The sequence below is a fragment of the Rhinolophus sinicus genome, chromosome 14 (assembly GCF_057876585.1).
Source record: "Rhinolophus sinicus isolate RSI-liver-muscle chromosome 14, RSI-T2T, whole genome shotgun sequence".
NCBI lineage: Eukaryota > Metazoa > Chordata > Mammalia > Chiroptera > Rhinolophidae > Rhinolophus > Rhinolophus sinicus.
In genome coordinates this window covers 62,526,871-62,598,959 of record NC_142514.1, presented here as the reverse complement: position 1 = coordinate 62,598,959, position 72,089 = coordinate 62,526,871, and positions in this window count along the sequence as shown.

Sequence of the window (72,089 nt, the reverse complement as noted above, 5' to 3'; positions counted from 1 at the left end):
TCTGGTATAGTGGAGCTCAGAGGCAATATCATCTCTTGCTCTGAATCTCTTTGGAAGTGTTAATGTAATATTGGATTTCCCTTGCTACATAATGCATTTATTCACATCTTTACCCATAGCTACTATTTTTCCTTCTCTCTGTTTATACTGAAACTTTTCCATCATCGAAAGTGACGTTAGTTTTAGATACTGTGCTGGTCTAGATTCCTGGCAGAAATACTAGTTTAGCAGGTGCCTGCCTCCCCCTCAGTCCACTTCTATTCAGACAAGGTAAAGTTACACAGGTGCCCGACTAATGCGCGATCTTTACCTCCAGGCAATAAGCCGCTTTCACTGTTAATTCCAATTTTGAGTGATGGGGTGAGGGCACGTCTTGTCCCTCCATGCCCTTAGGAATGCTAACATAAGGGTTAAAAAGACCGCTACAGTTTCTTGCTTAGGAACCATCCTTGTTTCCAGCCCATATACCATGTTTCCCTGAAAATAAGACCTGGTCTTATATTACTTTTTGCTCCAAAAGACGCATTAGAGCTTATGTTCAGGGGATGTCATCCTGAAAAATTATGCTGGGGCTTATTTTTCAGTTATATTTTATTTTCAGGGAAACACAGTAGTTATAGCCCTGGTCCTGTGACTACTGCATCAGGTAGGGGGAAAAAAAGTTGAGGTGATCTGGGTAAAAAAGACAGGTGGCATCTTCCCCTTCCAGATACACCAGAAAAATACAGAAATTATCCAGTGGGGAACATACCTTTAGCCCCACTCATGTTCATGTTGAGTGTGAGCACACTCATGAAGGTATGTAAGCCAGCACTTCATGCTTTTATCTCCCCTGTTTTAGACAACAAATGATTTAATTGCCTGTTCCAATTCTCTATTAGAACCATTACTCCGAGGAGGATTTCTTTCTGCCCCTTGTTGGACATTATAGGCTGTTTCTTGGTTTTGCCCTTCCTCCATGTTGAACGCCTTCTTGGTGACTAGAGGTCTTAAATGTACTTTATGTTATCTCTGCACATTTCCCCCCCTCTTTCTAGGTGGCATTGAGGCTAGTGGCTGAAACTCAAGACTGACCTAAATCTGATATTGGTTTAGCATCAAAGCCCAACACAGCACTGTCTTTTACTTTCACTTTAGCCATTACAGATAACAATAACCAAAGGATTGAATAGTTTGCCTTTTTCTCATTAGTCTGCATTTCCTTATGTATCAGGTGAACCAACTCCCCAGGAGTTGTATCCATCTCTAAATTCCATTGGTAACTTTCACTTTTAGTAATTGACTTGGGCAAAGCTTCTGCTTCATACCATGGGCGACCATGTGGCCACGCAGAAATCAAAGGGTCCTTATTCTCCACCCTTTCATTCCTTCTCTTCCCAAACCACATGTTTTTGTGAGCCAGGACCAGTCTCGCAAATCTCACTCCACTGAAACTAACTCTTTTAAGTTTGGGGAGCTATGAGTCAGGAACCATGGGCAAAGACCAAATATGTGAGACATATGTAAATCACAATATCACAACTTTGGGAAGCGCGTGCTAATTGGATTAGGCCATGGTCTTTAGGATAGAAAACTTGCTGGGAGCAATCAGTGACAATTATAAAGCCAGCCACTTTATGACTAGTAGAGCTCACAGCACATCCTAGCCGAAGGGTTTTTGTGTAATCAGCTTACCTGATCCTCCTGTTGACCTTTTATATGCTTCTGATATTTTCTACCTGCTTAAATGCATTGAATTTTTCATTTTAAGGAAACTAATGTTTTTTTGGCAAGGGTTTACGTTTATCCTATAGGAAGAACCCTAGCTGTTGTTATGATCTTCTGAGTTTTAAGAATCAAAATATTCCCTGATTGTGCATTTGTTGTGAATGTACAGGTTTGTTAAAACTTCTGTAACAGCAGTGCTGGCAGAAATAGGACCTGGCTAAGGGTGGGTATGTCTCTACCCACCTCTCAATTTCAAAACTGAGGCATTCTCACACTATAGCATGGTACTTTCTAAATCGTAGATTTTTCAATATATGCTTGTTGAGTTGTAATTGAAAAATTTTAATTGACATAGTTAAAATCAATCACACACCGTAGTGATTCATTTGATGAGTTTTGACAATTCTTTCTAAAGAAATAGGACAGTTTCACCACCCTGAAAGTTTGAACATGACTCTTAGTCAATCCCCATCCCCATGTCTGAATTCAACCACTTCCTACATCTATCTCCATAGATTGGTTTTGTGAAAATATGCAATATATTTTTGCATTAGGATTCTTTTTCTCATCTTAATGTTTCTGAAATTCATTTATGTTCTTGCTTAATTTTGTACTTCATTACTTTACTACTGAGTAGTATTTTATTTTATCAATGTAATACAATTTATTCATTGTTTTGTTGATGGACATTTAAGTTGTTTCCTGGTTTTGGCCTATTGACAGTCTAGTATAAATGTTTTATGGATAATTTTCATTTCCTCTTTGTGAATATCTAGGATGGAATTCCAGGTTTGTAGATGAAAATATATTAAATGTTAGAAGAAACTGCCACACAGTGGTTTAAAATGATTGTGTCATTTTATATTCCCCCCAGTATGAGAGTTCTAGTTGCTCCACATCCTTACCAACATTTGCTGTTTTTAATCTTGTAAATTTTTTCTACAAGTGGGTGTGAAGTAGTATCATATTGTGGATTTAATTTGCATTTTCCTGATATTGAGCACGGACAGGGGTCTTACTAGTCATTTGTTTATCTTCTTTAGTAAAGTCTTTTGGCCTTTTTGTTTTTTTATTTATTACCTTTTTAAAGATTTTTATTAACACTTATATACCTAAAACTACTTATTTAACACTTATATACCTAAAAAGTGATCACCATGATAAGTCCAGCTACCATCTGACACTGTATCATGCTATCATAACATTATTGACTATATTTCCTATGCTGTGCATTATATACCCATGACTTATTTGTTTTATACTTGGAGATTTGAATCTCTTATTCCCCTTCACCTTCACCCCCTTTTTAAATTTTTCAATTACAGTTGGCATTCAATATTATTTTATATTAATTTCATGTGTAAGCATAGTGGTTAGACATTTGTATAATTTAAAAAAATGATCCTCCTGACCAGTCTAGTACTCAACTGGCACTATACATAGTTATTACCGTATTATTGACTATATTGCCTGTGCTTTACTTTACCCCTTGACTATTTTGTAACTATCAGTTGGTACTTCTTACTCCCTTCACCTTTTACACTCTGCTTCCCAAGCACCTCCCTCTATCACCGCAACAAATCTAGTACCCATCTGAAACCATACATAATTAATACAATATTATTGACTATATTCCTATGAAATGCCCTACATTCCCATGATTACTATGTAACAACCAGTTTGTACTTCTTAATCCCTTCACCTTTTTCATTTACCCCCAAACCTCCTCTCATCTGGAAACCATCAATTATGTTCTCTGTATCTATGAGTTTATTTCTGTTTTGTTTGTTTATTTTGTTCTTTAGATTCCTCATGTAAGTGAAATCTCATTGCATCTGTCTTTCTCTGTCTGACACTCCACTCAGCACAATTGCCTCCATCCATGCCGCTGCAGATGGCAAGAACCTATTCCCTTCCCTGACGGAGCAATACTTCATTGTATATACCACCTCCTCTTTATCCATTCTTCCATCGACAGATACCAAGATTGCCTCCATACCTTGCCTATTGTAAACAATGCTGCAATGAACATATGGATCACACATCCCCTCAAAGTAGTGTTTGGGTTTCTTCAGATAAATACCCTGAAGTGAGATTACTGGCTCCTTCTTCATCTCTTGTCATACCCTTTGTTTCAAAGTCTATACGGTCTGGTATGAGTATTGCTACCCCAGATTTTTTATTTGTTTGTTTTTCTTTCTTTATTTATAAAATATCTTTTTCCATTCCTTTACTTTCAGTCTGTGTGTGTCTTTCAATCTGAAGGGAGTCTCTTGTTGGCAGCCTATATAAGGGTCTTGTTTTCTTATCCATTCAGCCCTCCTATGTCTTTAAGTGGAGCATTTACTCTATTTACATTGAAAGTAATTGTTGATAGATACGTAGCTATAGCCATTTCATTCATATTTTTTATTTTTTCATTTTTATTTATTTATTTTTTTTGTCTTAAAGAAGTTCATTCCCTCCATTTCGTTTAGTTCTTTTTCTGGAGTTTTCTCCTGTTCTTTCATTTGGGATGTATTTCTTTGTTTCCTCATTTTGGCTGCCTCTCTGTGTTTGTTTCTATGTATTCGGTTCATCTGCTATGTCTCCCAATCTTGGCTGGGTGGTCTTATGTAGTAGGTGCCCTGTGGGGCCCTAGCACAGTCTCCCTGGTCACCTGCTCTGGATACTCTAGGAGTATATCTTGTATGGGTTGTGTGTACCCTCCTGTTTTATTAAGTCTTGATTGCTATTAGAATGTCAGTAGGTGGGATTGACCCCCACGCTGATTGGCTGTGGGGTTTGGCCACATGCACAGGCTGCAGGCTGCTGTGTAGGCGTCTTACTCCACTGAGTGGGAGTTGCCCCATTGCCTGTTGAGACTGCTCTTTGTGTGTGTGCTACTTGTGGGGCTAATTGGGCGGTGCTCTGCTGTGGTTTGAAGCCAACCTCCAAGTATATTGCTTCTGGGCCTCTTATGAGGGACTCTGGTGCAGGCCCAGGTCACTCACTGCCTATGACCGGTTGGGAACTACCTGGTAAGAGCTACAAAGTGATCCACAGTTGTTCGCTGCCTGTGTTAACCCTGGAGGCAGGTGGGAGAGGCCACCCTCTCCATGAACTGAGGACATCTGCCACCAGTACTAGGCCTGGGGTAGCTCTGCAGTATGCCAGGACACCCCGGGGCCTGCTGCCACCTGCCAGCTTCTTTAAGGTTCAGCTATTGATAAAGCCTCCTTCAGTATGCAAGTTAGGTGAGGAGGCAAGGTCTCAGGGAGTCACTAGTATGGGAAGAGTTGTGGTAACCAGGTTAATGTAAATTCTGGTTTTGTGCCAGTGCTGAGACTAAAGCTACTCAGCAAATAAAACACTGAGGCCAGTTGACACCTGCTTGGGGTCTTGTGGGACTCTGATAGTTTTCTAAGCAATGCAGGCTGGGCTGATGGCTTTTGGAGAAAGTGCCTCTGGCATTGGAGAGTTGAGTAGCGTGGGGTTTCAGTGAGTCAGCAGGATAGAGTAGTGGAACTGTGGAGCCCACCAGGCCAGTCAGATTCAGATTTGGCTGTAAGCGTAGGTGGAGAGTTCAACACAATAAAGATGGTGCCAGCTTGCCAGCTGCATGGGAGGAGGAGCCCTTACAGGGAAAATGCTGACTTACCTTCAGCACTTGACTAAAAACCACAAAACCAGCCTGCCCCCTGTATGTCAATGACACGTCCTGAGTTGAGACTGGAGCCCAAGGTGAGTGCCTGGGAGTGAGAGTCTGTGAGCCGGCCCTTTTAGAGGCCGCCTGGGTTTTCCCACCACCTTCCATCCGACCTGGATAGTGAGAATCCCCATTGTTTTTCACAGCCAGATGTTGTGGGGGGTCCTCTTCCTGGCACCAGTGCTCTGGGTTGGGGAGGCCGGTGTGTGGCTGGGACCCTCACTCCTCTCAGGACAACCTCATGACCAAGATATCCCTCCCGGTTCTCGCCTGCCACACAGAGGTTTGGGGTTAGCCATTTCTGCGTCTCCACCCTTCTTATCAGTCTCAACTTCTTTATATCCTTAGTTACAAAACTTCTATTCAGCCAGACATCAGATGGTTTTCCAGGTTGATTGTTCTATAATTTAGTTGTAATTTTAATGTGTTCACAGAAAGAGGCAGACACAGTGTTTATCTACTTTACCTTTTGGATCTCACTCTTTTGGCCTATTTAAATTTAGTTGTTTATCTTTTTATCCTCGATTTGTAGAAGATCTTCATATGTTCTTTATGTATTTATTATACATGACTTTTCCAAATATATGTATTCCAAATATCTTTTCCCAATTTTTGGTTTGCATACTCATTTTATTAATGGTGTCTTCTGAAGCAGAAAAAAATCATTTTAATAAAGTTAAATTTATCAATTTTTTCTTTTATGGTTATTGCTTTTTGTGCCCTGTCCAAGAAATCTTTGCCTAGCTCAAGGTTGCAAAACATTCTCTTGTGTCTGTTTTCTTTTAGAAGCTTCATGGTTCTGGTTTTTTTGTTCTGTTTGTTTGTTTGTTTGTTTAGGTCTATGATCCATTTAGAATTAATTTTTTATTATGGAGTGAAATTATGATTCAGGTTTATTATTAATTTTTCATACAGCTATATAGTTGTTTTAGAACCATTTGTTTTTTTAAAAATGTCTTTTTCCTCTCAATTTGGTGCTGTGGTAAAAAAAAAAATCAATTCACCTTATATGTGGGCTCTTTTTCTTGACTCACTTTTCCATTGATTTGATATCCTATGTTGGTACCATACTGTCTTGATTATTGTGGTTTATAATAAGTTTTGGAACCGGGAATATAAGTCCTTCAACTTATTTTTCTTTTCATGATTATTTATACTATTCTAGATCTGTTGCATTCCATATAAGATTTAGAATTAACTTGTCAATTGCTTCAAATAGAGAGTGCACTGAAGATGTAAATAAATTTGGGAAGAATTGGCGTTGTAACACTATGAGTCTTTTAATCCATGACTATAATATGTCTCTCCATCTATTTATATCTTTTTAAACTTTCTTCAGCTCTGTTTTTTAGTATTTGGTATAGCACTCTTGCACGTTTTCATTAAATTTTTCCTAGGTATTTGATATTTTTTGGTACTATTGTATATTGTATTTTTAAATTTCATGCTCCAATTGTTCATTGTTAGTATCTTGCAATAAAATTTATTTTAAAGTATTGACCCTGTATTCTGTAACCTTACTAAATTCACTTAATAGTTGTTGTCATTTTTTTTTTTTACATTTCATAGGGTTTTCTATGAACACAGTTCTGAGAATAATTCCAGTTTTACTATTTTTAAATATTTATGAGTTTTATGTATTTATCTTTCTTTATTGTATTAGTTAGAACTCCCAATATAATGTTGAAAAGAAATAGTGAGGTAATATTTGTCTTGCCTCCACTTTTAACATTTAATCATTAAATATAATGTTAGCTATAGGTTTTTCTTAGATGTCTATCAGGGTAAAGAAATTCCATTTTAGTCCTAGTTTGCTGAGAGTTTTATCATAGGTAAGTATTCTCAATTTTTTTTCTGCTTCAATTGAGACCATTTCTTTTCCGTTTATTCTGTTAATGTGGTGAATTACATTGATTGTTTTTTTAAATGTTGACCCGACCTTCCATTTCTGGGGTAAACCCATTTGATCATGATGTATTTTCTTTTATATATATATATATATATATATATATATCTGGATTCAAGTTGCTAATATTTTGCTAAGGATTTTTATATCTATCTTCAGGAAAGATATTGATTTGTAATTTTCTTCTTTTGTGATCTCTTTGTCAGATCTTGATTTCAAGGTTATGCTGGCTTCATAAAATCAGTTGGCAAGTATTTTTCCCTCCTCTGTATTCTAAAATGAGTTTTGTAGGATTAGTATTATGTCCTCCTTGGTTGTTTGATAGAGTTCACCATCGATGTCTTCTGGCCTGACATTTTGTTGGGGAAAACATTATTTATTGCATATTCAATAAAAACAGGTTGTATTTATCTTTTGCTGTGTGACTAATTACCACAAACTTAGCAGCTTAAAGCATCACATATTTATTATCTCATACTCTCTGTGAGTCAAGCATCCAGGCAAATCTTAGGTTAGTTCTCTGCTTCGGAGTGTCCCACAAGGGTGCAGTTGAGGTGTTGGTCAGGACTGGGATCTCATCTATGGCTTAACTTGGGAAAGATTTACTTCCAAGCTTATTTCATTATTGACGGAATTTAGTTCCTTTCAGGGAAAATGGACCTCATTTCCTTGTGCCTGTTGGCTGGAAGCTCTGCTCCGTTCCTTGTCATGTGAAGCTTTCCACATGCAACTTCATCAAAACCAGCAAGAAACTGTGTCTATAGCAAGATGCGAGTTACAATGTTATGTAACATAACCAAGGAAGTGATGTCCCATCAACAATGCCTTAAGGATATTATTATTAGAAACAAGTCTCAGTTCCCACCCATCTCAAAAGGAGGGAATTGCATAATAGCATGACTACCAGAAGGTAGAGATAATTGCTAGATAATTGTTATAGTCTGTCCACTTCATGTAAGGCTTTTTTAGATGTTCTAGTTATTCCTATGTTAATTTTGATAAATAGAATTTTTCAAAGAATTTTTCAATTTTATCTATGTTGTCCAGTTTATTGGCATAGAGTAATTCATAGTATCCTCTTATTATCTTTTAAAATATTTTTCCACTGGTGTACATTATTTCATTCTTGATATTAATGATTTGCATTTTATTTCTTTTTTTTTTTTCTGTATCATCCTTACTAAGGGGATATCAATTTCATAAATATTTTAAGAAACCAACTTTGGAGTTTATTAATTTTTCTCTGTGGTTTCTCCATTTTCTAGTTCACTGATTTCCTCTCTTATTTATTGTACAGTTTCTTCTATTTACTTTCAGTTTAATTTGCTCTTTTTCTAGCTTCTTTAAGGAGAAGCTTCAATCATTAATTTTAAACTCTTATTCTTTTTTAATATAAGCAATTTTCAAAACCATGTGACTATGTGAATACATTACTAGTGTCCCTTATAAGGCGTATGAAATTGAGAGGCTCTGAAGTTTAGCTTCATTAGGTTCACCAAAATCTACCTCTTCTATTATTATGTTGCATTTATTTCAAGATGCACACTTTCCTTTCATATTTTAACATCTCTGAAAATGAGATACATCATATAAGCGATGGCATCTTATAATTGCTATCAGCTAGGCAGAAGTCATGGCATAGTCATCATTGCCTGTGTATGCACAGACGTGGTTATGGCTGTTCATATTGTCATTTCAGTTGAGTCATATGCATTTTTGCTACCCATGTTGAGTTTCAGTGTTAAAATATTGTAGAAATGATTACATTATGATTCAGCACTGAAACCAAAAGATAGCGTGAGTTCAGAAAAGCAAGAAAAGACAGTCAAATGGAATATTAGTGAAGCAAGTCTTATAGAAGAAATGCTCATAATTTAATGTCTTCTTGCGAAACAACAACCAATGTATTTCATGGATATTTTTCTCTTTATGTAATAAATGGAGACTAGCGATGTCTAAATCATAGTTACAATAAACATTTGAAGTGATGAAAAAGGACTGCATTATAGTTTAGTTGGCAGTATTTTCTTGTTTTCTCATTAACAACACCTTTAATTTGATGAAATACTGGTAGATCATTTAATTCTCACATAAAAGCTCATGAAATTGCTATCATTATCCATTTTTAGAGATGAGAAAAGTGAGACTTATCCAAGGTCATACAGCTAGTAGCTGGCTAATTCTGAATTAGAATGAGGAGTCTAGGGTTTAAGTTTATGCTCTTCACCACACATTGTGTTGCCTCAGTACATGAGGGAAAGGGAAGAGCAGGTTCTCTTTTGAGATCTTCATCAACCAAACATTAGATTTTTCCAATGACTATCGATTTTATCACTCTCCTACTTAAAACTCTGATGAGTTCATCACCGCCTGTGGATAAAGCCTAAACGTCTTAAAATTCAAAGACTTCCATGTTCTACCCTTAGCCAACTTTTGCCTGACTCAAGTTCTCCAGCACCACCACACTATTGTCTCATATGTCCCTACCCAGGACACTTCTTGTGTTAGCCTAATATTTAATTGGTACTCCTTCCACTTTGGCTGTTTATTGCTTATCTGAAGTTAGTCATGTTAATCCCCTGGGCAAAGAAGAAGAGTTGACACAGCAGGATTGACTGCTGTGGTTTGAAAGCCCTTCTTACAAAGTTGTCCCTTGGTTGGTACCTGGAAACTTGGATTTCAGGAGGGTTCCGATCATTTCTAGAACTGATAAGAGGGACTGAACTGTATATGCAAATAATACGGTTTATGCTGAACACCTGTTTTTCTTCTGAGAATCTAGAATTTGTGTACATTCTAGGTAAAGGATCCCTACATGACTATCCCTCAGTAAAAACCCTGGGTTTGAGTCTAACAAACTTCCGTTGCGGGCAACAGTTCACACATGTCATCATAATTTGTTGCTGGGAGAATTAAGCACATTCTGTGTGACTCACTTGGGAGAAGAATGTTGAAGTCTTATCTGTGTTTACCCTTGCACCCCCATGCATATTTTCCTTTTGCCAATTTCACTTTCTATCCTTTTCCTGTGATAAATCATAATTGTGGGTATATACTTAGTCTTTGGGACTCCTGACACACACACCCTGTCTGGAATCCCTTCCTCTTCCCTCTTTACCCAGATAACCTATTCCAGGAAGCTGCCTCTGAATCTCTCCCAAATCATCCTGCTGTATTTGGTACTCTTCCTTGGAACTACTACAATATCCTGAAGCTGTCTTTATTATTACACTTATCATTTTATAATTATAGGGACACTGTCTTACAGTCCACTAGATTGTGAATTTTTGAGGACAGAAACTCTGTTATATTCATTTTTATATATGCACACCTGCCACACAGTGGTAGTTGGTTAATATCTGTTGAATAAATGAACACCATGGCCAACCTGGGGTAGGTTTCTGTAGCCTCCATAATTGCTTGTAGCCTCCATAATTAAAATAACTAAGACAGACATTTAGAATGGGCTTTGAGAACTCATTTTTTAAAACATATCCTTGCCTATAGTTATTAAATTATTTCCTCATTCAATGGACACTTAGAAAACACCTACTGTGTATAATATATTAGGTAGGCATTTCAGGTATTCAGAAAAGAAAAAAAGATAAGGGAGCCGACTTGATGTTTGGAAAATCAGGAGAATTAAATATAGGTCTCAGCTTTGTCATTCTGCAAAATGGCGCTAAGAATCCTGTTCTTCTAAATCCATAGTCATGATAAGAAATAAAGTAGCCTAGAGTGATGCTTTGAGAGAAGGTGGTAGGCAATTCCACATATTTATCAGTAACTTGTGCTTAATTAATTCCAAAGAAAACGCATGTTGCTTCTTTTGTGGATTACTCATGAGCTGAAAACTTATACTCTAGTTCTGGTACAATTCATTTCTTTATACATTTATAAAGATGGTATTTAGATTTATTTTTTCCCCTTCATTCATTGTTCTCCCTCCCACAGTTATATAATCAGCTTGCTATTTTAAATACTACTTTTCTGACAAAACCAAGTCTAAGCTTTAACAGATACATTTTCATATCTTGGAAGTTGCCTCAATGATTCACTCTGCTATGAACTGAATATATTATACAGCTTTTTGATTGTTCTTACTCTTGAAAAGAATATTGGGTTTCCCGAGATGTGATTTTTCAAGTTAAAATTAGAACCAGGGAAAGATACCCTCCTTTTGGGTGATAGGGGGTTGTACAGCAAAGAGTGGAAATTGTTAGTAACTGAGGATAGAAAAAGTTTTAGCTAAGTTCAGCCAACATCGTAATTATATCTTATATTTTTTAATTCACAATGTGGATGAATATGCAGAGATGGCTGGTGTGGGATTGATCAATGTCTGCATCAGTTTATGAGGGCACAGGCTGATCTCAGTCTGCTCGTATAAGCCTCTTGTGTAATCTCCCTGAGTCATTGGCAAGGAAAAAATCGTGCATGGGATCCTGCTTTTGTCCACCTAAGGCTCATGGAATGAAAGCCATCTAGATAATTGCTTAGCTTTTCTTTTCATTTTTGGCTTCTATGCCAATGTTTCCTAAAGAATATGCAATTAAAAACTTATATGAGATACATGGGAATATTTTATGTTATCGTTTTAATAATAACAAAATATATATTTCATAATAGAAAGTCCAGATTGAGGCTCAGTAATTCAGACGTAAACCTGTAAAGAAACTCCTAAGAAAACCTTTTTTCAAAAAATATTATTTGAATTTATGCATTGCTCATCTTATTTAATTTTTACCAAGAAAAAAAAAACTTACATCTATATGAAGTCTATTACCTATATGATTCGGGAAAAAATATACAGAGGCTCAGTAATAAAATCGTGGGTGGAAAGAATCGGCAGCCTTATTCCCAAATATTCTTGCTTTCGTGCACTCTCCTTTTCCCTCTCTCACTGAATCATACTATGGAATCCCTAAATTATCTCATAGGCTTTTTATCTCTTTAAAAATACAAAGTCAGCATACTTTTGGTAATGCTTTGATTTCAAATTTTGAGATAGTTTAGGGTTTTTGTTCTTTTGTTAGATCTCTGCACTGACCCACATTTTAGTTTTATGATACTATCTAAAGCTATTGAAAGATACCTACGTATTATAGATCAGTATAATCCTTTTCAGATATATTTATTCTGATACAGTTTTTGTTGCTTAGTGTTGTACTCTTTTGTAAGTCCTACCTTAGAGATGTTTCCTTTATAAAAGACATTAAGTTCCTGAAATTCTGCTATTGCAACATAAAATTACAGTTTTACATCAGAACAAGAGCTAAAACAGACTTTCAAATATTGTGGTGAGAATACAGTATAATAGCTGAATGATGCCAAAGAAACTTCCTGTTTCTTTTCACCGTTGCTATTATTCCACTAAAGGGGCAGGAACAAAGACCTTTCTATCAGCATAGTTTCTCTTCTACAGGAAAACAGCTAAACGTTCAACATCTTAGTGTGAAAATAACTATTGGAAGAACAAAAGAATCAAAATGAGAATCTCTGACTCACATTTGAAGAAATATTTTAGAAGTTCAAGCTGCATTGTTAATAAGAAACTGATACATATATATTTTTTTCTGGTTTTAAACACTGATCTGTGAACTAATAAAGGCTATTCTAATTATTATTGTCTTTACCCCAAGATTTCTCATTCCAGTCTTTACATTTCTGATTTTTTATCAGAATTCCAACCCTCTGAGGCAGATTGCGGGCACTGGCAGCTCTGGGAAACTGAGCAGGGTCTGAATATTCAATGACTGATTTTTGTTCTAATTGAAATAGCTTTGAATGATGTGACCGTATGAGAAAGATTACCTATTTTAAAACAACAACCTAGATAGTCATATTTTCAAGAACACTCTGGCTTGATACTCATTGTTTTTCTATGATTGCAATGTATTTGTAAGTGTTGACAAAAAAGACAGCATCGAACAAAGACTAATTGAAATGTAAAGATATGCATCTATTATTAGGGTAGTCAATTTATTCTTTTTCACCACTTGTTTTATTAACATACGTCTTCTGTTACACGTTGCTTTAATCTCCTTTATTAGGACTAGCTGAGAGGTCCTGTCATTATTTAGTGTTTCACTGCCTTAAGTTCCACGTTTTGTTCTGAATTTTTCTATGCCAACTTCTTTTGACATCAAAGTGAAACATTGTTGTTTGGGTAGATGTGCAAATGGGTCTAAGGTGGGTGTTTTATATAAAAACAATCACAGAAAATCAGTTGTGTGAGCACATTCTATCTTCAGGCAAAGTAACACTTTTGCTGCAAATGATCCCCCACTGCAAATGTCCTCTGAGCATGCTTCCTTCGGGTTAATGCGGTCCTTTCTCATTTATCCCCTCCCTCTCATGCCCTCCAACTCCAATGAAACTAGAAATACTACTGTGCAAATGGAGAAATGCACATACTTCTCCTTTCCAGAGGCACTTTTATCGAAAAGAGAGTACAGCACAAACTGTTTCACCACTTTGACGCAGCTTCTGTCAAGAAGAAAGAGTTAACATCTCGGTGTGCAGAGGATCCGTGCGTAAGCAGTTCACTGGGGCATCATGTTTATGAATGTGCTCGAGTATCCCAGGAGTCTTGCATGATTTTATACTATTTTTCATAAATAAGTAAAAATGCATCAGAAGGCATTCCCACTTCCCAAGGAATGCACAATTAAAGAAAGCGGAGAAAAACAAGATAGGATATGGGACTCCGGCTTCAGCTATGTGGAGGAAAATGCACTTACTTTTTTTTTTTTTTTGGCTTTTGCTTTTGCTTTCCTCAGTCCTCTGATTGAGTAATGACAATAGTTCAGCAGGAAAGCATACAGAAAGAAAATAATGCCCCAGAGCACACGAGTAGTAAAAGTAATTAGTTCATTGTTAACGTCAGGGTGCTGTTAACAAGCGCATGGGCCCTGCTCTCTGGCTAAGCTGCCACATATGACAGTCAACTCCAAAATAAAAATTATTTTGTACAGAAAGGAGGAAGGAGAGTGGGGATTATAGGCTTGGAAAAGACTGAATTTGGGGATTGAGGATATTTTTCAGAAGCATAATCAGAATCCACAAATACAGCCTCGCCTCCCAGATCCGGTCATTATGCACCATATGTGTATTCAAAGCATGCAGGCTTATGAGAAACACAGAGACACGGAGAGAAAGAGAGAGAGCTAGCGAGGGCGGGAGACTGAGCAAAACCATTATTATACACAGCACCTAGGGAACACAAGATCTAATTGGAGAATCAATAACTGAAACCCCATTTTAAATATTCTGCTCTATTAATTCTTCAGGTTAATAAAAACTGCCCGCGTGATGATATTTTGGGATATAGATATTCAGAGTTGGATTACTTTTGACAAGAGCGTAAGGAATCTATTCAAAGCTGATTTTCCCCCCTTTTGTTCACTGAGGACCTGCAGAATCTAAGATAAAAATGGCAGTTGTCCTGAGGGCACCCTGAGGCATGTCATTAAAATCGGAATTTGATCCTCTTTCATGGTTACTTGGGACAATCAAGCACAGGAAACCTGAAAACTCATCAGTTTTCCAAAATATGACATGCCCTTGACTTTGTCAGTTTGGCTGCCATATAGCAGCCCTGGCTATTTCAAAATCCCTTTAGATGTCACTCTGTCTTCAAGAATGCATGCTGCCGGATCTCGTGTGAGAGATGAGAGACTCCGAGCTTCCTCTTGGCGCCTTTGCCCCGTCAAAGCACTTGCTTCTCTGTTTCCCATCAAAGCAACATTCCATCACAGTCTTCCAGTAAAAGACCAGTAAAAAGCCTGTGTTTTAAAAGAAATGAAGCAATTTACTAATTGTAATTAATGTCAATCGGAGAAGTGTTTTCAATCTGCTTGTTCAAGCATTCCAGGTAATGGGTTACTTTAGCTTTTTAAATCTGCAATGTGTGGTAGATTATGGGGCCATAGAGAATCTTGGAGATAATTCGTTGCCATATAAAATTATATGGCTTGCTATTGTCCATTTGTTTTGGTTTCTTCGCTCCCTTTTTTTCATTTTAATTTCCACTGATAAAGGCTTTCTTCACTTTATTGTTTGAGTTATGCAGTCAGAGACTCCACAAAACTAGAAATCTGGCCAACTTGGGTTGCTAGGAAAATAAAATGTGTATTTCACAAGGCAATTTCCAGGAACCAAAGTTTTCTTTTAACTAATAAATTCTTACATGATTCTGTGAAGCAAGGCCTCTTCCCACCTCTACCCTAACACTTGTTTTTCCAGGATGATTGGCAAAGAGAGTCTCCATCTCCAAGCCATATGCATTGCCTTGACCTGAGAGACATTTGAGTATTACCAGGCATGAGGATAGCTTTTTGTAAGGAAAGGCCAAAACTCTAACCCTGGGGCAAACAGGAGACTTTTCCAAGTAGAGAGTATGTGAGTTAGCTATTTTCCCACATACTTTAAAACTAACTTTTCTTTCTGTAAAAGCGAAAATAGGAAAAGAGATTTGGCTCCTGAACTTGACCTGCCCACTAAAGCCAGATGCATTTTGATAGATGATGCCTGTTGCAAGTAATGTCAGTTCAAGAACATACAAGGGCAGTCACATGGCTAGCCAGTGTGTATTACAGAATAAAAGTCATTCAGCATTGCTGGCGGGTCTAGGAAATGCTTGGCGTGCTCGAGATATTCCTCTGCTTAAATAGAATTTTACCTAACAGAATTTTGGTTGGTTAAAGTTATTGTAACAATATGAAATTTCTTTAAGAGTTTAATTCCTCTGTTGCTATTAATCTACTACCTTTCACATAATAAAATTTGCCTTTGGCAGATGTGCTTAGTATGACTCATTTCCAGAAATCATCTCATTCCAGAGGGTTAGCTTTTTAGAACTTTTGTCATACATGGTTCCAGTTCTCAAGTCAAATAATGTGTACAAAAAAAGGAGTAACTTCGAGTGAGAAAGGTCTTGTGCAAATATTTGGTAGTGTTTCTTGTTACTCACCGATCATTTCATGTAAGCTAATCAACTTGTGTTTTACTTTGCTTTATTCTGTGGCTTTGTATATGTTTTCCCTCCCACTGGGATGCCTTTTCTTTTCTCTCAGACTCTACTTACCTTGCTCTCAAAAACCAGCTCTAAAATTGGCTCCTGCTAAAAGCTTCTCTTTGTATGTTCAACTTGACAAGGATCACTCAAGTGTGCTTCTTCTCATTTTGTCATCGGTGTGATATTATAGCTCAAACTTCATTATTGCAGAAACTTGAATATGTTATAGATTAACAAATGTGCCCCCAAACCTAAAAGGAATATTTTGTTATAACATCTTCCATTGCCAAGTATTAGTGCTATCAAGGGACTGCAGTGGAACAATTAGCCCTTCTAGGTGTGTTTCTTGATAAACTCCCTTTCTCATGTGGGTGTGCTATTGAACATAAACAATCAAGACCACCATCTTCTTTACCTTTATGTTCTGTATGAGCATAATATAGTGTCTAGTGCAAATCGAAAAGTTACCTTATTTCAGCAAAGTAGTACTGAGCATTAACTACATGCAAAGCACTTGGTGCAACATGATGATAAAGACATGTCACTCTCTGGTGGTCATTTAGGTACCACATCAGGGGTTGGCAAACTATATAGCCATGGGCCAAATCTGGCCTGTCATCTATTTGTTTCAATAAAGTTTTATTAGTACTCACTTATATATTTACTCATTCACTTATATATTGGATGGCCTGTTTTCGTTACAATGGCTGAGTTGAGTACTTTTGACAGAGACCATATGGCCCACAAGACTAAAATATTTATTATCTGGCCCTTTACAGAAGAAGTTTGCTGACCCTTGACCTAAATCTTTGCATAGACCATAGTACGAAGACAATTATTGGTTTGAAGTATGATAAAGACTGGTGCAAATATCAACCCAAATGAACTACTAAGAGATAATTTGTATAAATGTACAGTGTTGAAAATTAAAAAGGCAGCTTTGTTTTACAAATAAATATTTAGGAACTTATCTTTTCAGTGGGGAAACACACACACACACACACACACACACACACACACACACACACCAAAGCCTAGAGAATTGGATTATTAGTCCTCCTATCTACTTAGAACTTCACACTTGCCAAGCACTGTTTATATCACTGCCTGTGAAGTACTCACTTCATTTATTTGTTTAACAAATATTACTGAGGATTTGCTTTGCTCCAGGTACTGATGCTGGGGATTCAATGGTAAGCCAAAATGGACTTCCCATTTCTTATATGAGAAAACTGAGTCATTGCAAACAGTGGTATAGCTAAGACTGGAACCAAATCTCCTTACCTTACATTCAGTATGCTCAAGTCAATTACCATGAGGAGCACAGATTGGAAAAACATTATATGGGTTGATTACAAGCATCATTTTTCTCGCCAATGGTAAATGCATTGATTGTCGGTGCCATGTCTAGTCTTCCCCCATAAGGTTTCAAATGTGTGATAAACTAAGAGGCGATTTAGTTTGACTCTGGTACTGACATTTACGTATGAGATAGTTTTTCTGAATTAGTCATAGTTTCTCTGAACCTCAGTTTTCTCATCTGTACAATGGGGGTAAATAATATCAAACTTTTAGTTTATGAAAGGTAATTTGGTAGGACACTTACATGCTGAAACCAAACACACAGTCCTGAGCAGTTTAGAGTTAAAAATCCTAATTTTTAATCCCTCCACTTAGAGAATCTCTGCCTGGCATTAGGTGGAGCACATTTAGATATGGATTTGTACTTTTACTAACAAATATTTACTGAGCGCCTACCAACGTAATCCAGCCCGGCACTCCCATTTTGTAGCTTGTCACCCAGCTTGCTTAACTGTGAATCACACTTTCTTTACCGTCAAAATGGGGAAAAACAATATAGCCTAACAGAATTATCGTGAGATTAACATAAAATATATGAAGGCAGCACAGTGTCTACTTTGTACTAGGGACTCAAGATATGTTAGTTTCCTTTCTTCTAGCTGTACCCTCTTGAATATTAAGGTCCCATCAGGGTAATATTACTACAAATATTAGAAAGTAAATGAAGTTGTGAAAGTATGAGAGGGAAGAGAATGGTGGTATTTTTTACTCATCCCAGGTGCACAGTGAGAATGTCATACTTTCCAAGGTGATGACATTGAAGAAAATGGCAGGAAACTATCTCTGATGAAAATCCGTAAGCACATCCCATCAAAAAGTCTTGTTTCTTTGCCTTGGTGTCAAATTTGAAGACAGAAGAGAACTCCTTTTATCACTTTAGTCGCCAGGAGCAATTGGACAAATTATATATAAAAATAATATTTAAGGGTCAGGTAATTATTCTAGTAACTGGGGGAGAATGATCTTGGTCATACACGAAACACTCTCTTATCTCTTCTTAATTCTGAAGTCTAAACCTCTCTAGTGCCAGTGTGTTTTAAAATCAGATGACACTGCTGCTGGCTGTCGTTCCATGATGTGAGAGAAAGTGTTGAACACTTAATGAATTCAGGGGTGTGTTTCTAGTGATGAGAAGTGCTGTCTTGTGTTAACAGTGTCAGTATGAGCGAGACATGAAGGCGAAAAAGACTATGTTTATGTAGGTGCTCTTTCATGTCGGGTGCTACACTTATTGCTTTTGATTAAGATGTATGATTGAGTTACTGGATATGACATTTGTTGAGAGAAGGAAGATTACCATGGGTGAAGTGCAAGAGAGTAAAGAATGAAGTGGTAGATGAAGTGTGAATGAAAGGTTATAGGCATTGATGTCTTGTTTATTTGATTTAGGAGTTTGAAATAAAATTAATCTATTTCATTTTTTAGCGTGTTAGGAGAAATATCTTAACAATGTACCTTCCAATACATAATCAAAATATATCAAAATAGACTTTGGAAGGTAGCTTTAAGTCAGTTTTAGCTGCATAAAAGCGTGTGTTGTGGGGGGTGGTGAGAGGCGGGGATACTCTCCTTAGGAAAGCTTAAACTGCTTTCACATGTATTATTCTATTTATATTCACAATACTCCAGTGCAATAGATAAAGGCAGATTTTTTTTTTCATGAAGTTTAAATGTTTCAAATGAAAACCCATTTTATCTGTTATTTTTCTGGAACACTGTGAATGCAAACCAAAACTCATCATCTCTGAACACAGAAATTAAAGAATGAAATGGAGTATAAACTGAAGCTGAACAATCTAATTTCACTGTTGCATTTAATATTGTGAGAAAAATCTCAAAACCATGGACATTTAAAGGGCAGAAAATATATGCAATGTTGGAGTTTGGATTCTCTAAATAGCACCTGGATTTCGGTAGCTGAAAATGATGCTTGAGTTCACAGAAGAACTGAAATTCTCCCAGAACTAATCGTGCTCTGAATGTACACACTGTCTTTCTCCATTGGCTAATTCTGCTTTGCTAAGGGTGAAGGTAGCCTTACTGTTGCCTCCATTGTACAGATGGAGAAAAGGAAAGAGTGAAGCTCTAAACTGTCCCTATTCACAAAGTGACTGAGTGGTAGGGTCAAAAATAGAAACCTAGATCTTCTGCTTCCCAGACCAGAGCTCTATTTACTAAACCAAATTAGCACTCTCTGCTCCATTCTAAATCCATTTGTTTATTTACATCTACAGAATGAAACCCGCTTGACCAAGTAAGCCCCCGCATTGGGCTCTTAGTGTTCCTCACCTGGCGGGGGCTGGCTCCCCTCTCTGGAACTGCCGACTACTGAGACCTTATATCTCCTCTTTTCTAATCAGAACCATGCACTGCAAAATAGTCTCACCCTGTAGCATAGAGTCTTCATTTTGTTTCAGACTGTATTATAAAGTGACGAAATATCGTTTACTAAATTAAAAATAAAAGTGGAATCTATTTTTCCCGACTCCATATATATTTTCATCATAGAAAAAATTTGAAAGTAGATGCAAAGAATGAAGAAAACAAAATTTCATAGTTGACTAGGAAATGTTAACTCCTGTTAAGAACCAACTAAAATAAAAATCTTAATTTTCATTTTTAACTGATTAAAATGGTTTTCCTTCTTGGTTTAAAATGGAAAACTTTTACTGTATATTTGTGTGTGTGTGTGTGTGTGTGTGTGTGTGTGTGTGTGTATGTCTATACATGTAGGTATATATACAGAATCAAAGGAATTATTTACTCTTTACTACTTTCCATTATTATTACTTTCCCCCTATTTCTCTATCCATTTATAGTTAAGAGAATGCTGTTTGCTAGAAATGTGAGAGGGAGGGCAATAAGTCAGGTAGTGAACTTCCCTGTTGAATACCAGGGCACAGAAACAAGTCATAATAAAAACTCAATTTTTCCTTCTCTCCCACACAAGGCAATTTAAAATTGCATTCATTTTAGGATTTCTATTGAAACACACAGAACCAAAGGCCTGAAACTGTCTGTCAGAACTGCTTGGAATTTAGCAATGCCAGCCAGCCTTGCTCAAATGACTCCCCAGCTCACTAGGACCCCTGATCAAGTGACCCGCCAGAAGGCTTGGAGGGAATCTGGTATTAAGGCAGCCTATTGATTCAGTAGATTACCTCCTTGGGAAAATAATTATCTTTTAATCTGTAGAGGGGTGGATTTTTGTATTTTAAAATTTATTGTGGTTTTTTTTTTTTGTCAATAAAAGAAATATTAGTTTTGATTCTCAAAGTCTTATCTCTGATTTTAATGGGACATTGCTTTAGTTCTCCATCCTTTATGTGGTATCAGTAGCGAGTGGAAATAGTGATGGATAAATCCATAGAAAGTACATAGTTAAAGAAGATCAAACATAACCTTCACTGACATAGTGGTGCTTATTCTTCTTTACACAAAAAAAGATACTGACTTGGAGATGGCCTCTTCTTTCAGAGTCAACACATGTTTTTCTTCTTTCACTAATATTTATACGAAAATAAACTATCTTTTATTGTCCACTATAATTGAATATGAACTTTGATAAATAGGGACCAGATTTAAATCATAGACCAAAATGCTTCATTAGTATATTCTCAACCAGCTATCATCATAAAAGCATAGATGATACCATATATTTAGTCACTGGAGAAGGGATATTAATAAATTATTAACTTTTCATAAATGGGGTTGCTAAGAATTTTAAAATAATTTAATTTTGCTGTGGTGCATTCAGTTGAATTATGTTAATAAATTACTATCCAACTTTGATATTTTTTTGGGGGGGCGGTCATTTCATTTTTCAATGCCAAGAGCAGATATTTAAAGATATGTAAGAGAGACTATTCTTTGATGTGTATGTCATTTACCTTTCTTTTAAACATAAAAAATGAATTTTTCACTTGTTTGTGCCTTTAAAACTTCTGGATGATTACATTTTATCTGCAGTATTATATTATTATTCCAGTTAGAGTTTTCATGACAGAAATAACTTAGTACCTTCCCTGGAAATGTTATCATGAGGAACTTTATGCTAACGTGGCAATTGGGTAATGAGGGGTTTGTAAACCGAGTCAGAGCATGTAATTCTCCTCATCGGTTGCTCTCTATCTAGATTTGATGACTTTAAGTACTTCATGATCAGTAAATAATAAATTCAATTTACCGGATAGAAGTTTTGTCACTTAGAAATACTCACTTGGAATATATATTTCTTAATTGGCATCAATGGCACATTTCCCAGGAAGCATAACAAAATGGATCATTTAATAGATGCCCAATCTCTCCATCCATCTATCTATCAGTGCGGCACATGATGTTTTGACTTTAATATGGTAATTATCTCAGGCTGACTTCAGAGCAGGAAGCTGCCTCCCACACAGCAGTGCTTAATTACTTTAGACTTCAGCTTGCCAAGTGAAAAATTGACTGTTTTTTTGCACATTACATGGAATTGAAATGATTTCATTGTCATTTCAGTTGAGATATAGCCTGACATCAGCATAGAATCATGGGAAAGATAATGCAAAATTTCTCTGAAATTCTAAAATGGTCTGAAAGCTGCCTTATTTTTTTATGAAGCTGCATTCCATTTTCAGAATGTTAATGAAGATCCACTTCATCTTGAGAGAAGCAAACTTTTAGGAATTCACTTCTGTGAATACATTTCAGGGGCAATCCAATAAAGGGCAACGTTATTAGGTAACTACAATTAAATGTGAACTTTGACAATTAGGGGGCAGAGGAGTGATTGGAATTGGCGTTGACATAATTAGTAGTAAAAATTGTTAGCTTGGGCACGCAACTAATAAAATAAAAGTGCTAATACCTGCCATGTTCAGAAAACTTAAGAAAGTGTATCTGTATGCAGATTCTGCATAATGATACCCTTAATGCGCTATTGCGTGACGTAAACTAAACATTTGTACAGTAAAGTGGTAAAATAAATCTAGGTTATCTTTGTGTTGAAATTTATCAAAATTTCTTTTTTCTTTAGATTTCAGCTGTCAATCACATGCTACTAATTGAATAGTTTTTAAGATACCAAAGGCAGAATTTGGGAATAAAATGTCCACAAAAATGTGCTATTGGATAAAGGGAGACAATCAAATTTTGAGGGAAGACATTGGTATGATGGAGCAAATCATGCCCAGTGCCAGAAGCACTGGATAAGTAGCAACGACACCTTTGCTATGTAAACCTCAGGGGGAAGTAATTAAATTTAACAGAAGCTGCCCTTGATTTAAAGCCACAGGGGAAGTAATTAAATTTAATAGAAGTCACTACTTCTAAACAAAGATATAAGGTATTTCTATCACCAAATTTTACCTTATTTTTTAAAATGTGCCTATAGCTTCTAGTAGCCTGCTTGTAGAAACCAGTTCCAGGACACCTAAAGGCCAATAAATGATTGAATATTGTAAGCCATAATGGACATTCATTTAACGTGAGCACATTTGAGTTATAATTCAAGAAATGGCGTAGTGTTGCCCTTTATGGTAGCCTACTCAAAATCAATGTCTGGCCTTAAGATGGAGACAAAAAACTTTAGGGAAAAAGTAGACGTTATTTTTTGGATCAACTTTGATACATTTTGCACATCTGCTTAAACTGTACCCTAACCTTAGCCCCTGGGGCTGCCATTGCCTTGCTGAGCTGATTTAATATCCTGGCTTTGGAAGAAACAAAGTTCTCTTTTTTTTAAATGTGTGCTCCTGTCATCAGGGTTCTCCAAGCCAGGCCAGAGGGACCCACATATTTTCTCCACATTGGGCCAGCCCAGTTGAAGCTGGTCTCAGGATCACCATGGTTGCTATGACATAAGATGTAGGATGCTCACTGCAAATGGCAGTCTTTTCACCAAGCCTTTAATGTTGGCTCTGACAACCTGAAAGAAAGGGTGCCTTTTAAAGTTTTGTGCAAGGATCTCCTACTTGTCAAGACATGCATCTTCTGGGCTTTGTTCTAAACCTCACAAAGGCCCATTGAGGCCAGCACAACCTGGGTTGCTCCTGTCTCCCTTTCAACTTTGTCTTAAGAACACCAACAATGAATGTTTCTTGACTATTTTTACCTAATCAAAAAGGAAGGGGCAGTACTGATTGAGAGTTGGAGGATTCATTTTCCCTCCTGAATTTAAGATTAAGGAAATCAGAGATACCCTACTTACTTAGAGCATAAGAGACAAAGAAGCAATGGAAGGGCTGCCATCCAGAGGAGCCACCCTAATTAAAACCAATCGTTAAGACAGTTTCAGTCTTACTACAAAAGAATTTACAGAGGCAGAGTGATGAATAGCCAGACTCTGTGCCCAGACAACCGAGTTTGATTCAATGAAGTCATTCTACTTGAATGACATTGACAAGTTACTTTCCTACATCTTAGTTTTATTATCTATAACATGGGAACAATAACAGTATCTGCCACACAGAGCTGTGGAAGGATCCAATAGATTCATATAAATAAATATAAAGTGCCTAGAACAGCGCCTGGCACATAGTACACTCTGTCTAAATGTTGACTCTTATCATATACAATGTATGTTGAATTCATTGCCTATTGACAGTAACAATTCCACATTATGCCTAGTGTCATAAAAGAATATCCCCCATGGTTTTATTTGAATTCCACACTCCAAACTACATTGTAAACACAGGTCCTTATATATTATGTTTTAAGTGGGAGCTATGCAGCCACAGTCCCTATTGCTCAGATACATAGCTGGGTAGTGGTCTAGTTAGGAAGTAGGGGTGGGGATCTGGGGGATGGAGGTATTGAGGGGATGGCATAAAAGAAAGAGTTAGCACAGAGAAATGGTGTGAGAGATGTAGGTCAGTATACTTTGTTAAATCACAAACAAAAGCCAAAGTAATGCTTCTCTTGCAGTTGTGGATTATGCCAGTTTTTCTGGTTAGCCCAGAACTGGCACCACAGGAAGTGAAATCATTTACTTTTCCTTCCAGGACTGAACAGAGAGTCACAACGCATTTGTCAACTATATATTTTCCTGTCAAGTAGTTAGTTGTTGATGGAAAACCACCGAAAAAGATGTTTTCTTTGTCAGATAAACTTTTCACAATATAAGAATGTAGTGAAGGCTTCTGAAATAAATCTAGTGGCACTGGGGAGTTTACAAATACTAGCATATTAATATACAGCTAAAATAATAATAAAAAACACCATGCTGCTAAAGATGTTTAGTATTATCAGCTCACTGCAGGAGTTTATTAGAAACTCCTGCTTTCTTTTATTAAAATTTCAATTGGCTTGTGAATGAGATCCTATGTTAGTGTCATAAAGTGAGAAGCCAGAAGGAGAGGATATTGGCGTTTAAGTGCGGATTTCATTTTAAAAACACTTTACATTATAAAAGAAGATTGCATATTGTAAATATTACATATAATGCTAGTGGTGTTAAAAGTAGTGTTAGTAATTTTTAAAAATTCATCAAATTGTCTTTGTTTATGATGATATCTGGCAGATTTTATATTTCTGTAGTGAAGCAAAGTTTTAAATTTATCCCAAGATGTTTTTAGTTATAAGCAGCAAACATGGTTTTTAAAAAGTTTATACAAAATGATGCATAAGTGTAATTTAATGGGAATCCTCTTTGGCAGTAGCACATGACAATTGATTAATTTTATAATTAGCTGATTATTTTCCCTCTGCATTTTGGAAGCTGTTGTTAAACTAACTTGGTTTAGCTGGGCAGCTGGCTAGATTGCAAACCTTAATCTATGGTTAAATGTTTGGGTTGGCAATCTTGCAGTAAATTGTACAGAGTACCTTCCGAAGCAAGCCCGTGATTTTGCTTCCCAGTATTAAATGGCCACTGCTTCTTTACCTGGTAAAAAAACGATGTAAAAAGATGGCGGCAGGCAAGGTTCTAAGGTGCAACAGCTGGGGAGCCAAGATGAAAACTTCGCTTCCTCGTCTCAGCATCTGGAGTCTTCATGGAAGTGAGAAGTTTGCAGGTTTGCAGCTGCAGTCCTTTCATGACAAGTTCGGTAAATTTAACACATGGTTGCTTGCTTAGAAAATATTTTCCAGATTTAACATGTTTACAGCATTGACATTTGAAGCTGAAGCCCCTTCCTTCTTGATTAGAGCAGAGAGTACTCACAGACTGCATTCTAACTTTATGGGGTTGGAAATCTGGGAATGGGTCATTTACAACTTTCAAACAAATCAAAATGCACTTTGATCTCTAGTCCAAATTTCTTTAAATGCAATGAGTAATAATAATAAATTAGCCCAAGTTAGCTATTTTCCCCTTAAATATGGTCATTTTTAATGTAATCATTTTATTGCATTCCAAATCCAACCAACATATTTAATCCATCTTAAAGTATATATTTTCTGAGAAGGAACATTAACTCAGCAAATTAGATACAGGACAGACTGTGTAGTGCGTGTGTGTTTATGTGTGTATATTTTTACATTTTAAGCTACAACACTTTTGTGAGAATATATGTTAATATCAAAAGCAGCATTTTTCTTTACACATATTTTCTAATGGGAATCTGTTGTTTTATTTACAAACCTTTAGGTGTGCTGAATGTTGTCAAAGCAATATATGGATAATTTCAGCAATGCGATACATTCAAAACAGAGAATGTGATTTTGAATTTTCCAGTGTTTAACTAAGATCCCTAATTTAAAATTTGTTTTAGTAGATTAATTTACGTTAATAAAATCAGTTCTATTTAACATTGATTTGGATCATATCTTTAAAATAAGATGAGAAACAATTTATATTGATACAATATTTTCTTTTTTAGCATAAGCATTCAGTTGAATGTCACAAGGCTCTTAGGTTGCTAACAGGCATGCAAAAGGCCTTCATATAATGGGATACATTTCACTAGCCTCATCTCCACAAATATAAACCCCATTGCTTTTAACTGGATTTACTGGAGTCCAGATGCATAATCCCAAGAATTTTCTTTAACGTTAGTCACAATGTTGAATGCAATAGTTCTCCATCATGATCTAAGATAAATGATGGCACATACCACATGAAAAAGACTCACAGAACAGAACAAATCAAAACAAAATGCCTTAAAAATGCATTAGATATGTATCAATATTGTTCTTATAATTTGGAAGGGGGTAAGGACAGTTTGTACTTTTTGGGTACTAATTTTTCTTTACCTCCCCACTCTACCCCCCGACCCACCCCAATAAGTAAAAGCTAGATGTTTGCTTTGAGTAGCATTTAACTCAGCCTGGGGATGACTTATATGAGCAGCCAAACATTTGTATTGATTTTGATTTTGACTTTTGTAGAACGATATTTTAGCAAGTCTTTTGAAGGAGTAAAATACTTCAAAATCTCATCCATTTGGGATTAATTGCAGAGTCAAACATTTTAATTTTAACTAGGAGAAAGACAAGAACAAATGAAAAAAAATATGAAGATCCATAATGAAAAGCAGTAAAATAATCTAAGTGAATCGTTTTATTAAAATGGCTGTTTCACTATAAATAAGGAACCATAAAGAATACAATTTGTATATTCTTTACAAAAAGCCTCACTCTAGGCAGCCAACTACTAAAATTTTATATGAAAAAAAGAAAGCTCCCCTAAGGAAGATGTGCATTATCTGCTGTTTCTTTTTAACAAAGATTGAGACGCTTATAAAGAATTTAGCAGACTTCTAAAAATAAAACCTCTTTCGCCGTCTCTCACCCACTCCACTGCATACACTGTTTATGTGAGGGTTTGTTTTTTTCAAATTCACGCTGAATTGTCTCATTCCAATTTAAATTGCTAGTCAGTGTTTCACAGCTTTCCACAGCACTTTCTAACCTTTTCCTCTTGGGCTTCTCTATTTGAAATGAAGCTTTACTGTCTCTCATATATCCGAAATAAACAAGTGTACCTACTTGATAGTTTAATTGTAACTGGCTAGTCTCAAAAAATGAGCAGCAGTTTCAGGAAAAATGCATGGGACACAACCAGCCGACAAAACGCTCAGCAGAGATGCAAATGATATTTTCTTATTTGAAACAGCTGCGGTGTAGCCTCAGACACTTTTTCTTTACAAATTTTTCCTGAATAACTTCATGCTGGTGTGGTATATCCTTTCATGCTTTCCCTGGTGACCAAAGCGCTCATGCCATTTACCTTGCTCCAGGTGATATGGGGAAATACCACAGACATGTATTATTACAGAGTCTGTATAGTTGTTTAGCTGCTAATTGATTCTCAAAGGAAGCAGACTGATGCTGTCACTCGAATGCGATGTTAAAAATTCTTCAGTTTAAAACATGCTTATTTTAGTGAAATTAAAACAGCTAGCTATTCTGGATACTTGACTGCAAAAAGCCTTTACTAGTCCCCCAAAAGAAATCAGTGCAAGTTTTCAGGATTGAGATGATTTTTAATTTTTTAAAATTTTACTGTAGTTATAACTGTTCAAGTAACTGATGCATATTATGATAAAAATTAAATCTGGATGCTTTTAACCCATGGTTCAAGAGGATTCATGCCCTATAATCAGAAACTCAGAGGACAGTGCAATAAATAATTGTTTTAAAATGGTTTCATCTCTCTTAAGTCCTTACCCCGTAACCCTGTTGCTAACGTCTGTGTTGTGATAAATGTGGTTATGTAATAGAAACAAACTTTCACAACTAAAGTGTCCTTTCTTTAAAATCATAGTGTAGTGTTGATTTTTTAAAGGTACATTATTTCTGTGCATGGGTTTATCAGCAGTACAAGATTACAAGACCAGCTACGCTATAGAAAGGATTAAATGACGCTGCATAATACTAAGTAACAGAGAGATGCATGTGACTTGGGAGAGTAACTGGTGCTGCCAAGTCTTCTGAAACAAAACAGCAATAAAAGTTTACTTTCCTTGCAGACCCAACTCTTTCCTCTGGGGTCTTCTCACAATACTCAAACATCAGCTCTTCTACTGTCACTAAATTCTGCCTACATTAAAAACAGTCATCAACAACAAAAACTTTTCTATGTCTTCCTGTTTTAATAATGCTTCTGTGATACGCAGTTCGACCTGCGTTCAATTATGACTCTTAAGAATCATGCCACTTACACTTGAGCATGATTCTTAAGCTCTTCAGTTTTCTTTACCTGTAAGATGAGGGTAATAAGACTACTTGAAAAGCTGTTGTGAAGGGCAAACAGATAATGCATATAAAGTGCTTCATATAGTACTCAGCACATTTTAAGCACTAAAAATATTAAGGGAAATAATTGTAAGTCCTGTCCAGCAATGATAAATATGTTTTGAACAAGAGACCTGCTTTTGTTTTTTAAATCTACAAAAACATCCTGATTATTTTATTCCCATTGTAGCACTAAATGGTGGCAGAGACCCTAAGAATACTTTATACAGGTAAAGTTGTGCCATGAAATTTAAGATAGTTACAAAAGGAGATTTCAGATATGTATACCTTTACAATGTTTTCTACAAATGACTTTAATAATTATTTGCCCAAATAATATATTTAGAGTAATACATATAAAATACATACAAAACTGAAGTTTACTCACTGAAAATTCTTTACCTGTCAGCTGCTTATGAGAAGGTTTTACCCAGTTCAATTTTTATGTGAGAAATTAGTTTCAGGAGATAATTTCATCTATATCACTTGAAATGCTTTTCATGTGGGCTGTGGAGTGTTATACATTCTAACTTAATATTAGGGGGGAAAAAGAAGTCTGCTGATTTCACACACGGTATCCATTCCACATTGTTTTCACTAGTTTTTCCAAGACCCCAAGGGAATCCAACAACAATAGGTTATGTCAAGTGCAATTAGAATCATAATGCAGAAGCAAGTAAATCAGGCAGATGTTGATATTTCAAAACTAGCCTGTGTTCCTTGTATTTGGACACAATTCATGAGATGCATTAGGAATAACAATGTCTTCTATCAAAACATCAAGATTATTTTGGAAATAACCCATTAGAGCAACTCCAAAATCTCACCCCAATGTTACTCTAAAATATAGTAAATGATGATAATATCATTGCATACACAACTTGGAATCCTAGATTTTAAATGTGTAAACTTAATTCTCTCTGCCGCCTTCCTGGGTTGTGTGGCAAACAGGTGTGAGCTACAGTGGGGAGCAGTGGGGCTGGGCCGGGACCAGCGTGGGTAATAGGATGCGGAGCACAGAGCAAGGAACACTTTGCTGTCCGACATCAGTGTGCTTGCTGTTAATGGCTTAGTGAAGCTGCTTTTGCTCCGGGGAGGGCTTCTCTGCCTGAGCTGAAGAGAACCATAGAAGAAGGAGTCACAGTGGACTTAAATGTGGATGGGGAGGAGGCCAGGGTGTGAGTGATGGTCGGTAGAGAAAGACAATTCCTGTTCGGAGCAAGCAGCTGGTGGCATGCAAGGAGGACCAGGGAGGAATCTAGAGCAGCTTCCTGGAAAACTATTCTCCAGTTTTCTGTCAACACAGAGAATAGCAGCAGGGGGAGCCAACCTCAGAGGACCTCTTCAGCCAAAGAAACTCTGAGTTTGGGAGGTATATTTTATTTTTATTTATTATCACAACACAGGCTATAAATTTTAAAACCTATTTGAGTAATTTCCCTGAGGAAGAAAGCTGACCCCATTCCCACAGCCTCCCTACGCTTAGAGAGCGAAGTGTGCCACAAAGCATTTGGAATGCTTTCTTAAAAGTTGCAGATCCGTGGGCCACTCCCGCTGCAATAAGTCTCTCTCTCGCTTGGTCTGCTAATACCGGGGCTTTTTTCCTGAGAGCTGGCAAGCGGTGGGCAGGCCTGACAGAAGCTGCAGGACCTGCCCTGCACCCTGATTCCTGGAGATGTGTGGCAGGTGGAGGTGGAAGGGGAAGTAATGATCATTTGGAGACAGTCTATTTAAGCAACTGTTTGTTCTATAATAAAAATTACTTGGTGGCTCCGAGCATGAACTCTCAAAGGGAGGGTGCTGCAGGAGGCAGTTGGAGACTTTGTTTGAAGCAAATGAGCTAGAGGAGCTTGGGGCTTTGTTGAGAGGAGGGCCGGCTTTGTGGCCAGTCACCCTCACTTTCTTGGGCTTCATTTGCTTGTGAGGCCACAGCGCTGCCCCTGAGGGACTCCGTGAAGGAGGCAGCTGCAAAAGAGAATACAGGCTCAAGAATTGGGAAGGTAAAGCATAACTCAGAAACCACAGAGAGGGACAACAGAATGCGGTTTTGTGAGCCACCTTCCAAGGCACAGGTACATAGCACTCCTTTTTTATCTCCTTTACATTAGGCACATTTTCACAAAAACAGGCGCAAATAAGATTCACCCCATACCCTAAAGGACAGTCTGAACTCATGTGACAACTGACAGAAGCAGCGATTTCCAGAACGCAGGGCCGCAGACCGCGAAATCTCCCGGGCCTCTAGAGAGGAGAAGCGGGGCAAATAGAAGCAGGGCGGCCCTGTGAACTCACCCCCCAGGAGCCTCCCAATGGCTGCACGGGAGACGCCCACCTTCCCCGAGATTCCACGGCCATCCCAGGCGTCTGGAGGCTGCAGAGGAATGTTGGCATCACAAACCCTGATCCTCGCCTCACATTGCCCCTGAAACCTAGTGTGATTTTGACACATGCTATGCTTATTGCGGGTGGGGGTGGGAGTGGGGGTGGGGGCTGGGAAGGTCAGCTGAGGAGCCAGAAGAGGGCAGAGTCTGGAGCATTCCAGCAATGAAAGTGAGGTCAGGCAAAAACGAAGCGTGGAAAGCTTTTCTACAGGCAGGGTTACCGTATGGGTTTTTATACAGAACGAAAAACAAAACGGCCAGTTAACCCATTGGCCATGGGAATTGCAGAGGGGACAGCTCTGGCGGCCGAGCTGGGCTGCGGGGGGGCAGCAATGTTCTCCATCCTGTCTAGGGCTGTGGCTCCAGACTGCCCATCAGTTTGTCAATCTCAGTGCGCGGAAGGCTGGTGATTAAAGGATTGTGGCTCCGTAGTTGAGCTCTTTGAAGCCTATTCCTGGCTCAGAGAATATTCCTGCTGCAGAGACCGGAGTCTTCTGCAGGTCTCTTCCTGCAAGCTGCTTGCCCCGCTTTATGTTATCTCCTGGTGTGTGTATATGCCCGGCTTGCGTCTAATGTATATTTATTCTCAAGGCCAGGGAGCCTCAGCGGGCAACTGAAGTTTAAGTGAGTGAATAGCACAGCGGTACTGGGGAAGATTCATTATCGGTTCATTTCTAGGTTATTTGATGTGGGAGATTTTAAGCAGTTTATGTGGTGAGGAGGAGGCAAAGTGACAATTGGGAACCTCTTAAGACATGCAGAAGCGTGCAGCAGACGTAGGATTGCCATTTATTAGGTAACAAGTATGATGCCAGATTTTTCTAAAGAGCAGTCGGGAAAAGAAATACTGAAGACATGAGCCAGAGTCCCAGGGCTAGCTTTGGGTCCAGTTCATGGCTCTAGTCACCTCCTAGGGGCTCTATTTCTTTAGATGTTGCTTTCTTAGCTGCAACACTCTGAGGCAGGGATACTAATGCAACTCCTTTGAATATGAAAAATAGAAAGAAACCCCTTTTTAATCTTTGTTTTTATGGCTGCAAACATGATTACATAGAGGAAAATCAATCCCAATGGAACACAATGGATAATACAAAGTAATTGATTGGCCTTTATCATTTTCCGTTACGATATTAAAATTACACCATAATATCAAGCGGCAGCCACTGATACATAAAAGAAACAGGAGTTGATTATGTCTAAGGGTAATCAGGTCAGGGAAGTGTGAAAGTAAGATAAATATGGTAAATACAAAAATGGGAAAAGGCTTAAAAGAAGCAAAAGGGAGTTGGTGGCAAAGAGTTTGCATAATAGAATGGAGATCTGATGTTTGGAATATCATTAAGCAGTAAGCCATGAGAGACAGTCTATTGCAGCTCTGTGATTGTGCTATGTCTCGGTTGGTGTCCCAAGCAATGGGGGCAAAAGCTGAGTGACTTTAACTTCTCAGGAAGTGCAATAATCCTTTCAGAATATGATGCCTGCAGCCCAACTGCTATCGGGCTATGGAATTTAGAAAATGAAGTAGGGAAGCATTTAGTTATTGGTATTTCCCAGGCACTAATACCATCAGCATGGTATCACTAGCAGCCACTTAGAGAACCTCCATTTGCAGCCAACTTTGCACACTGCCAGAGAGACCAATTCGGCTTTGTCAGACACCCAACGTCAGGGTGTGTGTCCTCATGGCAAGCAGCTAAAGCGAAACCATTGAGAAAAATCGCATTAATACAATGCCTAGTTTCATTATTCTATGTTCTTGCCTATTTTATTTTTCCATATACATTTATTCTTTCTCAAAATATATTCATGCTAGCAGATGCCTAAATGTTACTAATTACACACTTTAAATAAAAAATGTGAGCAAATTTTAATTCCTACCAACATTTTTCTTCTTTGAAAATACTTCTTATAAAAAAATACATATATGTACTTTGTGTTTGATGACTAAACAAATACATTTAGGAACCTGTTCATTAAAAATATACAAGATATTTGTTTTGTCCTCTATGTCACCATATAACATGCTTCTAATTTAGATTTCTTAACATAATGCCATACGTGTGTTAAGCTACCATCACAAATAACCCTGCTATGGTTAGAAGTCAGTTTTCACATTCACACTTAAAACATTGTATAAAAATGTCATGCCCACCAGATTGATCCATCTCTTTGGATAAGCAATAATCAGGAATGTAATTTACGGTGGTGGAATAAATCACCTTATGGATTGGAAGCATTAGAGAACTGGTTAGCTGTGATACCCTCAAGATGTGTGGGAAGTATTTGTTTACAGAAGAACTCTAGATATAGAATTTGTTTCTAACTTTTCTAAATCTTGGAATGTTGGACTCATTTGTTTATTCATTCACTTATTTGTTCTAGTAATTAAATGCTTGTTATGGGTCTAGAACTGAACTTGGTGCTGAGGTTCCAGAGGTGGTCTCAAGGGGCATACAGGTTATTAGGGAACGTTGACATATACTAGGGCTCTCCATGTTGTCTGTCAGGGTTCCAGGTCCACTTGTGAACCATTCTCTCATCTGTCAACACATTCTCTTCCATGTGTCGGTTTTGTCTTTGGGCTGGTAGCAACAAGGCTGCAGCAGTTCTAGCAGTCTCCTCTAGATATATAAGGTCCATAGGAAATAGGACCATCTCCTTTTCTGTTTCTTTCTTAGGAATCAGCAATCCTTTCCCAGAAATTCCCAGTAGGATCCCCCTCATGTTTTATTGACCATATTAGATCAAATGCCCATTCCTAAACCAATTACTGATGAGGTTGTACAATGGACTTTGAAGAGTCAACTACTGTGCATGTCCTACTTTCCTTTAAATATCTTCCATTTTGATCTTGCGTTTTCCCACTGAAATGATAGCTTCTAGGTAGTTCTACAGTAGGCATTGGATTATTCCATCCCCTCTTGTGCACAAGTGCACTTCATTTCTTTATCAGAATCAAATTAAATCTGGCTTATCCCCATTCATGAGATTGGCAGAGGTCTCTTTTATCAGTCACTGTTCATGGCTTCATTTCCCTCTCTCATGCTAATGGATGGGGATCATAGTATTTCACAGATTCAGAAGACACAGGGAGGGCCTGGTCTTCCATCCAGGATGCTTCACTATTGTGCTCCTTGCCTAAGCCTCTGAAATCACCTCAAATGTGGTTTAAGGTCCCCACACCCTCCCAGAACCTGTAAATCTCATCCTATTGTCAGTCCCTTGGGAACCAAGCTCTCTCTGGTATGGGGTGCAGGGGACCTTTTTCAGAAAAATTCAGATTAATTGTCTCAGTGGTTGTACCTAGGCCTTTTAGTGTCTGTCAGGGTCCATTTCCACTTGACAATGTCCCCCCAGACCTTGAGGACCCAAATACCTGGTGACCCTGGCTCGGGATACAAGAGGTGTACGGGGTTGTCATTTCAGCTCTTCCTGGTGAGCCTAGAGCATGCCAGCTAAGACATATTCAATTACTCAATTGTCCATCCTACAGCAGTAAGTGTTCTTAAATGTCCAGATATAGTACATCAGTGCATTGGAGTAAACTCAGCTAGCCTGTGTCAGCCTGGGTTTTAATTGATCTCAGAGGAAATCTGACTTTGGGGGTTCTCTAATCCCACATATCCAATATTCCCTACTGCTATTACCTTTGTTCACCAAGTCCCCCCACAAAAACCCATTTCCTGAGTTTACTGATTTAAGGTGAGATTTAATGGCAGGTGATCTGATGGATTAATTCACATTAGACATAAACAACTGACAATCCTAATTAAGGTGATATTCTTACCAGGGCTATTTAAAAATTAAAAGTGCTATCTTCTAACCCAGATATATCAACCTCTAATGGTAGAATTTCAGACAATATAGAGGAACATAATTTTTGGCAGTGTTGTAGGTGTGATCTCAAATTCACACTATGTGTTTGAATAGCACCTTTTACAAACCTCTGTTGTAGAATACTATACTTTAATAGTCTGCTGAGGGGCTTTCTTCTCTCCAAAACAGTGACTTCCTTCAAGGGACGACCATGCCTCATTTATCGTTTTGTCCTCAGCCCCTAGCATACTTCTTATCACAGAGCAGCTTAATGTTTTTTGATGGTTGCTCAAAGCATCTTTTTACAATTAAACTGTTACATGGGCTCTGGGAGAATTGAAAAGAAAATGAAGAGATTGCTTTTTTCTTTTTCACCCATAAATAATCCATATTTTCTTAATCTTTCACTGCATTTCTATTCTGTACATTTCTATTGTACAGTTTGGAAGTGTCTTAATTTCCCCACAATTCCCCTAAAATGCAGAATTCCCATCAGAATTCCTATTTGGATGTTTAAGTGACAAGTTAAGAAATACCCATAGTTACAGCATTCATGCTTTGGATTTGTGTGTCAGAGGCTATAACTTGCCTCCTAGCTCCTTTGGATGCCCAAATGTGTTTCATATATATAGATTTCTTCCCAGGTGCAATTTCTCTGAATGTCTTATGTCATTTTCCTAGCGAATTAAAATCCTCTGTTTCAGCCCAAGCCTGTGGTTCAGGATTAACTGTTCAGAAGTGGAATAAGGGTGTAAGTACATGCAGATTCTAGGGATAATTCTCACTCATTCTTTAGCAGAAGTGACACTTTTGCAAGGTGAACCAGTAATAAGACTTCAAACACTCACTCTCCTGGCCTCGCTCAAAAATGCCGCATGCTTGAAAGTTTCATGTTATAATGAATCATTGTTATGTTGCCTGCACAACGTCTTTTTTATTACAGCAGTTGTCCCTTCCAGCCTGAGGAAGATGTTGATCACAAACAGTTGTCTCCCCTGCCATGATGGCGGGCATGTGACTTCACCTGGACCAATCAGTTTACTCCTGTCTGCCCTAGTAATTGCTCCAAAGATGGGCTTATGACCCAGATTTAGCTAATCAGTCATCCTCAAGAATTTTGCCAAATTTGTTAGGAAAGGAGCCCTGCCTTTGCTTTGTAATTAGCTGTAAGGATGACAGAAGCTTTGAATTGATTTACTGGGGACTATTTTTGTCACTAGGTATGAAGAAACTACCATGTACAAAGAGAAAGCAGAACCAAGAGATGGATGGATCAGGGAGGGAAGGAGGAGGGAGAAAGAGAGAAGCACTGATGAGAATGTTTAAGGACCTGGATCCAGCAATATTTGAAAATTTGAAAGAGTCTTTTATTTTGCTTAAGCAAATTTGGATTAAGTGTCTATAAATTATATAAAAAAGACTCCAGATAAACAAACAAACATGTTCCCGGTTTATTTATACAAGTACAAATGATAGAAGCTTTACAAGATAAAGGTGTATGCGTTTTCAGCCATTCTAAAATGTATTTTGAAACCTGCCATCTGAATCCATTGAACTGGTCATTATCGCATATTAACTTTGAACACATTTTTTAAAAGTAGTGTGTGCTTTGTACTATAAGATGTCATGCCATTACTTCATCATAAGAGCAATCTTTATAGCCTACATTTAGATGAATGTTCAACTAATTCAGGATCCAGTGACTTCTAGGGAATTCAACTAAAAAACTTCATAAGCAACTGACAAGAATTGAGAAAATAAACAAACTGGTTCAGGACTAAAAGTAAGAGTATACTTCGTACAAAATTATCAAAGGGAAAGAGAACATGACAAGAGCAGACATTTTGATTCAAATTATACAGAAAGCAAACTAGGTGATTTCCTCATGTGTGAACAGGCATTGGTAGCTGTAGAAATATCCCTGTTCTTCAGAATGCAGCTTGGATACCACTTCCTCTGAGAAACCCTCCTTCATGGCACCCGGTACTTACACCTTGGCCAGCAGTTACTACACCAAACTGGAATTACAGGATTACTTCTTGATTCTTCTACTAGACAATAGCATTTTGAATTCAAAGACAGTCTTGTTCATCACTATATCCATCTTATCTAGCTCAATACTCAACATCTGCTCTATTCACAAAGCATTTTGAGCGAAAGAACATGTCTGTTGATAATGTCATATGCTTGTCTGTATGTAGGACCTATGTTCTGGAAGCTGTGTCCTTTGTGGCCAGCTACTATTCTTTCTTGATCATCAAGCATCACCTTTATGTTGATTATTGTGCTATGTCACTTATGTTTATTACTCAGCCAGAGTCCAAGGCTCAGAAGAAACATACTCATTTGAGGAATCTGTAGGAAGCTCTATTTATATGACCATGCTTCTCTCCTCGCTGCATACATACATGTTGAACTTTTGTTATTAGACTTGGTTTCCAGGGTTAAAGAAAACGAGTATTCTAAGTGTGCCAAAAGTGGTACTAGTCAGTTACAGGCTTAATTTCATATAGTTCTCCTAATTACCCTGTGAGTGTTATTATTCCCATTATATAGATGACCAAATAAGACTGAAAACAACTTCCCCTAAAATAGAAAGCTCGTAGTGAGCCAGGATTTGAGCCTAGTTCTAACTTCCCATATTATGATTTTTGTACAACACTACTTATAAGAGTAACTTGAATTCTAGAATTTTTCAAGCAAAATGTATATATATATGTATACATATTTGAAATTATATATTCCTTAATTTAAAAAAGCAGTGCATTATAAAGTGGATTCAGTTGTACTCATCTCTCAATTATCAGCAATAGCAAGGTTATGGGGAAAGCAGATAACCTGCAAATTTTATGTGGATAAAATTCATAAATAATATGGGAATAATTGAAATCTGCCATCACACTGCACTCTCAGCTATAAAAAGAGACTGGTTGTAAGTGATGTGTGATGATGACCATGTTAGGTCAACTTACTCTTCCAGAGTTTATGGCAAATCATTATTTACCAGATGGAATTTTCTCTAAGAAATTCCATTTACTTGATTTCCTCTTTACTTACTCTGTTTCTTCATAAGGTTGCATCTACTTTAAAAAATAACTTCTGGGATACTGTTTGGGAGAGAAACACAGACTTACTCTATTCCAGAGGGAATGCAAAAGTTTGTCTAAACACCAGCTTAATCCATAGAATGGAGTAGCAGCACTATATCTATTCGTCATGAGGAAGCCTGGGAGAGGAGAATAAATATCGTGTGGAAAATCCAGAAGGGACCTCTGTCATAGAGTCTAAATTATGAGGTGTTTCCAGGAAACATATATTTTATCCCAGGTCAAGTCCAGCTGGGGTTGAAAAGGCAGTCTCCAATGATTTGACATTTCCCTGATACCTCCTGGAGGAAATATTCAGGTTCCTAGAGGGGAGTATGTTTTGGGCTGACAGCTCATGTCTATTTTCAAGGCACCATTACCTATGGCAGGTGATGAAATACTCTGTAAGTTTTGATATAGTGAAGGTTGGAATAATTCAAAAGGGTCTTGCTCTCAAAGGCTGTGATTATTGCATTCTCTATGAGACTTTACAGAACCCCACCTCACGTGTACACACACTCACATGAACATAGAGAACCAGTCACATCCACACCCATGTGTGTACATACTCACACATGCACATATGCTCTCATATATACATGTAGAGACTGCTGGTTTCTTAACACCTTTAAAATGTGTTTCAATTTTGGTGCTTCGTAATAGGAATAATATTGTGAAAATATTAAACTATATATTTTACTGTCCCTTAAATCTTCTTCCCTTGAAGCGTTCCACCTCCAAGGCTGCACATGAATCATGTGACCACCGGGAAGGTGTATGGGGGCTAGGGGATGTACTGTCCAGAACAAATAAATCAAAACTATGATTGCTAAGGATTGAATGTTTGTGTCCCCCTAAAATTGATACGTTGAAACTATTGTCCCCGATGTTGTGGTATTTGGAGATGTGGCCTTTGGGGGGAAATTAGGTCACAAGGGTTGGGCCTTAATAGGTTTAGTGTCCTTATAAAAAGAAACATAAGATCTCTCTCTCTCTCTCTCTCTCTCTCTCTCTCTCTCTCTCTCTCTCTCTTTCTCTCACGGATATGAGGGTACAAGGAGAAGACAGCAGGAAGACAGCTCTTACCAGGATCCAAATTAACCAGCCCCTTGATCCCTTGATCTTGGACTTTCCACCTTCTACAACTGTGCAAAACAAATGTTTGTTGCCTTGCTATCTAGTCTACAGTCATTTGTTACAGCAGCCTGAGCTAAGACAATGATAAAAAAGATGTCTTTGTTACGGAGGAAGAGAAAATAGAAAGATTATTTTGTCTTATATCCTGTGGGATGATAGAAAGAGAAAAGACGGAAGAAGAGAAATAAATGCGAAACCCTGTTCTGAACCCTGATCTAGAGCTAGGAGGTCACCAGATGTAGGTCACAGACCTCAAAGTAGCTTCAGGTTTGGCTGGTGAGACCCGATTTGGGAGTCAGTCATCAAGGGAGATGGCCTAGTTCTCCAAGAAGTTCGCCTATTACACTGTTCATTTCAAAGGTGAAACAGTAGGATGTCCAGCCAGGGTACCATCGAAACTAGATCAGTCAGCTTATCATGAACCCCTGCCTCGGGACCTGCATGAAAGCAAGCGCCCCCCCATCCCCAAGTCATGGGGACTGTAACTTACCTCCTATATCCAATCATCCTCTGATGAAAGAAGAGGGGAAAGGGAGGACCAGTTCCAATAGGGAGTACACTTAACTTGACGAAAACATTACCCCAGACTACGTAACCCAGAGGAACTGAAATGTCATTAATAGGCAAACTAAAATTAAAGCCTGTAGCTCCTCACCCTTCAGCTCCATCTGCTACCCATCAGGGTGGGAGCTTGTGAGAAAGATTCTAGCACTTGTAGAAAATAAAGCAGTTTCTTTTTCTTTGCATATCTGGAATGTTCATTTTGACCCCAGCAGCATAAATAATACCTGTAGCATAGTTTTGGAATCCCTGATAGAACACATGTCACATTCTGAGTCTGTCATGCTCTGGGCCAAGGAAAAGCATTGTTAGGTAAAACTTATCAATGCACAAATGTTTTACTTCTTTAACTTCAACTGCCTCCCAAGTTTGGTTGGTGCTTGTTCAGAAAATGAAAAATGCTTTTTGGCTTACATTTCCCCTGCACAGATAAAGATCCTAATTGTGCCATTACAAGCTGGTACATAAATCTGTGTCAGGTTTCTCATAATATTATATCTGCAAATGAGATCTTGACGGTATTGTTCTCCCTTACACCTAATGATAGAACAGAATGCTTCATTGAAAAATGGTAAAGGATGATTGAATTCAATTCAGCCTGGGCATTTGAGTTTGTGTATTTTAGAGGAAGTGGACTCAGAAAACAGAGCAGAGTTTTCAAACATACCGGGAAGACTGGCTGAAACATCTGGAAAAATCCCCTTGAGACTGAAAGCATGTGACACACAACAAAGGCAACAACAAAGTGTCAATCTTCATGTTTTTATAGTTTCTTGACAGCAGTGGAGAAGCCAAGTTGCCAGCCATCTAATGGATCTTAAATTGGTCCTTGTTAATACCTGGTATTATTTGTCAAAATATTGAAAATCCTTAAAACAGTGAGAAAATGAAATGTTAAATACCTAATACTCTCCTTATAAAATTAATGGGATTCAGAGAAAACACACACACACACACACACACAAAGTATCTAGAATAATTGAAATAGGAGTTAGTAGATTTCACCCAAACCTCGCTTTTATTGTGGCTTGTTGTTTTTCCTGGCAGGATATTTACTAGAGTTAATAAGAAGCCTTTGTATTTATTAACATATTTATTCCGAATAGCTCAGAGCCTCCACAGACATTCTTCTATTATTTCGCATGTCTCTGTAAGGTTTTTGACAAGAGAATAGGTATTATCTCTGTTAAACCTGGTGTGGGAAAAACAACTGTTTTCAAATGTAATTTACAAAAAGCACCTCTTAGGCTGAAATCTAAATTGTTGTAAGGAATTCTCTCTTGGGGATGTTTTCCTCCCTTTTCCCTTTAATTTAAAGTATGAGACTGTCATTGCTGTCATTAGTTATTGCAGTAACTTTTTCCTCTTCAGACCAAGGTCAAAAGTTTCCCGCTGTTAAGTCTATCCATGAAAGTGCTCGAGCATACACAGCACTTATCATGCATATTTATGCTGCACAAGTATTAGAGTAAACATAAGAGGGATGAATTATTAAGGGCACAGTAAGACTGATGAAATGCTGTTAGTTTGGATATTTGAATGATTTGTACATTTATGAGCTTACATGAAGCAATTGAAGGCAAAGGAAACAACTCGGTCTTTCTGCTTAGCTAACTCTTTAAGAATGATTAAGTCTGAGGGATTGAGAGTGGAAAGAATATACATATATACAAATCTGCATATGGATATAGATATAAATGTGTTAATGAACTATTTCAAGAAAATCACAAGGGCTTCTACTCCATATTTATCAGGTTGCCTAGGCACCCTGGACTATGCCAAGTGGGGCTCCCATTGGCTCTTGGTTCTCCCGTAGATCTTTAGTTGCATTGGACTTTTTAAATTGAAGAGTTTATATTTATTTCAAAGGCCATTTATACTCAACAGAACACTGTCTGGAATGAAGGCCCGTTTCTAGATCTTTGGATCCAATGTGGATGGTAAACTGTCATTGCAATCCCCAAGTGGCTTCTTAGAGGTAGGTCTTCTTCCATGTTAAATAGCTGCAACTGTTTGGTGCTGCTTTATGAAGCCTGAAGTCAACTCTGTTGCAGGCTAAGATTCTGGTAAACAAGCCCCAGTAGATTTAAATGGGAAAATAGTCTAGTCCTCCTGTTATCTGCTAAACTTCTGCTTTCTTTTGTTGAGACTCCTCTCTGATTGCTTCAGGCTGGCTGGACAGAGACTGCTGAATGCTCTGGTCTGTGGTAGCAGTTTGTTAAGTGTGGTTCAAAGGGCTCGCAATGCTGGAAAGACCCACAGAGGGATGATTTTTCCTCATCCTCTTTGTAAGAATTCTGTGAACTAGGTGCTAAAATAAAATTGTGGGCTGCGGGAGCTTTGGGAGTGAGAATGGGTAGATGAGAATGAATCAGTTAAAAGGCAGGATCTGGAATTTATCTAGCGATCTGAATTTTATGCTCAGGAAGAGAAGGTCCCAGTCTAATTTCCCGGGCTGCTGGAGCTCTGTTTGTGATGCTATCTCTTGGTTATTTTTCTTTCTGTGATGAAGAGGTTGTAAATTGTCAAAAAGATGAACAATCACAAACTAAAATATACCACCAAAAGTCATAATGTGAAAAGGCTTTCTTCTTCAGTTTTTCATAAAGGGAATCAGATTCTGGTTTTTTTTTTCATTTTTTCATTTTTATTGTTAATGTTATTGTCATCTGAAGAGAGCAAATAAGTCATTCGATTATGCTCTTTAGGAAAATGACAACAGCAACCAATTTATTGTTTGATGTGATTTGACTCCTAAAATAATTTTTCATACTTACAGATTCAAGGCATCCAGAGTGGGAGAACCATATACACACTGGAGAACTAAAATGGAGTCGTTTATGTTTGGTTTTGTCATTCATTTGGTCAGGCACAAAATGGAAAGGGGCGGAGGGTGGGGGGCTTCCTTGTTCCCCTCACTCATGATGGGGCTCAGGGCAGGCTACCTCAAAATATGCTTCTTTGTCATATTGGTCAGTTTGAATTAAAGTTACTTAAGAAACAGCTGGTGCAAGAAGGGCACTCTGATTCCCCTTTGTCCCTCTGAAAGCTGGAAATAAATTCCCCATGTGAAGGGTACCCTCCTTGTACCTGCAGGGTAGAAGCCATTCTTATCTCCAGAGGTAGGAGATTCAGGGCTGAAAAGGCTGCATAAACAGTGTTACTTCTTCATTAATTTGTTACCCAAAGCACCAAACTCTTGATCAATTTTTCAAAAATAATCATTTCTTTGTTTAAAAATATAAACGCTGCCTGCGTTGGTCACTTCTTTGAATCTCCTATTTCTATGAGTTCCTGTATGTATGAAACAAGAATTTTTTTCTTATTAATGTGTCATATGTCAATTTAATATTAGGCCAGCTAAAGAACCTAGAAGGGAAACTTTTTCTTGCCCTACACTCAGCTGCCATGATCCTAATAAGAAGACATTAGGCAACAAATCTGCTGAAAATGCCAAATAATTTAATGCATTTTGCTTAAAAAATCCCTTAGTCTATGAGCAACTTGGGATGCATTGCTTCCCCACTACCCACCTCCCACCATGCACCACGCATCCCCACCCCCTACCCATAGCCTTGAGTTTACTGGCTTGCAGATCAAAAGCCTTTCAATAACCTTATCTTTCTGTGTTTTTGTTTTATTCAGTATGCAGAGTTTGGTTTTTGACACCACCAAACAGCCACATTTCACAAAGTTACATTTAAATAGAAGATTATCACATTGTCCAGGTAGCGCTTGTCATTAAAAAAAATAATTATTATTTCTTCCCTATTGCTTATAATGACTACTTGAAAGCTCAAAAGTGAAATCTATTTCCTCACCTCAATTTTCTTTCTTTCATCAGGTTTGCACACACTGTGGGGCTTCTGACAACTGCCGGGCTGCCGGCATGGATCTTGTCTCTCAGTGAGGTGGGGAAAAAGTAGCCTTGAAATTTTTTCTTTGGGGGGAATATCACACCTTTTAGAAAATAACCAGATTTGCTTTCTTCTGATATGGATTATTTGTGTTATTAAACAGATTTGTACTGGTTTAACAGTCATTTATATATCCATTTATGCATTTCTACACTAAAATATTTATCTCTTCATTCATGGAGTAATTTGATGCTTCTCATGTGCCAGGCGTTGTGCGACATGTGTGAGATTATGCAATGACCGCAGCAGATGCTGCACTTGTCTTACTGGACTTTGGGTCTGTCAGATTCCATTAAACTGGGGAGAAAATTGTATTTACTATTTATTGTGTAGTTGGTTGTTCTCATATCCATATAAAACCATAAGAATATTTTCCCCAAAGGAGATAGCTGTGATAAGGAGCTTACCGTTGGATGCACTAATCTTGGCAATAATCTACTAATTACTTCATTCTGTTCTCGCACTAAGTCATGGGCTTAAGAGATATTTGAGCAATTCTGAAAGCTGAACTAAAAAGAAGTCATGGCATACTCAGGTTTTCAAGTTATGTGGAAGTCGAGGAGTTAATATCGTATATTGATTTCTCAGTCCATTCATCTGACTCATGAAGAGAACTTCAATCATTTTGTTAGGCATGTTCTCTTAGACTTGGATGGGAGCTTGATGATTTTTAAGCATTGGGACAAAGTTAAGTTTTGTTAGCTTAAACGCACAATTATGCATCCGAGTGTCTGAAACACTTTGGAATTTTGTGCTCCCAGCCAGAGCCAAGTGGGGTGCTCTGGCCTTGGTGGCAGCCTCACTTGCTACGTGTGAGATGTGGTGAGCAGAGGGTGACTTAGCGCTGTGGTTTCACTGAATGCAGATTTCCTCTGGGACTCTGAACTGTGGACCAGAGGAAGGTTCTGCTGCCAAGAGAGTGAAGGGCAAAAGGAGACCAATACTTTTTTGACCTCTCATGTTAAAGCTGCTCACCCCTGTGTTATTGCTTTTTCAACACTCCATCAGAGCAGGAAACTTAAAGTCTCAGTGAAGCAGGGAGATTCTGCTTTTTCAGGGACCAGGGTAGTTTTAATTAAAATTGGGTTTTATTTTGGAATGTTTTCTTTGCATGTGAACTAAAAAGAAGTGAAGGAGACAGAGAGAAAAGTAGAGCAGTTGGTCATCTCCTTAATGGCAAAAAGATCAATTAATTTACAACGAGGAAAAAAACAACTGCACTACAGATTTACAAAATGTTCATTATCTATGGACTTTGGATATGAACCATCATCAGCCTGATATCCAAAGGAGAGATCTGACAGTTCCAACCCTGAATTCAAGGACCAGTTGATAAATTAAAAATCATTTTAAATTTTAATATTAAAATTGATAATTGCTCTGTGGGAAATAGATTTTTCTGAACTTACACCCTTTTCCTGCAGTGCTGAGCAAATGCAAAGCGATAAACTGTCCATTTGTCACAATGATAGATAGACAAATCCTACTTTTACTCTATTCCACAGCACTCATACATTTCAATTAAGGAGAATAAGTGCTACCATTCGTAACATGTATTCATATTATCTTATATAGTTCTTTAGGGCTTAAATAATTCTCTTTAGGAATGGAAAAAAGGTCCCCTAATATACCACATGCAACTGTTGGGGTATATTACCCATCTCTTCAAGGAACATGGCAGGCAGCTAGAGAAGAAGGTTGGCTATCATTAGTTTCTTAAGAGATATGGCATGAAGAGTAGTGTCTGGGAATAACTGCTAATCTTCTAAATTGAGGAAACAGCAAACTCAGGTAGTCCTAGTGAATTCTTCTCTGCTTGGCTGATGCTGGTTTCTACTTCACATTTTAGCATGATTATCACTTGAGTTATTAGATGGCCCTGTTTTCCATTTATTCTTTTTGTCATGTGACTTTGCAGAATGTTAAAGGAAATTTATTTATGACAATTGTTAAGGAATGGTAAGACAGACTTTATGCAGGGGAGCTATTGTGATACAGAGTGGTACAGAGACCACTACAATGAGGTATTGTAGTAAGGGAGAGAGATTGGGCTTGACTCTTAATACAACATGGAAAAGAGGGAATTTATAGCCAAGGAGTAGAGTAGGGGTGAGTGCATAGAAAATTACTAGGAGGAAATATCATGGATAAGGAAGGAGACTAGCTAAATCAACCTTCAGAATTCTTGCTGAAGGCAGGCTGGGGTGATCAAACATCACTGCGGGATAGTGGAGGATGAGGGGCTCAATTAATTATCAAAGTGAGCAGATATCGAGGATGGGGGTTTCTGGCTAAGCTGCTTTCGTAGGATTTACTAAAGTTGGACAATGCAGAGATGAATACAGAAGCCTCCAAAACAAGGCCTAGTTGAAAAGAGAATTTAGAGGAGCCGGACTAAAGTTTGGTCAAGGAGAGACTCTTTGTCAAGAGAAATAGAGTCGGTGGGGTATATTTCCCATCCAATTGATGTTAGGTTTGGTCATGATTTGCTTTAAGCCATTGGAATATTAGGAAACATGACACTAGCAAATGCATGTGAGGTTGAGTTTGAGTACTTGGTCTCCTCTGCTCATCATGATGAGAGCAAGTCCTAAGTAGTTGTCACACCTTCATCCTGGGTCTTAGAATGAGACACACAGAACAGAGATGCACCTGACCAGAAACTTGTAGTCAACCCTAGCAACCCAGAATCTGAAGTAGAACTGCCCTAGACACTTGCAGACCTGTGAGTGAGAATAAGAAGTTTGTTGTTGAAAGACACTAGGTTTGGGGGGTAATTTATTATTCAGCATTAATTGCAGTCATAGTTGCCTAATACATCATTCCCTAAGGAAAACCTCCCATGACCTCAAGACTATGACTCACTACTAGCATTTATCACAACTGTAATGAATCTATATCTTGTTCGCCATTCTATTTTAGTGCACAGCATATAGTATGTTCTCAATAAGTGTGTGCTGAAGAATCAATGAAAGACTCCCCAGGTCAAATTTCTCTCTATTTCATATCATGCCCAACTGACTTGCCTCATAGATAGCATTCTTAATAAGCCATCTTAAAAATATGTGACTTTATTTGCAGCTGTGTCTGTCCTCAAGTATTTACAATCCTGAACAGGAGGGAGATAACACAGATTAATAGTACTGTGAGAAAGAAGTGTTTGGAGAGCACAGAATTTGGGAACTGACCTCAGATTTATTTGCAAGGTCATTTGAATATGGAGAGTATAGAATGCCTTAGTGTACTTCCTGGGGAAAAAAAGCTTGAGCCCTTTTAGAGATGTTAATGCTAAATTTTGAAGCTAATAGTAATAGTTACACATTTGCATTACGTGCTTTACCTGTATTATCTCACTTGAGACAGGTAGTCTGATTATCCTTATTTTACAAATGAAGAAAGTAAAGCTCAGAGACCTCAAGTAACTTGCCTGAGTTCATAGAGTTGGTTAAGTGGTGGATATGGGACATATCCAGGGCTGCTTGACTCCAGTGTCAACTTGTAAGATCAACCCAAAATGCCATCAATATAGCCACCGAGTTTTGGGCTCCTGGGCTTAAGTTGCCATCCACCTAGAGCCTTGATTTTTATTTTCCTTATTTAATTCATTATCTCTATCCTCTTTCTTCCCTTTTCCTGAAACAAATCCATTCATAACATTAGTGCTCTTGTTCTGAGCTGGAGAGAGAAGAAAATATGCAAGAAGGGGGCCACTAATTAGCTAGTTTCAGCCCTTCACTAGGCGAGGACGGTTTCTCTATTTTTAAGGCTTCAAGGCAGGGGCAAGGCTGGGCAAAGAACAATGAGTAAGTCATGGAGGTGATCCTTTTAATGATACATTCCCTAATGAAATGGCACTCCATGGGTTCACTTATTAGTAACTTAGCTCAAACAGCCATGTCCTACTGTCAGCTTGGCACTGATGACCCACTGTGACCTCAGAATTGTCAGCTCCACCTGAAAAAGAGCAAATGTAGCAGAAAATACAGAAGCAGCAGCATAATTTGGAGTGGAAAGATTAGAAACAACAGGGAAAGCTCTTGAATCTCTCACTGCAGTTCTACTTTGCTGTGAAATTATGCCAGAAGTGTAACTATTTGCAGAACAGGCTCACCTTGCAGTATTTGGGTTTGCATCTGATTTGTAAACAATAGGGTGACTTGATTGAATGTTTTCAGAGGCTAGATGACAGTGTTGGCACTGGAGGAGTGACTAGCGCAACTCCATTCTCAACTAATTATATAGTGTGGCTCTTCCTTCTGTTTTCCAGGGCATTGGGGTTTTTAACTTTATGTTCAGAAAATGATTTATGGAGAAAATACTTCTGTACAGATCTTGCTTGACAATTGGGGAATTATGAATGATATATGGATGTGAGCGTTTATGATACCTCCCATTTATATAACCTCATTTATTCAAATGACTCGATGCTCTTTGTGTCAATTATTGAATTAAACCTTTTAATATTCCTCTGCAAACAGGAAGTGTGTATTTACTCTTCATTTTATAGTTAGGCAGACAGGACCATGATGATTTCAACTGTCTTTCTTGGGGGACGAGCCAAATCTTACCTTCATGCTTTGCATCCCTGGTGAAAGATCACTCCCTAAATGAGACATTCAAATGAAATGCCCCTTTTTTATGCCTCTATATATTCTCATTGACAATTATTGACTCCTATGCATTTGGTCCTTTCTTTGTGCAAAGCTGAACAAACACATACATTTTTATTGTTGTTTGTTTGTTTCTGAGCTCTGATTGTAAAACTAGAGATTTTCCAAAGTGAGATAAATTCCTAGGAATCGTGTAGCATGAAATCTGATGGTTTTCCTTCTCACTGGTGAAGAAGTTATATTTGTTAGTGAGAAAATTATGGAAAGGGCAATGTATCTGAATCTTAACCAGCAGCTTGAGTCAGAAAAGCATTCCAGATGTCAGACGTATGGTTGACACATGTTGGAGTTGATCTGCTTTTCATGTTGATCTCAGAGTTCCTCTTCACAACTTTCCAAGTCCCTGTGTCTTTTCACATCACGCCACCAGTTTCTCACTTTGTCTCCTGTGACTTCAGAGTAATCAGCTCATTTCTGTCAGACTCTAAAACAGCTCCATTCACCACCAGCTTCTGTACCCTTCCCACCATTGGCTATCTAGTCACGAAGCCAAGCAGTAATGAAAATGGGTTTCATTAAACAGGAATCCTACTTATTTTCTCAAACCACTATGCTAATAATCTCCCTTCTCAATATAAAGGCTTAACCACATACCAATACAACTAGTTTTTTTCAGCTATTTTTTCTGAAGAAGATTATTTCCTGGGGATAAAAATATCCCTCTTCAAAATCTAGGACTTTGTTGTTAGAAATGAAGATGGAAAGTATATAGAACTGCTTTTTGCTCCAGAAGCGAACGGGGCTTGAAACTTCCACCTTTTAATCATTTAGTTTTAAAAATGACCACAAAAGAGATATGAAGAGCTAAAACATTTCCTCACTGAAGAATGAATTTTGCAGGCCCTTATGAATAAATCAAGATGAGTATCAGAATACGGATGTAGTTTATGGGCCTATGAATATGGATAATAGAAATATGTTTGGGGTTTTTTTTTCCCATGGAACAACTGAAACATGTACCAGGACATACACAGTATAATAGTGAAGAAATAGCAGGTCCAGAAATTCTGGTTGGCATTGTGGCTTTAAGACAGCCAACCACACAGTAGGGTGACACCGTTCTCTCTTGGCAGGCTGCTGTTGCAGACCCCATCTGGATTGCGACTGAAGTTCTTCCACCTCTGCACCTTCTATCAAATGTCTGTAGTTTCTAGTTGCATATCTAACACCCTATTCATCTGGAGGCCTGTTTTGAAATCGTCCTTGGTAGTTATCCTGACATCCTGCATCACAGCCTCCATCTCCCTTTTTTTTTCCCTTTCCCCTGTCATGAAGTTTGTGATCATCAGCAAGAAGTCAATTTTGACTCTTTTCACTCTCTGGAGCTTTTAGAGCTCTTTGCAAGTACAAGGAGCACGACCCTGGAAATTTCTTTTCCCCCAGAAAAGGAAAAAGCTCCACTTGTCAATCAATCATCCTGAGCATAAGTTCTCACAAAGGAACTCAGAGCAGCCCCTGTCTAAATCTATCAAGGTGGAGGGTGGGGGTGGGGGAAGGGGGGTCACGTTACTAAATAACTGTGATCAGCTTTAAAGTCTAGCTTCAGGGTTATTACTTGCATTGCCTTTCATACTCCTCAAACACAGCACAGATGCACAAAAAAATGAAAGAACACCAAAGCCTTTGTTCCTGGACAAGTTTGAGGAGCAAAGCATTCTGAGTAATGGAATCTCTGGTTAATTGAATGTTAACCTATTTATGGACAGAGCTTTACCTAGGGCAGGAGTTTGGCTGAAGAGCTCAGGAAGATGAATGCCTCTTTTCAGATGTGTACAATTTAATGATTCACCCCATACTACTTTGTATCCTTCTGGTTCTTCTATTTATTCTAAGTTTTATAGTGGATTGTCCATATGTTTCTCTTACTCAGGAGGTTATAAGCAATTTTAGAGCAGAAGTGTTCTTTTCTTTCCATCTTGTAACCTGGAAAATATTTCACGTTGTAGAAGTTCATTAATTATTTGCTGAGTTGAATTGATTTTGCCTCTCTGGTATGTTTTTAGATATATCACTTTACCCATGATAAATGCCCACTCTATATGTCAATGTCTTAACTACAAAAAAAGAGGCCTGAAAAACATGAAGCTATAGGATACTTTGATGACTTTTATAAAACTTGAAAGTAAAATTTTTCATTAAACTTAAGGTATTCATAAAATTATATCTAATATATATAGGTATATACGTATACAAGTACAAACAATATTTATTTGAAATATATTCTAGAAATGTGAAAAGATAGAAGTGGATCATAGAACAATGAAGCACCTTGAAAATACCAGATATGTGGCTTAAAGAGAACTGAAAGTGGTTTAATAATGAGCTTTTATTCATCACCTCCCAGCTATACAATGCTGTGTTAGGTTCTCTGAGGGTACAAAATTAGGAAACCAAATATTGAGCCCCTACTTTATTTTACACACTGCTCTAGGTTCATATGGTACATTAGGGGACAACAAAATATGTCCCTGCTCCTTGCCCACACAGAGCTAGAAGGGAGAGCCCAATAAAGAGCAATTAACATAATCAGTGAATTATACAGTGGCCAGAAGGGGATAGACACAATAGACAAAGGAAAAAACAGCTCAGGGTCAGTAGAGTGGCTGCGGAGCATGTTATATACGAGTAGTGCAATCACAGTAGGCTTTATTGAGAAGGCAATATTTGAGCTAAGACATAAAAGAGGTGAGGGAGTTAGCCAAGCAGATATGTGGGGAAGAACATTCCAGGCTAAGGGAATGGTTGGTGCAAAGGGTGAGAGCAACCCTGTGTGTCGAGGGACAGGAGGCAGCCCCGCGGCTGGAACAGAACAACCTAGGAACAGAATAGTAGGAGGTGAAGTCACGAGAGCTTTGCAGGCCCCGGTGGCATAGGGTCTTCTAGGCCACTGCAAAGCAATCCTCTGAGTAAAATGGAGATCCGTGATACAGTTTGCAGCTGAGAAGTGATATGATCTGATGTGTATTTTGAAAGGCTTACCTTGCTGCTGTGCTGAGGGAAGACTGTAGATGTACTCGAAATGGAGAGACCAGTTCAGAGACTTCTGTATAATGTAGGTGAGACCTGATGATGCCTGATTAGTTGTCTGACTCCCCCATTGGACTGCAGACTCCCTGAGAAAGGCCCCTCTTGTCCAAGGTATCCTTTCTAACACAAGTTTTGCCACCAAGTGAGTGCTTACATATATTTTGAATGCATAAATGTATAACTTCAGTGTGTCACAGAAAATCCCTAATGTCTCCACAGAAGGTTCAGATATAGTGCTATAGACATGTAGCAGAGGATGAAATCATCTGTACCTTGTAAGGTTCGTAGTGGAGGAAATATTTCAATAAGATTATAAGGACTGGTGGTGATGATAGGAGTAGTACTCAAAATAGTAGCAGCTACCATTTCTTGAGGATCTATTACATTCCAGACTGTGTGTTAAATGCTTTCCATGTCTCATCAAGTGCAAAGCCCAGAGAAGGAAATCCTCAGCATAGGACATAAAGAAGCAAAGTTCGGGGTTTGAATAAGAGGCAGCTAGTTCTTTTGCTTCGTGGAAAACTTGATGCAGAATATGTAATAGGAAATAAAGTTGAAAAGATAGTGTGAAGCTAGATTGTAGAAGACCTTGAACTCATACATCATATAAGTGTTTTGGATTATTCAGGTTTTTGAAGTTTATTTGTTTATTCAGCAAAGGAGTGATAAGTTTATAGCTGAGTTTGGGGAAGATGAATATAACTCTTAGATTACCTTTGGGTCATTTAGCTGGAGAATAAAACTAGATGAGCAGTTGTTTCTAAGGTCAAAATTACAGTTTTATCGTTTGGAAGCATCGATGTGGGAAAACAGAAGAATGACGCACCCTAACATTTGTATGAGTCTGTGTAGTTTATAAAACCCTCGCAGGGTATTATCCCACATGATCATCACAGCAACCCTGCTATGTGGCACTGTGATCACATTTTACAAATGAGATGATTTATGCAAAAGCACAATTTGGCCTGTAGTAGATACTCAAGAAACATTAGCTGAAGTGGAAAAATAAGAAGGCTTAAGCAAATAGAAAGCCTAAGCATATTGGCCAAAGTCATATAGTTGAAAATACATGACAGAGCCAAAACTTAAAACCAGTTTGTCTGAGTATGAGTCTAATTCTCTTTGCTCACACCCTAACTACTTCCTTGTCAGCCACCAGAAAGCCTCAAAGTTTTTGGAAAATGACAGGTGAAGAAATCAAGCATAATACTTAGTTAGCTAACTTAAGGCAAACTTCCAATGTGGAAGCTATTATTTAGTATTTAATATAAACTTTTATTCTATTTTAAGTGTTTCTGACATATGCATATGCATATATTTATATTATATATATGCTTTTATATGTTACTGTATATTCGTATGTGATATACTGGGAGTGCCAAAAAATTATACACATTTTAAGAAAGGAAAACTGTATTAAAATTGTAATACTCAATATATACTGATAACAAAAGATGAATACAAGTCACATTTGACTTCTGCAATTATAAGAGGTGCTCAAAGTGGTTACCATCAGCATCCAGACACTTCTGATTACAGCAAACTACTGCCTGAGCAACGTTGATCAAAATGTCCTCTTGTATACATTTTTTTTGGCACCCTTGACATTTATTTATTTATTTATTTATTTATTTATTTACTCACTCACCACAGGCCTTTGAGAAATAAGTGGTACATCCAATCCCCTCCTTCAAATTTCCGAAATGTGGTATTATCCGTTGAACATTTCCTGGGAAGAAAACTAAGTTCCTGGCACAATGACATATGGCATGGGTGCAGTGTGGTGTATCAGTAGACATGGCATGGGCTTTGGATCCCTATAACCTTGGTTTTAATCCAGATTCCATTGCCATTTTTTACCTGTGTGGCCGTGGGCTGGTCACTTACCTTCAGTTTCTTCATCTGTAAACTGTAGATGAGAGAGCCTTGTTGGCATGTTTGGGTGAAGATGAAAATAATAATAATCCATGTAAGTAGCACAGGGGCTGCCCCTTTGTAGGAGCTTCCTGCTGTGACAGAGCTCCTGGGGCTGTGCTCCCTCAGACAGAGGCAGACAGGCATGCAGATAATTCCACTAGAACTTGCTATTTGCTACGAGGGTTATATATAACAAAATACTCTGATTGCTTGAGTGTTTTTGGTATTAACTTTACCAGGATATTTCTGTAATAAATACAGTAGGCACCTAGTTCACAATTCTATAGAAAGATCATTAGCTAAGCTAAAGTGAAAGTTAAAATAAAAAAATGGTACGTTATGTCCAAACTATCAGGGTAAAGAAAAATTGAGTACTGTGTTTTGTCAGGTATAATGCGCTCCTGTGTATAAGGCATGCATGTTTTTGGCTCAAACTTTCAGGAAAAAAAATCTTTCATTTTAATTTTTTTAATTCAAATTTTTATTTGTTTACATTTAGGTACTAGTTTTTTTGTATTATAAAGGAATTTTGGAATTTATTTTTTAACATATTATGGTACAAAACGTTTTATGTAACAAATAATTACAAAACACAAGAACAATACAAAGCACAAGAAATTTTATGTACCAGTAACAAATGTATGATATTAACACATCATAGAAGGCCAAGAACTCTGCGTCATTGCAAGTTCTTGGTAAGTTCAACAAAACCCATTATCATATTCCACGGTATTATTTTGCATATGGATATTATTGATTTCTAGTTACACTCATAAGCATAAATAAAAGAATGAAAAACTTTATATAGATACAGAATTAGTACTACCCATGTATAATGCGCATCCTTAATTTCCCCTCACAAATTTGGACAATAAAGTGCACATTATACACGACAAAATATGGTAATTACAAACCCAGGCATTTTTATCCTACTGCAGTTTGTAACCTCAATAATCCCCACCTCTTTAGATTCTCACTGGTTTTTAGTCCCTGTCCCCTTTGAATGTGGGCTCTTTTAGTGATTTCCTTCTAATGAATAGCATGTGGGAAAAGTGATGGGATGGCACTTCTGAGACTGAGTTACGAAAAGACTATGACTTTTGTCTTGATCACTCTCTGGAACATCCCTCCCCTGACATATATTCCCCTCTCTCTTTCTCTGCTGCTCTACTGCTCTCATCACCAGATGTTATGTTCAGACAAAACCCAGGAAGTCTAGGGACAGGCCCCAGATGATGAGAAACTACATAAGTGAGGGTGAACAGGGTCAAATATATGGAGATGGAAGGAGAACTAACTCTGGGTGGTGAACACACAATGTGATATATAGGTGATGTCCTACAGAATTGTACCCTTGAAATCTACATAACTTTACTAACCAGTGTCACCCCAACAAACTTTAATTGAAAAAAAATAAACCACATGAGTGAGCTGACATGGAAGTGGATCTTCTAATGCTGCCAGTAGCCATGTGAGCAGGCTTGGACACAAATTCTCCCGTGCCAGTGGAAATCTCGACATGACTGACAACGATTTGACTGCACTCTGAGCCAGAGGCACTCAGTTAAGCCTCACCTAGATTGCTGACCCACAGAAACTCTTAGATAATACATTTGTTGTTTGAAGCTGTCCATCCAACCTGGAACAAATGTACGTTTTTCTAAGCATGGGAGTATTAGCACCCCATTCAACTCGAATATTTTAACAATGTAATGGAAATCTTTGTTTTATTCCTATACTAGGGTCTTTGCACTCGTGTTTGACATAGATACCATTTAAAAAAAAGAAGAAGAAATCTAACCAGAGAACAATTTTATTTTGCCTTTTTTTTTTTACTTAGTAAGAATCATTGGATGAAATATTGTTAGACTTAATAAAATAAAAAATAAGCAAAAGCACTTTGTTTTTACCCACTAGTGAAAAAGTCAGGCATGGCATGGCATTGCTGAAAAACACTTTGAATACCACAGTAATAAATCACAACACAATTTAAGATCTAGGCTCACAAATGAGATCTGCGCACAGAACTCTGGCTGCTCAGAAGGGTGTTAGAAGAAAGCATAATAACGGAATCTCAAGAAAAGAAGGATCTGTATAACTGAAAGCAAATATTTCACTTTTACTCTACGAGATGAAACTGCAAATAGATTCATCATCCACTTTTTAAAAGACAGGGTACAAAATAGATAATAGCATTAGTAAGTTGAATGTATACAGCACTTTCATGTCTGTTCTTCATAATGTTCATCTTCTATATGTTGTTTCATAGGTCAGTTGTGAAACAGGTCAGATTAAATTTGTTGCCCCATTTTAGATATGAAAAACAGAGGTTTGATTCTGTCACCTTGGGGTTGCAGATGGACTAAACCATCTTTCTATGCAATCATTTAAAATTTTTAGTTCATAACTCAAACATAATGAAACAGGTATCATCTATCTATCTATCTATCTATCTATCTATCTATCTATCTATCCATCTATCTATCATCTATCTATCTATCTATCTATCTATCTATCTATCTATCTATCTATCTATCTATCTACTATCTATCATCTATCACCCATCCTTTGATCCATCCACCTCTCCATCTATTTTCTGTACTTATCCAAAGGTCAGCTATCTGACAATCTCAGCTGCCTGGAAGACAGTCATGACCCAGGAGTTAAGGCAAAAGATTGTCAGCATTGGCTAACATAACTGCTCATGACACATACATTAAAACCTAGGCTCTGAAATGGGAACATTAAACTCTTTAAGGGGATCTTAGATATTCTATGCAGAACCTATGGACACTTATTTGAAATACAATGCTAACAAGTTTGGTTTTGTTCATTTTTTGTTTCCAAGACCAGAGCAGACTAATGGAGGAGAGACTGAGAAATGGTAGTGAGAGGCTGACACACTGACAGAATTATCTGACAGCAAGGAGGGATAAAGAAGAAATTAAAAAGCAATCATGGACCAGTGAAAGCAGATTTTGAACACTTTTAAGGTGGTGATAAACATCATAACCTGTTTCAAAGTGCTCTACAAGAATTAATGCCCATAATTATCACCCCCAAATCATTAAACTGTCAAAATAAGATCAGCAAGTTTAAGGAGACAAACTAATTGAAGCTGGCATATTTTGAGTATTTGTTTTATAGCGAGACCTGTGCTTGGTGCTTTACATACGTTATCTCTAATCCTACAGGTTTTGGAGAGAGAAAAATGAGATTCAGAGTTTAAGACACTTTCTTAAGGCCATATAGATGCTAATAAGTGTATGAGCTAGGATCCAAATTCAGATTTCTCTGATTGAAAATCCTCCACACTCTGTCCATTACCCCATACTACCTAAAAGATGCCCATAGAAACTGATTGTGGGGGGAAAAAAGTATTTTAGTGTATAAAGGTATGTAGTTTGCTAATCTAGGAACCCAATCAATCTTATACTACCTGCTATTCCTCCAGGTAAGGGAAGTGTTAGTCTTTGTGTACTTTGGCAGGGAAAGGAGTATATTTTCTGCTTGACGTGAACAGGATTTAAAAGAAAAAAAAAATTATATAACAACAGAACAGATTACTTTGTTAGGTAGTGAGGTTCCCATCTCTGAGGATATTGCAGCCATCGGGACTTAACATTTTCCAGGATGCTGGAGACCTTATTTCTATACAGAAAAGGACATGGATCACTAAGAACCTGCCTCATTTCTAAGAATCCATGCCTCAAAAATACAATTGCATCTTAATATATAGTGTTTCGAACAACTCATAAGTGGTGAAGAAAGATTTGCGGCTAGATGAATTATCATTCTTCAGAGCACAAAAATAGTGTGTTCAACCCTTTTGGCAGTTGCATTTAGCTAAGCAATTTTTTGTGTCTTTAATTCTTTGGTGTCAGATGGATCACTGAATGTTCCATGCTTAATTACCAAATCTTCATCATCCCCAAATACTTTGTGCTTAATATTTATTAAAACCCCTTTTTCAGTGAGACAAACCTCATCTACCATCTGAAATCTCATTTTCCTGACATTTTGTAGATAGTAGTTATGAACTAATAATATACAGAGCTGTTTGAAATCATCATTCCTTATGTTATATTATGAAATTAATTTTTCCTTTTGATTTTTAATACGTTTCTCTTGTTCTGTTCAAAGAACGGTAGGGTGCCCTCCTAGTGATAATTTTGACCAGTCGTTTTAAATTGCTATTCAAAATGAACTAAGTAGGGTTTCACATGAACATTTCTATTAAATTTCCCATGATGTTACTTATGATTGAAAAATAACTACTGTGGTTAAAAAAAAAAAAGTGCCAAAGGACTATATGATCAAACATTTTATATCTTACTCAAAACAGATGAAATAAACCTAAATAAGCTTATATGAGGAAAGATAAATACTTGCAAGAAGTTTCATTGATTAATACATTTGGCCATTCATTCCAGGGCTGGCTTATCTGTCAGGCTCAGTGGGTACAGTGTGTGGGATTCACAATATTTTTGGTGCACCCCAAAATATTTCATTTTAAAATCAGAAAAAGTATGAACTTTTAGGTCAAAGAACATATTTTAACATATACTATTAATATATTCATCTTTATAGCAATACAATTATAAAATATAATTTAAAAAACTCTTTTAATGGAGAAAATGGCCTCTACAAGCAAAAGAGCCCAGGGCCTGTGCAGAGATAATGTAGTTCAGATTCACTCATGCTAACAAGGTTTACTGAGCTCCCTGCTATTTGTTAGGGACTCTGCTGAAACTAGTGTATGTGTGGGGTGGGGGGACAGTGGCGTGAAGTGGTAGATTGAATAAAAGGAAGAAGACCCAGCTTTTGTCCTCAAGGGACACATGAACCCCTAATAAGTGGGAAAAGTATGTGAATTAATCATTATAATGCAATTTGATAGGTACAAAGGAAACACTGAGGAGGCAGTGACCAGCTCTGCCTGGTGGCAGTGGTGGAAGGAATAGCACATGGTCCTTACACTGAGTCTTGAGAGATGAGGTGGGTTAGTAAGGGACTAATAAGGTGAGGCTAGGTTCTTGGCAAATAGATGTCATATGAGAGGCCTGGGGTATGATAGGCCTTGGTATTTTTCAGAAACTGCAGATAGTTCATATGGCTTCACAGAGTATATGCAGGTATGCTAGGGGTTGTGGAAAAGGTAGGCAGGGTCCAGAGCAGGGAGCTCAGGAAAAAAGCCTGGGTGCCATCATTGCTGTGCCAATGAGATTGCATTTTATTCTATAGGATAAAGGCTACATTTCTTAGCCTTGGCATTCAATACTGTGACTATCTGGTTCCCACTTACAGTACAATCTTCCAAGATGCTCTACCGATATGTTCCACTGCCGATCATCCCCATGGATCTACTTTCCTACTTCTGCTCTTGTGCATGTTTTTCCTTTATCTGAATGGCACTGTCTTTCTCTCAAAACAGCCATCTCAACATAAACTTGCTTCCTGAAGCCACCTCAGCCCCAGGCAGCATACTCACAAGTTCAAAGCAGTTCAAAGTTGAGAAGAACCTTCGGGATTATCTAATCATTAACCTCCATTTTACCTATAAAACTGAGGCCCAGAGAGATCAAGTAACTCGTCCTGTTTCCATAGTCAGTGAGAAATGGAAGCACAATGGAACCAAATTCATCTGACTTTTGGTGGGAACAGTTCTATAGCCATTGTCTTCACATTTGATTTTGTAATTAATCATGTACTGTCTTGACATAACTGATGTCTTCATCTATTTAAATTTCACTGTTTGCTTTGTTTATACCATGATATATTTTCCCAACCAAATGTTATCGCCTTGTTGTCTGGACCTGCCTCTTACGGCGATTACCTACAGGACCTAAAGCAGTGATTCAACGTGTCAGGAAACCCTTAAATAGTTAATAATCTGATTTATTTTTCTCATAGTCATGAAATAATTTACCTACATTATACATTTTATTAAATCTATGGCAAGATAGAAAACAACACTTGTCTTAGTTTGGGTTTCAAGAAGCAGGGACTGTCACGTAGATCCTGTGCTTTTGATTTATTGACTGTGCTCTTGAAAATATCCTGGGAGAGAGTGAGGATAAGGGAAGGGGAAAGAGCAAGTCTGGCCTTGGCAGCCTGGTCTACTGGGGTTTCTGGAGCATAAATCATTCCACAGAGTTGTCCTGCTTTGAGAGAGGAGACCAGCCTTTTCCACTACACTCAAAGCAAGTCATTGTCTGTGGGCTGTCCCATGGTGGTGGTGATGGTGGTGGGGGTGAGGGGAGTGTAATCTCCTTGTCTGCTAAGGAGAATTCTCTAGAAAGGGGGCAACTGTGAATCATTGGTAGACAGCGGCTTAGGATGGATGTGCTGACTCAGAAAAGGAAATCTGGGCAAAGCACCTATAGCATTCATTGCTACTTTCATCTGGTGGACAAAAAAAAAAAAAAAAAAAAAAAAATTCCTCCGAAACAAATAAATAGAATAATCCAAGGAAACAAAACAAATAAACAAATTCTATGCTAGAACCATAGAATTTATCTTCTCCATCTAAATTCTGACCTCTTCTACTAGATCATAAATTTTCTCAAGTTATTCTCACTGAACCTCACCTAACCTAATGTCTATATTGACCCTTAGACTGAGAAAAACAGATTTAATGTACAAACAAATTATTCAGTTCTTCTAATGGCATAGCTTGCTATCTCAGAGGAATGCAATCACTGCTGAGAAAAAAAAAAAGCCATAGATCTCAGGGATGAAATCATTTCCAAGGTTTTGAAGAACAAATACTGTAGTTTCCTATTTTACCTCCAAATAGCCGCAATGACCGAGGAAAGCACCAAACCCCAAAATTAATCCTCCACCCACACCCCACACCCCCAAAAAAGCACCAAATAATTTGGTCTACAGATTATATTAAAAAAATAAAGAAAAAATAAACTAAGGTCTATATTAATGGAGATTCTTTTTTTAACGATCTCATCTGGTACAGAAATGTCTGTTGGGTGCAGAGGTACAGCTCTGGAATTAAAGCCCAATCTGCCCAACAGTGCGGAGTCTGGCTATGTGTGACAGGTCCTGAAGACACTCTCCCTTTGAACCTCTAAAGTAATTTTGCTGGTTCTAATCTTAGTTTGAGCCCAGCGATTATGATTCCACTAGGTCTCTGCTAATTCAAATGTTCTCATTCCCATCATTTTCACAAAAGCAAGTCCACCTTTTACTCAAGCCTTGAACACCTCAGTTTACTCCAGGAAATCTGCATTGCCTCCCACAGAGGGCATGGCTCTGAATCAGAATTTGGGTTTAGTAACCAAAGGAGACTCTGCTTCCAAAAGCTTTGCCCAGTGATGCTAGGCAGCAAGGAATACACCTGGGCCCGTGCTGTGGTTTCTTTTTCTATAGTCACTTTTACCTGCCGCTCCTGGGTTGATTTTTTATCTTTTTTGTTTTGTATGCCTCCCCCAGGATGAGATTTAGAGTAATTTAGCCTTCCATTGTAAAGCTGTAGCAGGAAGTTCTTGCAGACACACGTGAGCATCACGAAGCTTAGGTGGGATCCCACCCCCTGTGCTATTTCCTTCATTAGCTCCCAGATCACATGCCAGCCAGTTCCTGTGACTTTGCACATAATGTTATGAATATACATTTGGAGAAAATAATTAGTAATAATAATTTCTAAGAAAACTGGAGTTAAAACTTTCATGTTGTCTGCGTTTCTCTTGAATTTATACCTAATTACATTATATTTAAAATATGACAAGCTCCTAATGCATTTGGCATGGAAAGAAAAATCAAATGGGCACTCAAAAGTGTTTCTCTGAGAAAGCATTTTATCATGCAACCTCTGTAATTACAATTACTTAACCCTCAGGTTGTGTTGGAAGGTAAATAAGCAGTCAAAATAAATACTGGTCCCCTAAACCTTCCTTAGCTTTTACTTCACTTTGCATATTTTAAACTTTAAAACATAATTAAAGAATCGTTTAAAGGGGGTGGATTTCCCCCAAACCTATTTTCAATTACTAAATAAATGAGTTTTAACTAGAAGGTCGTGGAGGAGAGGAACGTCTTAGGTGACTTCAATTCTTTCAGCACAGGAGGCTGGGAGAACAGAGGCAACATAAATGGGAGCTTGGGGATGCGAACTATTTTTGGTGGGAAGATAATATTGATTTTGTTCATGGTATATTTGAAATGACTTAGGATGTTCAAATGGAGATTCCATTTGAACTCTGAGAGGTGATGAGAAGTAAGACATAATGAAAAGGTCGGGAGTCATTACCATCTTTCATACCTGTGGATCTGTTCTAAATGTCACAAATTTATCCTCCCCGTTCACCTGTATTTAGGAGAAAGAATGTGCCAGACATCATAGAGATTACACAAGAGGCACAAAGCAAAGGCAGGCCTGTCTGTGGACCATCCCAGGACAACCTCTTCAGTACGTCCATGAGGGCAAGGGGAGAGCAGCTGAGTGACTCCTGCAAGCCCCACTCTATATGCTAATGCCTTTAATGGGTTTGTCCTGATGAAAATTCAGGAGTTAGAAATTGGCCATTTTTCATTTCCATTCATTTGATAAGGGGTGGTCACTTAGACACTTTAAGCCCCAGGAGATTATGGGTTTTGGCTTAGCTTCCCACATGACTAAAGGAGGACACAATTTCTGATAATTCCTTCTTCTAGAGGGTAGAGAAATAGGGCATGGGGAAACTTAGTCTGGTCCCAATTCTGAACCTCGAGATGAAATTGGTTGATGAAGTGGAAGTGATTGACACTAGGGAGGACAAGTGTCCATGCCAGGTCATCTTAAAGCGATAGCTAAGAGTAAGAAAGTTGGGCCTCATCAGATGTATTCCCTCAACTTCAGGAGGACTGGCATTTTAAAAGGAGAGGAGAACAGACAGGAACAATTCCACAGCAATATTTTGAAAGGACAGAAAGTTTAAGAGAACTGGAAAACATTCAAGAATAAGATTCTAACTATGCAATTTCCCCCAGGTTTTTTTGGGTATAATTGACAAATAAAATTGTAAGATATTCAAAGTGTACAAGGTGATGATTTTATGATCAAAAATATATAAAGGATTCCCTCCATTGAGTTAACACATCCATCGTCTCACATATTTACTTTTGTTTTTAATGAGCTCATTTAAGTTCTACTCTCTAAGCAAATTTCAATTATACCATACAGCATTATCAAATATAGATACCGTGTTATACAGTAGATACTCAGACCTTATTCATGTTAGTGAGGTAAAAGTTTGTACCTTCTTACCAAATTCTCCCTACTTCCACCCCACAGTCCCTGGCAACTACTTTCCTACTCTATTTCTATGATACCGTGGTATTTGACTTTCTCTGTCTGCCTTATTTCACTGAGTATAATGCCCTCTGGGTTCATCCATGTTGTCTCAAATGACAGGATTTCTGTATTCCTCATGGCTGAATGATATTCCATATATATGTATAAATATACATATATTGTTTGTTTGTTTGTTTGTTTCTTTATCCATTCATCCATTAATGGGCACTTAGGTTGTTTCCATGCCTTGGTTATTACGAATAAAAATGATGCAGTTTCAAATGATCTTAGTGAGTAAAAAACAAAAACAAAGCAAAACAAAAAACCCCAAGAGACTTTATTAATGAAACTAAGGATAAATCAGAGAACAGAAAAATTTGACAATCCCAGATTTTCATATATAAGCTTTTAATAAAAAATGAATAATTTATCTAAATAAATAAACTTCAGTACTCAGGATATTAACATTTGTTTAGTTAGGCAGAGACTTCCAAATTATTTTTTCTACTTTTGTTTATATCACACGGGAAAGACTGAGGCTTAGAGCTGCCAAATGGACAGATTAAGGTCAGTTTCTTAGTGACACAACCATAGCTGCAACCAAATTTTTCTAATTTTTAGTTCAGGCCTCTCTCGACCACATTAGCGTTTTCTAAACAATGAACTGAGGATTCTGAGGGATCCGAAAGCTTCTCTGGAGTGAAACGGAACCCTGGGTGAGCATGCTCTGGTTGTATCCCAAACCTCACTACCCTGAGCCCCACTTTCAACCAAGAAATTTACTCAACTTTCTGTTTTATAAATACGGTGACAAAAGATGATTTAATTTTTACAGAGTGTTCTGCTATAATGTTTGAAAACCTGTACCATCCAATGCATTTCATTAGTTATAATTTTCCAAAATAAGAACATTGAACCATATTGTGTGTAAACGAAAATGATTAGAATGGAGGCTTAGATAAATACATATCTTAAAAAAAATTAAATACAAGTATTTTATTTTTTAAAAAGTTATGGCATATAAACAAAGAGGAGACAGTGAGCACAGATCTATAAGAATCCCCAAAAGCCTGGAGCTAGGAATTGATTGGAGTTTTTTAAAATGGCAGTGAAAATTGATTTTTAAAAATTGTATTTGGAGGATGATGGTTAAGGACCACAGCCTTTCTAAATTTTGCTTTTGTTTTGTTTTGACTCAAGTCCCAAAACTGGAGGTAATTCTCTATGGATTTCTATCATATATAATTATAATCTTAAATTTTAAATATTTTAAAAATATTTAAACATGATTTACTTTAAACTTAATGAATTATAATCTGGCAGTCATTTAACCAAATGCTTCTGAAAAATAAGATTCACCTTTCAATATCCATGCTCAACCATTTGGCTAGAAAATTTATGAAGTTTGGCACAACCCCTCAGGTATTACAGTTTCTTTTCTTGGCCTTCTTCTGCTTTCCCCAGTCTTTCATTTTTTTGTGCTCCCTAACAGTTAATGATGGACCCTCAGATTTTAGGCAGCTGTACCTTATTAATAGTGAGCTGCAACCCATTTGATTTTTTCTTTGGTTCCTGCTGCAGAGACCCTCCCTCCCACCCACCTCCCCCAGCCACCCACCGCGGGGCGCTCTGTGACCTGCCAGCTTCTTGCTTTCTGCCGAATCTGCTTGTGCAGAGGTTGGATCATGTCAAGTCTTCCTGTTACCTGGCTGCCTCCAAAACTTCTTGCTCAGTACCTCTTGAACTTGCTTATGCTTGTTTTCTGTGACATATGCAAGAGGAATCTTCATGCGGATGATGGTTGGATTCCTGCCTAGAAGGGAAAGGTGGGTGCCTGAGCTCTCTCTGTGAAGTGTCCTTGTCTGAAGAGAGTTATCTCACTCAAAATGACGCCCCTCTTTTCTTAGCATGCAATAAGTGGTCCACGTGGTGGGGAAGGGGAATATAAAAGCCCAAACCCCCACTGCAACTCAGGATAACTCTGAAGGGACCATCTGAAGGCCAGAGTTCGTCCTAGACTTGGCTGAGGACTTTGTACCTAATGGAGTTGGTCGACTTCCATGATCCTCCCTCTGCCTGATCCTGCTCCTTTCTCTTCCACCGCAGATAATATTCCAACAGCATTCCCTAATAAACTTCTTGTTCACTAGTCTCTGTCTCACAGTCAGCTTCCCAGAGGAACTAACAGGCAATGGAGTTCAAGGGAGGCCGATAAGTAGTGTCCTTCTTCATTGCATGAATTCTGAGCATTTCCAAAAGTAAGACAAAAGAATACAAAATACTGGAAACCAAAATATTAGTTATTACTGATAAAGCTGATGTTGAAAAATGTGTCGTATAACCATGGGCTCAGCTGCCTCATCCTGAATAATAGATTTAGACCCATTTATCCTCCTAACAGCAAAACTGACCCCACAGAGACAAAACCTGCTCTTGTAAAAGTACAGCAAGGAGGGTCAGAGAGAGGAGGACAGCAGGGCTACACATGATCCAGTCTTGCACCTTGTGCTTTCCTTGTGAGCGTCTCTTAGGTGGGGAGGAGTGTGCAGACAGAGAACAGAACCCTAGTGGTGCTCCATCCCGGTGAAAGGAATACCACGAGTGGGCAACAGATTCCCGGTCCTCTCTGTCCACAGCACAATCACAGAACCCAGCTTCTGGTTTCAGGAGGCCAGAGATCTGCCATGGCTAGGAGGCCCTCACTACAGGGTAGCCGATGTGCTTTTGACATTTGCCTCTGTTGTATGTATATTTAAAAGAAATGGTTGAATTACCTACCACAGTCTTTGGAATGGAAAGCACAAAAACAAAGAGAATTTTCACTATCTAAGCTCAAGACGCCAGGATGAAATCAAGAGTCTCTTTCTGAGCTGGACTGCTCCTGTGTCCATTTTGATACAAACTATTTTCAGTGGAGGAGAACTGACATACATACACATATATTCACAAAGTAAACCAAAAAAAATGCTTATTTTGTGTATATATCAACATGCAGTGGAAATATACATGGGAAAATAGAAAGAAATAACAAAACTGACTTCTATTTTTTATCCTAGATCTGAATTTATTATAAAAACAATAATATTAAATGAAATTTTAGGTGAAAACAATTATATTTTGCCAAATTATTTTCACTGCAACACGTTTTGCATTTTCATCATGTTTTGTCCATGAATATTAGTATTTTTGCATACACACAATCTGGATCACTTTTCTGTTTTGCTACTTGATACTTTAATGATCACTTTTAGTGTTATATTAATATTCCATCTTTTTAATTTACTATAATTTATTTAACTATTCATTTCCTACTGGATAGAGTGTTTCTAAATTTTGCAATGATAGATACATTTGCTTCTAAAATGAGCAGACATAAATATAATGTAACAAGTAATTTAAAAAAAAAACTACTTCTATTATTTTTATAAAGGTACCAGCCTTAAATACATCTGAACTCTTAGAATAATGGAGTTTGGAGCTATACTTTGAAAGCTGGGAGAAGCCTGGTAGGACCTGCTTATTATCAAAGTTATGTCTCTCTACACTCTGATGGTTCATGAGATTGTTAACCCCTTCATGGCAGTGACCATATCGTGTAATTACATCTTGAAGGCTGAGTGGAGAGGCAGCCACATAGTAGGCATTCCGGAAATGTTCATTCCGGTGCAGTAACATAATTTAATAAAAAATGAATATAGGGAATGGGAGTGATGACAGACAAAAGTAGATGGTTCTGGAAGCACATTTCTTTCCTCCTTTAGGTAGCTCAGCAGAGAGCTGGCTCAGCTTATTGAGACAAAAGACTTTTTGTTGATGTCAGTTGTCCTGCAGGGAAAAGCTGTTCCCAGGGACCTGAGAATGGAGACCTGGTCCTTCAGTCCATACTTCCCTCGGCAACGTTCCTTTCCTATCTTTCTTAGAGGTCTTACCTAGAGAAACTAGGTGTTCTCTAGCTCCTCCTAAGCTAACCTGTAAACATGTGGCACAGTGTGGGGCTTGTTCTCTTTCATTGAGCTCCTGGGAGCAAGTCCAGCCTGCTGGTTGAGGCCGACCCTTCTTTGCAGAAACTATGGCAATAGTCCTTATGCAATACCTATACCCAGCCTATGTTATGAAATAATGGAATTCAGGGGGCAGTGTGTATTCTGCTACTTATATGTTTCTAAGTTTTTTCCAAATAAACCCCATGTTATATCTGTACTATGTGGCATTAGGGACCCCATTACATAGCAGGGAGAGAGAAATAAAGTCATAGAAGAGGAACAGTTAAGCTTTAGAGATAGCTTCACACAAAAGTCTGATCCAGAGACAAAAAGGAGAAACTAACCAAGGCACACAAAGATAGGAAAAGATAATCATAAATACATCTTAAATGAGTGGAGTTCAAGTTATATTAACAACATGAATACTTAGAGTGTGGTGTTCATGCAAAAGTGGACAAATACACCAATGGAACTGAGTAGCAAATCCGGAAACATACCCACATACACATGAAGCCACCTAATCTACAACTAAGGCACCACGGCAATTCAGTAAAGGAAGGGTCGTCTTTTTAGTAAAGGTGCAATGCAATATCTATATTAAAAAAGCTTTTTTTTTTTAGGAGATGGATAGAGCTAAATGTGAAAGGTAAAGAAATAAAGTTTCTAGAAGAAAACACAAGACTTTCACAATCTTGGGATAGGCAATGATTCTTAAAGAGGACACAAAATACACTCAGCATAAAAATGAAAGATTGATAAATGGGACTTAAATAAAATTTAAAACTTCTTTAATCAAAAAACACCATTAAGAGAGTAAAAATGCGGGGCCAGCCTGGTGGCTCAGGTGGTTAGAGCTTCATGCTCCTAACTCTGAAGGCTGCCGGTTCGATTCCCACATGGGCCCATGGGCTCTCAACCACAAGGTTGCAGTTCAAGTCTTCGAGTCCCGCAAGGGATGGTGGGCTCCGCCCCCTGCAACTAAGATTGAACAAGCACCTTGAGCTGAGCTGCCACTGAGCTCCCGGATGGCTCAGTTGGTTGGAGCGCGTCCTCTCAACCACAAGGTTGCTGGTTCGACTCCCACCAGGAATGGTGGGCTGCGCCCCCTGCAACTAGCAACGGGAACTGGACCTGGAGTGAGCTGTACCCTCCACAACTAAGATTGAGAGGACAACAACTTGACTTGGAAAAAAGTCCTGGAAGTATACACTGTTCCCCAATAAAGTCCTGTTCCCCTTCCCCCCCCCCCAAATAAAAGAGAGTAAAAATGCAAGCCACAAAGAGAAGAAATTGGCAATACAATATACTCAATGAGAACTTGTATCCATGATATATTATAAATTCCTACAGATTCAATTTTTTAAACAGATACAACCTAATAAAGGGTTGGGCAAAAAATTCAAATAGGCACTTCACAAATTAGAATATGAAAAAGGCCAGCAGGGCTATAAAATTTGGGGAATATCATGTGCCAAATGCAGATCAAAACCCCAATGAGCTGCCACTGCGTACCACAATTGCTACAGTTAAACAAACTGACAATATCAAACCAGTTGACAAGGACAGGATGAAACTAGAACATTCATATTTTCAGTGGGAGTATAAATTGGTACAGCCAATTTACAGTTTAGGAAAATTTGTCAAATATATGTTGAGGTTAAGTATACATCTATCTTGTGACTCAACAATCCTATTCCTAGTTTAATGCCCAAAGATTATAACGTGCTATATAATACCTGTACTATAATGAATGGTATATACTGCTCATAGCAGCTTTATAAATTATCATCATTATCATAACAGGAAGCAACCCAAGAGTCCATCAACAACTGAATGGGTAAATAAATTGTGTTATATGAATATAATAGAATATTACATAGCAATAAAAATATGCATTATTGATACCTGTGACAGCATGAATAAGTAACACAGATATGTTGAGTGAAAGAAGACAGATATGATAAAATGCATACTGTATATCATTTATATGAAGTTTAAGAACAGGCAAAACTAACTTATGGGGACAAAAATCAGAATAGTGATTGTCTGGGGGTAGAATATTGACTGTGAGGGGCCATGAAAGAGGCTTTGCTGATACTGGAAATGTTCTATATTTTCATCTTGGTGGTGATTACATGACATATAAGTAAAATTTTATTGACCTATTACTTAAGATTTTTGGATTTACTGTATACTATACTCAACAACAATAACAAAAGTTGTAGGATTTTTCTTAATCTCATATTACAAATTTTCACTAATACATAATATCAAAGATCAAACTTGTCTGCCTTTTTCAAGATATCACCCCAGTGTGTAGAGCTACTGGGATTATTCAGGTGCAGTAGCATATGATTAAAGAAGGCCAACTTGTGGTTTAGTAAAAATTTTTATTCTGTCTTCAATGAAATAACAGTCCAGACCAGATCGCTCATATTGGCCAGATACCCAGTAAGTCCAGAGGATGGCATGTTACTCTGTACATAATTTTACTTATGTCTTATTCTTACTCAACCATTCTCAGCCTCTTTTCCTTCCATCATTAGAACTGTGGGGCTGGCTCACCTCTGCCGGATTAGTGCTATATCCAGCTCCATCCCCAAATCCACTAATTCATCCTACAGCTCTACTGATGAATTATGCAATGGATTTCACACGCTGCCTTTCTTCCATCCTCCATTTATAGTACTGATGATGTATTCTCTTCTCTTAACATTGTTTAACCATCTGTTAACCCAGTCTTCTGCCCAAGGGGGTTAGTGGGGAGGAATGATTTGAAGGTTCTGCTGAAGTGCTTTACAGTTGGGGATAGTCCATTAATTGTTGATTTTGTTTGTGTTCAGCATTCTGCTTCTATCTTTGGTTTTAATTGATGTGAGCTTGCCCAGGGGCTTACACTGGACCCAGCTCTATAAATCAAATAAATAAATAAACAAACAAACAAATAAATAAATGAAGTAAATCTTCCCTGGAAAAAAATAGATAACAGCTTTTTCGATCTTTTTTTTTTTTTTCCAGCCGTGCTTATAAATGTGTCCTGAGGCTTATATATGAGGGAAGTATCCAATGTTTAATGAAATAAATAATAAGCATCCATGGCTAAAAATGCAGTCACATAACTCTCTATACCCTTTCATCGTAGTATGAAAGCAATGGGAGATTTGGTATATTTCCATTCACTTCATTCTACTCACCCTTTTATTTCCGATTGGTCTGGGGTTGCCATGGCCTCTCATGGTTTCTTTCAAAGGTAAAGCAAAAGCAAAATGAAAGGAACAAGCAAAAAGCAAAAGGAAACAAAATTTCCGTGAAGTAGTCCTATACATGCGGCAATGGAGAATTCTTAAGAGCTGATTTTCTTTCCTAACAGGGGAATGGCTGAGATCTGTTGCAGTTCAGATGTAGGCTACTGATAGGCACAGAGTCTGCTCAGGCAGAGAGCAGAGTGTCAGCAAATATGATGATGCTGACACCTGAACAGAGGCTTCAGATATGCTTTTGAACTTCTGATCTTGTGTGTGGACAACACACCCAGCTAGTGGCTACTCCCTGAACTTGAGTCCCACAATGAAAAGCAAAGTAAGATCTACCAAACCATCTCCTGGCATCTGGCCACAACTTGTTCTCAAACCATGAATGAAAAATAGAGGTTTATTGTTGTAAAACACTGATATTTGGGGTTATAGTTTACTGTGGGGAAAGCCATCTATTACTGGGACCATGGCTTCCTCCAATTTCCAGAGATAAAATCATAAAACCTCAGAATGAGGAAAGAGTCTTGCTAATGGCATCTGATTTCCTGTATCTCCACCAACCTGCCCTGGACTTGGCCATCCTTTCTCTCCGGTATTGGGAGACAAGCTAAATTTCAGGGGAAAGTTTGGAGGACTCGAATTGTTTCCCCTTAAGTTGATTGCCCTATACTGAGGAGGCAGTTTAGTAATAGTCAGAGAGACCTGAGTTTGAATGGTGGTTCTGTCACTTAATAGCTGTGTAGCCTTGAGCTTTGAACCCCAATTTCCTTGTCTGATTGAACAGAAATAATACTACACACTTCATGAGATTAAATGAGATGGTATGTATGTCTGGCGCATAGTAAGGGCTCAAGACATGGTTATTACTTTTCTCTTGCACCTTATAATCCAATTCATCTTCCATAGAGTGAACGTTCCAACATGTGTACATCCTTATTCAACCACTGCTCTTCTACAATTGGTTCCTTGAGCCTTGGTTAATTTTATCCAGATTATATCTGTTCTGGCTAAACATGGTTTACTGGGCCAGCCAGTGGCTAGCTTTTCAGATCCTAATTCTGCCACCTAATGTATTCTCTATTACTCTCAGCTTTGCATCAACCACAAATTTGATCAGTATGTTGTCCATTTCCTCATCCTAATTGTTAATAAATATGCTGCAGGTGTTTCATTAGCCAGGCTCTTGGAGACCTTTGGAGTTGCAAGCTCACATGTATTCACACAACACTCAGATGTTCAAAAATACATAGTTTATTTCTAATGACTGATCTAATGTTCCTCACAAGCTTCCCATCCCAGTATGCAGCAAGTAAACATAGCTTTATTTTAAAATTTCTATTCCAAAATATTAGTTGTTGTGAGTGTAGATGGTTTTGTTTTGAACTCAGTCTAGAGAGCGGTAAATGCTCAGACTTTCAGATTTGCTTTCCTCCCCCTATACACAGGGCAATGGAGAATTCTTAAGAACTGATTTTCTTTCCTAACAGGGGAAAGGCTGAGATCTGCTGCAGTTCAGCGCTCTTCTTCCAGATGGCACCTAGGTAGCTTAAGTGACCTTGTGGACTTGGATTGCTGGAGGGTGGGGAGTGGGTTGGAGGGATGGATTCTGCTAATTTTATGCCAGTCCTTTGGTTGGTCTCCATTGTGTTGGTGGTGGGTATGTGGTTCATTAAGTGTGCACTGATGGCTGTCTCCTGAGGTGTAGTAGCTCTGCCCCCACCCTCTGTTTACATTGAAGCTTATGACTGATGCAACTCAATGTCTGTTTTCCTGCATAGTTAAGACTCCCTGAGAGATCAGCCTCCTGTTGCTCCCAGGACACAGGAAAGCAAGGGCAGTCCGAAGTGCCAACTCAGATTTATTCTCTGTCTACCATGCTGCAGCTGTTGGGGAGATGGCTGAGACAATTTTTGAGAATGGGACATTCTCTGCCTGAATTTAGCTTTACCTGCAGTCCTGTGTTTCCCATGGCCAGCTTCCACCTTCTTTCTCCTATTTCTCTCCAACCCTGACCACATGGACAAGCTCTCCTCTTCTCTTCCTTTCTGGAAGGCATCTCCCTTAAGTAAAACTCTGTTATCAAGTTGCTCATATCTGACTCTGTTTGATAATGGAAACTTAATAAAATTAGGATTCCTTTTTCTCTCCATATAAATTTGATTCTCAAGTCTATTTCCAGCCTGTTGACTCAAAACAGAAATCAACTTTGAAA